The sequence below is a fragment of the Aegilops tauschii genome, chromosome 5, assembly GCF_002575655.3.
Source record: "Aegilops tauschii subsp. strangulata cultivar AL8/78 chromosome 5, Aet v6.0, whole genome shotgun sequence".
NCBI lineage: Eukaryota > Viridiplantae > Streptophyta > Magnoliopsida > Poales > Poaceae > Aegilops > Aegilops tauschii.
In genome coordinates, this window is record NC_053039.3 from 400,240,700 (window position 1) to 400,312,788 (window position 72,089).

The 72,089-nt window shown below is 45.0% G+C and overlaps 3 protein-coding genes and 1 pseudogene across 7 annotated transcripts; 1 reads left to right on the plus strand and 3 right to left on the minus strand.

Annotated features, from left to right (window-relative positions):
• Positions 1-14,615: 14,615 nt before the first annotated feature.
• LOC109763318 (transport inhibitor response 1-like protein Os11g0515500) lies at positions 14,616-20,861 on the minus strand. 3 transcript variants are annotated; one of them, XM_073500497.1, is made up of 5 exons: positions 20,660-20,828; positions 20,358-20,535; positions 19,616-20,173; positions 16,778-17,273; positions 14,616-15,612 (listed from the first exon to the last, which is right to left on the minus strand). In XM_073500497.1, exons 3-5 carry the CDS (start codon positions 20,065-20,067, stop codon positions 14,851-14,853), a joined length of 1,710 nt encoding a protein of 569 aa, XP_073356598.1. In that variant the 5' UTR covers positions 20,068-20,173; positions 20,358-20,535; positions 20,660-20,828; the 3' UTR covers positions 14,616-14,850. The 3 variants fall into 3 exon arrangements, with proteins under 3 accessions (XP_073356598.1, XP_073356597.1, XP_020177744.1); XM_073500496.1 differs by having other exon boundaries at positions 19,616-20,127; positions 20,345-20,535; XM_020322155.3 differs by lacking the exon at positions 20,358-20,535 and having other exon boundaries at positions 19,616-20,127; positions 20,660-20,861.
• Positions 20,862-20,912: 51 nt separating this feature from the next.
• On the plus strand, positions 20,913-22,699 carry LOC109763319 (uncharacterized). Its single transcript, XM_020322156.4, has 3 exons — positions 20,913-21,043; positions 21,217-21,294; positions 22,231-22,699. The coding sequence occupies exon 3, from the start codon at positions 22,240-22,242 to the stop codon at positions 22,447-22,449; it is 210 nt and encodes a 69-aa protein (XP_020177745.1). The 5' UTR covers positions 20,913-21,043; positions 21,217-21,294; positions 22,231-22,239; the 3' UTR covers positions 22,450-22,699.
• Positions 22,700-23,729: 1,030 nt separating this feature from the next.
• LOC109763327 (F-box/LRR-repeat protein At3g03360-like) lies at positions 23,730-29,578 on the minus strand (annotated as a pseudogene).
• Positions 29,579-32,396: 2,818 nt separating this feature from the next.
• On the minus strand, positions 32,397-35,533 carry LOC109763332 (F-box/FBD/LRR-repeat protein At1g13570). Of its 3 annotated transcripts, XM_020322165.4 has the most exons (5): positions 35,161-35,533; positions 34,850-34,953; positions 33,133-33,984; positions 32,884-33,039; positions 32,397-32,802 (listed from the first exon to the last, which is right to left on the minus strand). In XM_020322165.4, exons 1-5 carry the CDS (start codon positions 35,216-35,218, stop codon positions 32,422-32,424), a joined length of 1,551 nt encoding a protein of 516 aa, XP_020177754.1. In that variant the 5' UTR covers positions 35,219-35,533; the 3' UTR covers positions 32,397-32,421. The 3 variants fall into 3 exon arrangements, with proteins under 3 accessions (XP_020177754.1, XP_020177755.1, XP_045084952.1); XM_020322166.4 differs by lacking the exon at positions 32,884-33,039 and having other exon boundaries at positions 35,161-35,410; XM_045229017.2 differs by lacking the exon at positions 32,884-33,039 and having other exon boundaries at positions 33,203-33,984; positions 35,161-35,408.
• Between the last annotated feature and the right edge of the window lie 36,556 nt (positions 35,534-72,089).

The window sequence follows — 72,089 nt, forward strand, 5'->3', positions numbered from 1 at the left end:
AATGCGGCAGTCTCTAAAGCATAGCCCCAAAATGAGAGCGGTAAATTGGTAAGAGACATCATAGATCGCACCATATCTAATAGAGTGCGATTACGACGTTCGGACACACCATTTCGCTGAGGTGTTCCAGGCGGCGTGAGTTGTGAAACGATTCCACATTTCCTTAAGTGCGTACCAAATTCGTGACTTAAATATTCTCCACCACGATCTGATCATAAGAATTTTATTTTTCTGTCACGTTGATTCTCAACCTCACTCTGAAATTCCTTGAACTTTTCAAAGGTTTCAGACTTGTGTTTCATTAGGTAGACATACCCATATCTACTTAAGTCATCAGTGAGAGTGAGAACATAACGATATCCTTCGAGAGCCTCAACACTCATTGGACCGCACACATCGGTATGTATGATTTCCAATAAGTTGGTTGCTCGCTCCATTGTTCCGGAGAACGGAGTCTTGGTCATCTTACCCATGAGGCATGGTTCGCACGTGTCAAATGATTCATAATCAAGAGACTCCAAAAGTCCATCTGCATGGAGCTTCTTCATGCGCTTTACACCAATGTGACCAAGGCGGCAGTGCCACAAGTATGTGGAACTATCGTTATCAACTTTACATCTTTTGGTATTCACACTATGGATATGTGTAACATCACGTTCGAGATTCATCAAGAATAAACCATTGACCAGCGGGGCATGACCATAAAACATATCTCTCATATAAATAGAACAACCATTATTCTAGGATTTAAATGAGTAGCCATCTCGAATTAAACGAGATCCAGATACAATGTGCATGCTCAAAGCTGGCACTAAATAACAATTATTGAGGTTTAAAACTAATCCCGTAGGTAGATGCAGAGGTAGCGTGCCGACGGCGATCACATCGACCTTGGAACCATTCCCGACGCACATCGTCACCTCGTCCTTTGCCAGTCTCCGTTTATTCCGCAGTTCCTGTTTTGAGTTACAAATATGAGCAACCGCACCGGTATCAAATACCCAGGAGCTACTACGAGTACTGGTAAGGTACACATCAATTACATGTATATCACATATACCTTTGGTGTTGCCGGCCTTCTTGTCCGCTAAGTATTTGGGGCAGTTCCGCTTCCAGTGACCACTTCCCTTGCAATAAAAGCACTCAGTCTCGGGCTTGGGTCCATTCTTTGACTTCTTCCCGGCAACTGGCTTACCGGGCGCAGCAACTCCCTTGCCGTCCTTCTTGAAGTTCTTCTTACCCTTGCCCTTCTTGAACTTCGTGGTTTTATTCACCATCAACACTTGATGTTCTTTTCTGATCTCCACCTCCGCTGATTTCAGCATTGAATATACCTCAGGAATGGTCTTTTCCATCCCTTGCATATTGAAGTTCATCACAAAGCTCTTGTAGCTTGGTGGAAGCGACTGAAGGATTCTGTCAATGACCGCGTCATCCGGGAGATTAACTCCCAGCTGAGACAAGTGGTTGTGTAACCCAGACATTCTGAGTATGTGCTCACTGACAGAACTATTTTCCTCCATTTTACAGCTGAAGAACTTGTCGGAGACTTCATATCTCTTGACCCGGGCATGAGCTTGGAAAACCATTTTCAGCACTTCGAACATCTCATATGCTTGATGTTTCTCAAAACGCTTTTGGAGACCCGGTTCTAAGCTGTAAAGCATGCCGCACCGAACGAGGGAGTAATCATCAGCATGCTGCTGCCAAGCGTTCATAACGTCTTGGTTCTCTGGGATTGGTGCTAAACCTAGCGGTGCTTCTAAGACATAATCTTTCTTGGCTGCTATGAGGATGATCCTCAGGTTCCGGACCCAGTCCGTATAGTTGCTGCCATCATCTTTCAGCTTGGTTTTCTCTAGGAACGCGTTGAAGTTGAGGACAACGTGGGCCATTTGATCTACAATACATAGTGTAAAGATTTTAGACTAAGTTCATGATAATTAAGTTCATCTAATCAAATTACTCAATGAACTCCCACTCAGATAGACATCCCTCTAGTCATCTAAGTGAAACATGATCCGAGTTAACTAGGCCGTGTCCGATCATCACGTGAGACGGACTAGTCAAGATCGGTGAACATCTCCATGTTGATCGTATCTTCTATACGACTCATGCTCGACCTTTCGGTCCTCCGTGTTCCGAGGCCATGTCTGTACATGCTAGGCTCGTCAAGTCAACCTAAGTGTATTGTGTGTGTTCTGAGGCCATGTCTGTACATGCTAGGCTCGTCAACACCCGTTGTATGCGAACGTTAGAATCTATCACACCCGATCATCACGTGGTGCTTCGAAACAACGATCCTTCGCAACGGTGCACAGTTAGGGGGAACACTTTCTTGAAATTATTATAAGGGATCATCTTACTTACTACCGTCGTTCTAAGCAAATAAGATGCAAAACATGATAAACATCACATGCAATCAAATAGTGACATGATATGGCCAATATCATTTTGCTCCTTTGATCTCCATCTTTGGGGCACCATGATCATCTTCGTCACCGGCATGACACCATGATCTCCATCATTGTGTCTTCATGAAGTTGTCACGCCAACGATTACTTCTACTTCTATGGCTAACGCATTTAGCAATAAAGTAAAGTAATTTACATGGCGTTATTCAATGACACGCAGGTCATACAAAAATAAAGACAACTCCTATGGCTCCTGCCGGTTGTCATACTCATCGACATGCAAGTCGTGATTCCTATTACAAGAATATGATCAATCTCATACATCACATATATCATTCATCACATCTTCTGGCCATATCACATCACATAGCACATGCTGCAAAAACAAGTTAGATGTCCTCTAATTGTTGTTGCAAGTTTTTACGTGGCTTGTAGGGGTTTCTAGCAAGAACGTTTCTTACCTACGTAAAACCACAACGTGATTTGCCAATTTCTATTTACCCTTCATAAGGACCCTTTTCATCGAATCCGTTCCGACTAAAGTAGGAGAGACAGACACCCGCTAGCCACCTTATGCAACTAGTGCATGTCAGTCGGTGGAACCTGTCTCACGTAAGCGTACGTGTAAGGTCGGTCCGGGCCGCTTCATCCCACAATACCGCCGAAACAAGATAAGACTAGTAGCGGCAAGAAGAATTGGCAACATCAACGCCCACAACTGCTTTGCGTTCTACTCGTGCATAGTAACTACGCATAGGCCTGGCTCATGATGCCACTGTTGGGGATCGTAGCAGAATTTTAAAATTTTCCTACGCTCACCAAGATCCATCTATGGAGTATACTAGCAACGAGGGGAAAGGAGTGCATCTACATACCCTTGTAGATCGCAAGCGGAAGCGTTCCAATGAACGTGGTTGATGGAGTCGTACTCGCCGTGATCCAAATCACCGATGACCGAGTGCCGAACGGACGGCACCTCCGCATTCAACACACGTACGGTGCAGCGACGTCTCCTCCTTCTTGATCCAGCAAGGGGGAAGGAGAGGTTGATGGAGATCCAGCAGCACGACGGCGTGGTGGTGGATGTAGCGGGATCTCGGCAGGGCTTCGCCGAGCTTCTGCGAGAGGGAGAGGTGTAGCAGGGGAGGAGGGAGGCACCCAAGGCTGTAATGTTCTTGCCGCCCTCCCTCCCCCCCTTTATATAGGCCCCCTGGGAGGGGGGGCGCCGGCCAAGACCCATCTAGATGGGGGGCGGCGGCCAAGGGGGGTAACTTACCCCCCAAGTCAAGTGGGGCGCCCCCCCCCCCCACCCTAGGGTTTCCAACCCTAGGCGCAGGGGAGGCCCATGGGGGGCGCCCCAGCCCACTAAGGGCTGGTTCCCTTCCCACTTCAGCCCATGGGGCCCTCCGGGATAGGTGGCCCCACCCGGTGGACCCCCGGGACCGTTCCGGTGGTCCCGGTACAATACCGGTGACCCCCAAAACTTTCCCGGTGGCCGAAACTGGACTTCCTATATATAATTCTTCACCTCCGGACCATTCCGGAACTCCTCGTGACGTCCGGGATCTCATCCGGGACTCCGAACAACTTTCAGGTTTCCGCATACTCATATCTCTACAACCCTAGCGTCACCGAACCTTAAGTGTGTAGACCCTACGGGTTCGGGAGACATGCAGACATGACCGAGACACCTCTCCGGTCAATAACCAACAGCGGGATCTGGATACCCATGTTGGCTCCCACATGTTCCACGATGATCTCATCGGATGAACCACGATGTCGAGGATTCAATCAATCCCGTATACAATTCCCTTTGTCAATCGGTATGTTACTTGCCCGAAATTCGATCGTCGGTATCCCAATACCCTGTTCCATCTCGTTACCGGCAAGTCTCTTTACTCGTACCGCAATGCATGATCCCGTGACTAACTCCTTAGTCACATCGAGCTCATTATGATGATGCATTACCGAGTGGGCCCAGAGATACCTCTCCGTCATACGGAGTGACAAATCCCAGTCTCGATCCGTGCCAACCCAACAGACACTTTCGGAGATACCCGTAGTGCACCTTTATAGTCACCCAGTTACGTTGTGACGTTTGGCACACCCAAAGTACTCCTACGGTATCCGGGAGTTGCAAGATCTCATGGTCTAAGGAAAAGATACTTGACATTGGAAAAGCTCTAGCAAACGAACTACACGATCTTTGAGCTATGCTTAGGATTGGGTCTTGTCCATCACATCATTCTCCTAATGATGTGATCCCGTTATCAACGACATCCAATGTCCATAGTCAGGAAACCATGACTATCGGTTGATCAACGAGCTAGTCAACTAGAGGCTTACTAGGGACACGTTGTGGTCTATGTATTCACACATGTATTACGATTTCCGGATAACACAATTATAGCATGAACAATAGACAATTACCATGAACAATGAAATATAATAATAACCATTTATTATTGCCTCTAGGGCATATTTCCAACACGACCGGCACGCTCGTCGGACGCCGTCACACTCGTCGGATGTTGTCAGGGCAGCTAGCTGGTCTGTGCGCGCCGCGTCTCCCCTCGCCGGCCATCTCCTTCTTCGACGCCCGCAAGCTGTTCGAGAGTTTGCCACGGTATGAAAATGGACTCCGCCGATGAGTTCTTTTTCCACAATTTCATTTGCGACTCCGACGATTTGTCGTCCGTCGACGAGGAGGAGATATTGGCTGCCGTGTTGGTCCATCACCACCTCAACAACCAGCAGCCGTTGTTCCGTGGCTCCATTCCGGGCCACCTTCCGGCGTTGAATCGTAACCGAGAGAGTGGGCATTTCCTTCTCTGGAAGGACTACTTTGATACAACAAACTCGTTGTTCAAACATCACAAATTCCGCCGCCGGTTCCGTATGAGTAGGCATGTTTTCAACCGTATTAGAGAGGGAGTGGTCGGCTATGATGACTACTTCGAGTGCAAAGAGGATGCCGTCGGCAAGATTGGTTTCTCCTCTTATCAAAAATGCACTCCCGCCATCCGAATGCTTGCATACGGAGTGCCCGGTGATCTCATTGACGAGTACGTCCGTATGAGCGAGTCTACATGCCTAGAGTCCCTGTATAAGTTCTGCAAGGCTGTGATTGCTGTGTTTGGCCCTGAGTACTTGAGAGAGCCGACGGCTGCAGATACAGCCCGTTTGTTGGCGATGAATGCTAGCAGGGGCTTCCCGGGGATGCTTGGCAGCATAGACTGCATGCACTGGGAGTGGAAGAACTGCCCTTCGGCTTGGCAAGGGCAGTATAAGGGACATGTCAGGGCTTGCACTGTCATACTAGAGGCCGTGGCATCTCAAGATCTCTGGATCTGGCACTCTTTCTTTGGCATGGATGGATCACACAATGATAGCAACGTGCTTCAGCGCTCGCCGGTGTTTGCTAGGCTTGCCGAAGGCAACAGCCCACCGGTGAACTTTACTGTCAATGGCCACAACTACGACAGAGGGTACTATTTGGGTGACGGTATCTATCCTCAGTGGACCACTATTGTAAAGACAATACCCAACCCTGTTGGAGAGAAAAGGAAAAGATTTGCCCAAGAGCAAGAGAGTGATAGAAAGGAGCGTGCCTTTGGTGTTTTGCAATCTCGATGGGGCATCGTTCGGTATCCTGCTAATACTTGGAGCACGCAGAAACTATGGGAGGTGGTGACTGCTTGTGTGATCATGCACAATATGATCGTAGAAGACGAGCGCCCGGAACGTCTGTACGATCAAGGCTTTCAGTTTCAGGGTGAGAATGTTGTGCCTGAGCATAGAGTAGCGGCAACATTTGAGCAGTTCACTCAGTTTCATGAAGACATGCGTGATTGGAAACTCACGTGCAACTGCAAAATGATTTGGTTGAGTATATGTGGACTCATGTTGGCAACCAATAGATGTATCTTCTTTTATTCGTTTGCAAAACTATGTGAAACATTTTTATTTTTATTTGGCCTGTAAAACTATACTATTTATTTGGGCGGACTATTTTGTTTGTTAAATTTTCATTTCACAATATGTTGAATGCAATGCAAAATTGGGCGGCCAGCCGGCCACGCCTGCACATATGGGTCGGCGCGTTGGGCGCGCTGCCGACCCATATGAAAAACAGGGCGGACGCCCAGCGGGCGGCCGACCCAAACGGACAAAGCAGACGAAATCGCCGTCCGTTTGGGTCGGCCCGTTGGAGTTGCTCTAAAACCCGCAGCGTTAGGTTGCCGTAGAGAAGAGTCCAGTGGTGAGCATCTTAGAGCATCTCTAGCCGTTGAGCCCCCCAGGAGGCATTTTTTTTGCCGCCTGGGGGGCTGCCGGCGAAATTTTTCCCTGGGAACGAGAAAATGTCCACTCGTTGCCCCCCCCCCCCACGCACTTATCCACTCGTCACCGCAGGGCAGGCCGCCTTCGCCTCGCCTGCCGCTCGCCGCCTCCGCCCTCGGCCCTCCTGCTCGTCGCCCTCGCCACGGCGCTGCTCGCCGCCACGGACAGCAACGTGGACTCCATCCCCTTTGCCGGAGACCAGGCGCTCCGCCCTGGGCCGCAGCAGGAGCAGGACCAGCGCGGCCTGCCGGGCGTGTCGAGCAACTCGACCAGCCATGGCTTCTGGACCTGGCGCATGGCGCCCGTCCCACCAGCGCTTGAGCGGGCCGCCCGCGTACTTGGCGGCGAGCGACGGCGCCGACCGGGTCCGCCGGAACGCCCACTCGGCGGACGCGGAGGAGATGGGCTGGATCTTGCGAGGATGGTGGCCATGGCGCCCAAGCGAGGAGGAAGGAGATGGTCCGCGAGCCCTGCCTCGGCCATGCGCGCTGTGTGGAAGGAAAGGGAGAGGAGAGGAGAAAGAAAATAAAGAAAGGGGAGGAGAGAGGAGAGAGAGGGGCTGACGAGTGGCCCTGTGCATGCAAAAGTCATCTGCCGGTGTCCCAGCTGCCCCCGGGGGGCTGGGTTTGGGGAGCACCGGCCGTAAATCTCGTGAAATCCGGCGAAAAACGTGTCTTTGAGGGCCTGAATGGGGCATTTTGTGCCCGCCGGCGTCCAAAAAGTGCCTTGGGGAGGCTTCCTGGGGCCGGCTGGAGATGCTCTTAATCCTCATCTGTCACATTTGATCAAGCACCTTCCGCGCTCTGCCGGCGGCCACTGCGCGCCATGAAACTGAGCGGAGACGAACAGAGTGTGCGCTGCGGTATTGCCGGACGGCACAGCGGCAGCGAGCTGGAGCGGCGGATACGGGCGTCCTTAGGCATGGGAGCACTGCAGAGCACGGAATGCGGCCGCGCGGTGACCTCGCCGTCCATGGGCACGAAGAGGAAATCGAGCACGGAGCATCGCGGGGAGCTCGGACTCGCCGGAGCGCAGGAGCTCGGTCTCGGCGGCGACCAAATCGAGGCGAGAACCGCAGCCAGCGCAGGGACCTCAGCCTCGCCGGTGCGGGGCGGGCAGAGAAAACCGGAAGAAGGTGTTTCTCTGCACTGAGAGGGGTCGGAGTGAAGCCAGAATCATCCTTACATTCACATTGATCGATTGATTGGGCTCCTGCGGAAGCGGACATGCCACATTGGTTGGGCTTCCGGTTTGTAGCAGGGCCGGCAGGCGGGGTGGGGCTTGGGCAGTAAACAGGGCCGCCGGCGGCGGTTGGGGCCCCGCGAGACCAAGAACGCAACGGTTCTTGGTTTCTTGAAGTCGGCGCCATCTCCCGCCCCTTCTCTTAGGCCTACATATACCCCACCCAACCGGAACGGAACCGATTGTAACCGCCGCATCCACCCTCCACCGACGACAGCTGACCGGAGCTTCCTTCGCCCCCACCAGAGACGAGAGAGAGAGAGAGCACCGAGAGCCAGAGCAGCGCGCGGGCGGGCACGATGCCGCCGCTCGAGATCCAGTCGCTGTGGCACGCGCGCCAGCTGCTCAGCGCGGGCCGGCGCCGCCGCGTCGTCTCCGTGAGCGGGGCGGAGTCCCTCGGTGAGGTCGCCGCCCTGGGACGGCTGCTCCGCCGCGCTCGCGACTGCATCCTCCCGAAGAGCCGACGGTGGGACGTGCTGGGCTACCGGCGCATCCTCAACCTCGCCAGCATCAGCGGCACCCTCGCCAGCCTGCGCCGACGCGACCTCCCCAGGCTCTACGCCCAACCTTTCGACCAGGCGCGCATCCAGCGCGTGCGCCAGCGCGCCCAGCGCGTGCGCGCTCTCTCCTCCCGCGTGTGCTGTTGATTCTTCAGATTTTTTGGCATTCGTTCGTTCGTTCGGGTCGTGCTCTGAAATTGCAGCGTACGTGGTAGAGAAACTTTCGAGTCGGAAATGTAAACAAACATCTGTTTGTTCGTCCAAATTAAACTCCAGATCCATGAACAAATTCTTTTGATTGGCACTCAGAAGATACACAAGTTCTTTCGATACTCTATTCTTGTTCATTTCTCTTCTTTGTTTCTATTCTATACATTTTTTGTCATGGTTCGCATATACAAAATCCATACGTTTGTATGTGATTTAGTACACATTCTTTTGGCACATTTCCCGTGATCCAGTGCAATGCAATGTGAAGAAGACCCACGTACAATTCAATTCAGTTATATATATCCTTGCAGTCCAACCAAAGGTTGGTGTCAAAAACATACTGTATTTCCCCGTAGGATAAGACGAATCGAATAGGCTTGCATTCTACCATGGTCCTATCTTGACAGGATAGACCAAACCTTCATATCCAAAGCTATTGAATAGTCAAATGAGTTCAACTCAAAACTAACTGTAAACACATCCATATGTCCAACAAGTTTTTTTTCTTAAAGTCATACGTACTGTACTACTCCCTCCGCCTGGAAATATTTATCGGATAAATGCATGTATCTAGAGGTATTTAAGTTCTAGATACATCCATTTTTATCCATTTCTCCGACGAGTATTTCCGGACGAAGAAAGTAGTACTATATAAGAACTTGTTAATTAATTGGCCATTGCATTCTGTATCAAATGCACATCTAAACAAACAAAGATCCGGATCCTCAAAAAAGAAAGATCCCTCAAAAAAAAATCTAAACAAACAAAGGATTTGCTTCACGCCACATCCTACCAAAGGTGTAAACCACATTGTCATATTTTGACATATAGAAACACAGTGTTGCAAAGGTCTGCGCGTGTCTAAATTTTCACAAACCGGGCATTAAATCTGGGCGTCCGGACCAGCGCCACGTACTCGTCCAACAATACGGTCCCACTTAAAAACCTCTCCAACACAATAACCGGTGTGCTCCAACCTTCTTTCCGGAAACAGGCACCGCATTCAAGCCGGTCCAGAGCCGACGCGACCACTCTGCAGCATGTCGGGCATTCAAGGGGCACGCCCGAGAGCGTCGCCCACGTCGCGTCCGCTCGCTCGCTATCTGCGCCGCGTGCAATGCCGGCTCAGAGTAGCACGACCAGACTGGGCGACGGGACGGCCTCCTACTGCATTGAAGCCGGCTGTTTATCCGTCCGTCTGCCCGGACAAGGTTGTACAACACACCAACTTCAAGAAGAAGAATGACAAGAAGAATGGTGTTTGTTATGTTTGCGGAGATCCTGACCATTGGGCTCCTAGTTGCCCTAATCTTTATGACAAACGTCATTTTGGGAAAGGCGGCAAGACCGCTAATGTTGTCATTGGTGACACTGACATGAAGGATGCTGGGTATGGTATATTTCCCACTATTTTTTCAGTGTGTCATTCTCCCGATTGGCTGATTGACACGGGTGCTAATGTGCATGTATGCGGTGATATTTCCATGTTTTTGTCTTACCAGACCGCAGGGACTTCCACCGTGCTGATGGGCAACAGTTCAAGTGCTTCTGTTCGTGTTGTTGGCACGATCGATCTGAAGTTTACTTCGGGGAAGATCGCGCGGCTGAAGAACATGCATTATGTCCCCTCCGTCACTAAAAATCTTGTTAGTGGACCTCTTTTGTGTAGAGATGGTTGCAATCTTGTCTTTAAGTCGAATAAATTTGTAATATTTAAGTATGAAATTTTTGTTGGTAAAGACTATGAATCAGAAGGCATGTTCAGTGTAAAGACCCGTGCACAATTCAATGCAGTCCGACCAAGGTTGGCGTCCAAAACATATTTCCGATAGGACGAATCAAATAGGCTTGCATTGTACTATGGTCATATCTTGACAGGATACACGGAACACTCACATCCAAAGCTATTCAAAAGTCAAATGAGTTAAACTCGAAATTAACTGTAAACACATCCATGTGTCAACAAGTTTTTTTTTGACTTCCCAAATATCAACAAGTTCATGTCAAAGCTTCACTGATTATGCCTTTCTAAGCGCCGTCGGTGTTTCTTAAAGTCATATTTACTGTACTACTTCCTTCATACGGAAATATTTGTTGGAGAAATATATGTATTTAGAGGTATTTTACTTCTAGATACATCCATTCTTATCCATTTCTCCCAGAAGTATTTCCGGATGAAAAAAGTACTATATAAGAACTTGTTAATTAATTGGCCATTGCATTTTGTATCAAATGCACGTCTAAACAAACAAAGACCCCTAAAAAATCTAAACAAACAAAGGATTTGCTTCACGCCACATTCTACGGAAGGTGTAAACCACATGGTCATATTTTAAGAGATAGAAACACAGTGCTGCAAAGGTCCGCACGTGTCTGAATTTTCACAAACCGGCATTAAATATGGGCGTCCGGACCTCCGCCATGTACTCGTCCAATAATACGGTCCCATTTAAAAATCTCTCCAACACAATAATCGGTGTGCTCCAACCTTCTTTCCGTGAACAGGCACCGCATTCATGCCGGTCCAGAGCGGACGCGACCACTCTGCAGCATGTCGGGCATTCAAGGGGCACACCTGAGAGCATCGCCCACGTCGTGTCCGCTCGCTCGCTATCTGCATCGTGTGCAATGCCGACTCAGAGTGGCACGGCCAGACTGGGCGACAGGACGACTTCCTATTGCATTGAAGTCTGTTGTCTGCCCAACATTGAACATGTGCGGTGGTCAAAACTCACTCTGGCACGCAATAACGGCAAGTGACAACATGATTTTAGAAGCGGCTCTTGCCGGCACATAAGCACAAGATGGCATTCCTTGCAAATGGCTGTCAGGCCCGACGTTCCCGACATATAGACGCCAGCTTGCATCCAAGCTCGCGAGAGGAGAGCTCGGAGGACGACGAACGGATACATGATTAACATGGTTTTTACTTGTTTTTGTATTCTTTTTTATTTGTTTACTCTCTCACCCCTTTTTTTGCTTTTGATGTCAACCTTTTTACATACACATCCAACATTTTTTTCACACATCAGGAACATTTTTAATATACAAAATTAACATTTAACATTTACCAAATACATGATTAACATTTTTTGAAAAATTATATTTTTTGACATCCACCTTCATACACACTGTATATTTTCTAATACATCAGCAATTTTTTTATGTAAATCTTTAACATTCGAAATTCATGATTAACAATTTCTAAAACTCATATGTTTTTATGTCTACATTTTTTTATACAGCAGGAACATTTTATATGTACACGTTTAACATGTCCCAAATACATGATTAACGTTTCTTTAAACGTATATTTTCAATTTCTACTTTTTTCATACACATTGTACATTTTGTATACATCAGGAAAAAATTTATATACAAGTTTAACATTATGCACTATTAATATTTTTGAAACCTTTTATTTTCATGTCTGTTTTTTCCATACACATTGTACATTTTTATACACCAGGAAATTTTTATATAGACGTTTAACATTTTTAAAATACATAATTAACATATTCCTTTTTGATGTCTACTTTTTCTATAAACATTGTACATTTTTTCTACACAGCTGGAACATTTTTCTAAACAATAGTTTTTTTAAATATATGACTAACATTATTTAAAACTTAATTTTATGTCTACATTTTGCATAAACATTGTATATTTTTCATACACAATAGAAATATTTTTCTATACATGTTTAATATTTTTGAAATACGCAATCAATAATTTTCAACTTTCTTATATCTTATATTTATTATCCTCTATAACACTAAGCTACTTAGTTTTAAAGAACTCACATTCAATCGAGGTCCTCACGTTCATAATTTCTAAGGTCTCACAATTAATTAAGGTATTCAATTTAGAACTTGGTCATCTGATTTTGACTGGGTCAACAATTTCTCAACCACTCCCATTCAATTCTATTAATGCACTATATTTCAAAATTTTGAAGCTCTTTCATTCAGTCGAGGTATTCAATTTTGATTTGGTTTAGGATTTTGACTGGGCCAACGATTTTTCAAATCAATCAGCAACAACCGACTTATAAAACATTTCAATCCCGCGCACCCTCCCACCATCGAGAAAAAAAGAAGCGACACCATGTGATATAGTAGTATCAATATAGTACATGCAACCACCGACACCAAAATTTTCTCACATAAATATAGGTTGGTTAGCGGACAACACAGAATCTCGCCGGCACAAAAGCACGAGATGGCATCCCTTGCAAACGGCTGGCAGGCCCGACGTTCCCGACATATAGATGCCAGCTTGCATCCAAGCTCGTCGGAGGAGAGCTCGGAGGACGACGACCGGATGATAGAGGAGCCGTTCGATGACGAGACCACGTCAGTTGCCGACTTCACCATGGCGCAAGCGCGGGTGCACTTCGAGCCCATCATGGCACAAGAGGAGCATCCGGAGCAGTCTGTGACCTCGATCTCATCCGGATGCTGCAAGAGGAGCAACGGTATAACCTGCACCTCCTCGAGCAGCAGCGGCTCCTTAATTCAAATTAGTTGGGATGCTCTAGAGAACATATCTATCACTAGTGTGAATTTGCCCTAATGTTCTACAAACTAGTTTATTTGACAGTCATCAATATGTTTCTCTCATATCTATCACCATTGTGAATTTGCATAACGAACAGAACATAAGTCATGTCTCAGATGAGGCACATTATGCCTATTGTGGAAGAGCCCCAAGCTTCCTCCTGAACTTAAAGTGGTCTCTCCCACACACTCCAATCCAAACCGAAGTAGCTGAACCTAGAACAGGATCTCAAAGAGAAGAGAATCTGAAGAGATGTTGCTAGTTGTATCACACGTGAAGCTCATAACTGTATGTACCCAACATAGAATCAGATAATACTTTCATAGCCATGATCAACAAATGATATACTTACCACCCTTGGTTATTGTGTGCTTGAGCCATCAACAACATTGCAGAGCTAGAAAGTAAATACATATATACAAAGACTTCCATTACATATTTTTTTTAGAAAAGCAGGATGACCCCCGGTCTCTGCATCTGGACGATGCACGCAGCCATTTTATTAATTATTCACAAAGACCTTACAAAGTAATACATCAGTAAGTCTAAAGCCACCATCATGGCAACATCTGTCGCAACTCCTAACCACTTGATGAAGGGGTGCCGAAAGTCTGAGCCGAATACCAAACAGACCTCGCACCAAAACCTAACATCTAAAGCCGGAGGCCCCAACCAAGCCTCTTGGCGGGTCTGGGACACACACCGGTCCGGCGCACTCTGAGAGGCCACCGGCGCCGTCTTCCATCGATCCATCTTCAGAGCAGGTACTGACGCAGCAACCTTGACAGGTTTGCCGTCGACGCTGATCGAGAAGATGAACAAGTTCTTTGGTTTGACACTGAGAAGATGAACAAGTTCTCTTCATCATTACTCTCTTCTTTTTTTGAGCATACCTTTTCTTGTTTTTTCTTTTCTCTTCTTTGTTTCTATTCTACAATTGCCACGTGACCCCTACACTTTTTGGCATGGTTTACATGTACAAAATTCATACATTTGTATGTGATTTAATAGACATTGATACAATGCAATGTCAAGACCCACGTACAATTCAGTTATATCCTTGCAGTCCAACCAATTTTGGTGTCAAAAATATATTTCCCATAGGACGAATCGAATAGGCTTGCATTCTACCATGGTCATATCTTGACAGGATAGACGAAACCTTCACACCCAAAGCTATTCAAAAGTCGAAACTAACTGTAAACACATCCAAATGTCAACAAGTTTTTTTTTTAAAAAAAAACTTCGCAAATGTCAACAAGTTCATGCCAAAGCTTCACTCATTACTGCCTTTCTGAGCGCCGTCGGTGATTCTTAAAATCATACTGTACTAGTAGTATATAAGAACTTTTACAAACAATGTCACATTTTAATTGCCTATTGCATTCTGTATCAAATGCATCTGTGAACACAGAATCTGATCACCAACAAATGTAGCATACAGTGCTTCCATCGACATGGTAAGTGAAATAGCAGGATGATCGAAATTATAGTCTTAGCACGTCAAGATTCTTCCACGTTTCAGGCACGGTACAAAATTACAAGCCAAATAGAAACCCACTAACCACGACAGTATATGTAATTTACAGTGCCGAGACGAATCCAGGGGCATCATCTCTCGGACCAGCGAGTGTCCTGTAGACATACAGCTTCTCCACCTTCTTTGCATCGTTGGCGCCTCCATCTGCCTGGCTGATGACCTCGACGTTGAGGCCTGGCATGGCTGCCGCGAGGGACCTGCAGCCACCCAGGGTGATGTCGCACGACGACATCCAAAGCGAGCGCATCGCCTCGTACCTGTGCGTGCCTGCAAGAAGCGCGGTGTTGCCAAATGGGCAGTTCCTGATCTCCAGCTTCCTGAGATTCTTGCAGCCGTTGAGCACATAGATCATGCCATCATCACTATCTCCTGCAAACGCGACAGAGAGCGTCTCCAGCCTCTCAGCGTACATGCCGATGTACAGGAACACGCTGTCCGTGAGAAGGCCAGACATAGATAGACGCCTGAGGCCCTTGCATGACCGGACGATTGCCCCAAAACCCTCGTCCAGTGGCTGGCCTGTCACGGCATCTACTGACCCATGCAGGCAGATATGCAGTCTGAAGGACGTGATTCGCGAGCAGTTCTTTGCCACCGTAATCAGAGCAGAATTAGTCATTCGACTGCAGGAATAGAGCATAGAGTTTAGCTTCCGACATCCTGAAGATACTGCAACCAGCCCTTCCTCTGTCACACCAGTGCTTGCTAACACATTTGCATTCGCAGGAAATATCCTCAACTCTTGCAGCTCCAGGCAAGAAGAGGCTACAACCTTCAATCCTGCATCGCCAATGTGATCTAGTACCTACAACCATTAAGCCGAAGTGAATAAAACATTTTATAACATGAAACAACCAGCAAGGACGAAACGCAAATGAAAGGAACATATGAACAACAAAGGTTTGCTCTAAGAATTTTTTTATCAGAAGTGTTCCACTCTAACTATTCAAGTAACCTTCCAATACTAGTTAAAGAGCTGTTAAGGCCTTGTACAATGCAAGGTGCTTAGAGGTGGTGCTTAGAAAAGAAATTGGTTTTTCTTAAGCACCGACGCTTATTTATAGAGGGTAGATGCTTAATTAGGCACCCCTCCTACAGAAATAAGCACTGGTGCTTGAGAAAAGCTCGGATTATTTTACTAAGCACCTCCCCTAAGCACCTTGCGTTGTACAAGGCCTAAAACACCCACACAAGGACCTTCTCTGGGATTAGAAACACCCAACAAAGAGACGTTAAAACACCCAAAATTATGTCAGCTCTTTGTGTGCGGTTTGTGTGGGTGAGCGCGTTAAGTAACACTGACAATTAAGTACAATAGCTATTAGACAATGTTTCCCTAACATCAATGAACCCCATATCAGTTATTACTAAATCATCATTTTGTCTTAGACATTCTCAAAATACAGTACCACGTTGACAGAATTTTCATGCCTACAACTTTTCCTTGTGCACAGCAAGGCTAGAAATGCATACTATAAAGTATATTGTAGCATTACTGAAGATGCCAAGAGAGGTAAAAAGGGTCTACTCCCAAAGTTCGCTGACATTTTTAAGATTATCATATCTTGCCACATTCGCAGGGTCTGGTATTTTCAAATGTCTATACTGGTACAAACTAGATTGTAAAACAAGTCAATAGATAAACATTGTGTTCTTAACTTCTTATGCAGCCTCTGTTAAAGAGTAACACATAAGAAGTTGAACTAAATGCATTTTGTATGTCAAATATACAAAATTCTTGCCTAGTAAGTACCACTTAAAACAGCATATTGGGCAACATTTTCATTACTTGCTAATTGCACTACAGCAGGGTTGACAAAAGCAGAACTTCCAAATACATAAACATCTCATTTCATAGGCTTGAAGTGAAACAACATCCAACAAAGTAAAGATCTAGTAACTGCATGAAGTAATTTAACATAATAAGAAACATGCTAAATTTCCATAACACCAGTGCTACTAAACCTTACCCACAAGTGTTGGAGATTCTGACATTGGTGAATAGTTCCAATAAGATCAACTGTCCGAAACATTGGAGCATAGCTAAGGTTCAAGCATGTTAGGTTCTTGCAAATATAATGTATTATTGGAGTAATCCAACGTGGAGAATCCCAAAAGCCTGATAAACTATTCAGAGAAGTGCATTGCTGAATAGCACTGTAGAGACTGGGGAGTGCACCAGCATTATTGCTTTGAGCAACTAATCCTGTACCTAAATCCACCAGCTTAGGAGCGGAAGTAAGAATTTTGGCTAAAACAGCTGTTGGAACTGCACGATTTAACCTTAAGCTTTTAAGATTTGGACTCCTTGCAACAAGACTTTCCAATGCATTAGCACTCACTGCTCCATCCAAGCAAGCAAAATTCAAGGATTCTAATGATGTCGAAGGCTTGGGGAAACAACTCAACCAATGACGGCCTCGAAACTCCACCTGACTCCCTTGTAAGTCAAGCTCCTTGAGAAACCTGCAATGAAGAGTTACAAATTAAGTAATATGACTTGCAATTACCGAAAGAACTTTTCTGAAGCAACACTTAACAAACTGAAAAGAGGCCGAGATGAATTAATCTTCATAGAACAGAACATGTGTATACAATAACTTCTAAGATACACAAAATTTGCCAGGTATTAACATTCTAATTGTTATCAACATAATCTGGTTTACGAATGACATCATTGTTGGTGACTCCTGATGCAAACAACCTACCAGTTCTACAGAAAACAAACGGACAGTGCGCAAACTATTGAATTGCCTTAAAGATGGTATCACCAAATATGTGTCACATAAATTATAATAATTCAATCTGGAGTCACATGGAAATGATGCTTTATGAATAGACATGAGAAAATATGTAAATATGACTGGGAATGTAATAATAGCTGTAATTGTTAATAATAAATATGAAACAACTTTTGAGTGCCTTACGTACATACAGGCTTTACAAATGTCATGGGTGGAGATCAGAACGTGGGGCCTTGGGCCTACATTAAGTGGGCTGCACAATGCAAGTAACAACCATGTACACCTAAGATTAATGAGAAGATATTTTCCACTATCTTAACCTTCCAAGTCGCGAGAACCGAGCGGTGTTTGGTTGGCTAGAGCACACGCCTGTGAGCTACCCACCCGCATTTGAGGCGCAGCCTCCGTAGGTGCCTCACTTTTACCTCAACAACACACAGTTTAGAGAGGGAACCCTTTAACCACTTTTTCTTATCTTTCAAGTTGCGATCTCCAGGTTTCGTTGTGTGAGACTAAGGAGTTCCATTGTTTAAGAGGGCAGGCTCACCAATATAAGGCATGCCGTATGACACAGCAACTTAAAATGAAGAACCAATTTGTTATCTCCTACAAAGTTCATCGCCCACACCTAGGATCTGACTTTACCCTTACCAAGCCGACACTGCCAGTACAAGCTACCCTTCGTTAGTGTTTACCCTGTTGCGTACATTGGTAACAAGGATTTGCAATTTATATTGCTGAAATTCCCTAGCCTTACGTAAATACCAATCCGTGGGCACGTGAATCCACCCGCAGAGCTACCAAATTATGCAAATACAGTAACAAGTTTGTGGTGAGATTCAAAACTGAAGAGTAAAAAATAAGTACGATGATTATGGGTAAGAATAGTGAATAATTACCATTATTCACCTAATTAAGAGTTGGTAGCACTTCAAATGTGAGCCCTTCAATAGGCTATGGGAGTGGACGTACAACCCACCACCTAGGTTCAAGTCCTCATGGACGTGATTTTATATTCCTATATATACTGTAAGGGTTTCTGACAGTTTTCTTTAAAGAAAAAAGGCAAGCGTTCCGATTCATGGTTTTCGAGTCGCAACTCATCCGAGTCGCTCTGGGGTAGCGGCTCGGAAAAAGTCGAGCCTGCAGTTGCGACTAGTCGCGACTCACGACTCGAGTCGACACTAAGTTGAGTCGACATTTTTTTGCAACTCATCGACTAGTCGACGACTAGTCGCGCAACTCGAAATCCATGCTTCGATTATATTGATGGGAGGGTCGAGAGACTCTAGAGACATATTTGAAATTGGCAATAAATTACTGGTGAAATAACCCTCGAGTATTCTAATCCTCCTTTAAATTGGAATGATATGACATAACCAACATTACTACATAAGTGCCTCCCTCTCTTTCCGATGTTATGGTAATGCCACATTGCTATATGTAAATCACCGACAGTCCACATATGTCTTTTAAAGTTACTGGTGAAAGAGCTCTCAAGATTCCACTTATATAAGTGCAGCATACCAAACTTTTTTATATTGATCAGATCTTGAAATGTATACATGCAGTCATGAAGATTATATAACACTGGAACCATGGATTGACCCAGTATGCAATGCATTCACAATCTCACAAACTGGTTTGAACAAACATCCCTTAAAATAAGACCTTCTTTAATAAACTGAAATGCATCTAAAATCTCAATCATTATTGTTTATCAGAACTCATGGAAAGGGAGATAGAGCAATGCCAACTGCCAAGGACTTATCAAGGTTTTTCTGTAGGATCATTTAAATGTCATTGATAGTTTCTCGGTTTCCATTCTAGGTATCCAAGATTCAAACAACTGTACAAGGATAAACAAGCTTCCATGATCTGGTACAAAATTGTAGAGCATCGAGATAAACTGGTTATGGCAAGAAGGTTGAATACGAATTGCAGTTTATGAGGCGATGCTGGCGATAACCCATTTACATTCAATGTCTAACGGGAGACACCCACACTCATTACCATTATCATAACATGAAAAGTAAAAGACTTCCAAGCTTGTAGCATTCTGACCTGCAATTGGTGGCAATAGTAGCAAGGCCATCAGTGCTGAATCCCTCACAGCTAACAAGGACTAGTGACCTCAAATTGGGGAATGAGTGAGCAAGGTGATTGAGGCAACCATCAGTGACAACCATCCGCTTCAGGCGGAGCTCTTCAAGGCCAGGGCATGCACGGGCACACGCATCCACCCATGGCTCCGCTGAGGCACCCCACCCCGCAGGGACAAGGTTGAAGTCAGCAAAGCGTGGCTTGCCCTTCACGGTCAGCGAGCGCAGGCAGGGGAAACGCGCGTGCACACGCTCTGGGCGCACCGCATAGCAGTTGGAAATGAACACGGAGCGGCGAGTGAGGCCCTCGATGCGGTACCATACATGGCACACGAGAGATGCAGCGTCGCGGTCACGGTGCGACGATACGAAGCCAAGGATGTGCTCCACCACTTCATCTGGGAAGTAGGGCATGTTGCCGCCTCCCAGAATCCTAACAAGCCACAATTAACTTTTACAGTTTCCAGCTGTGACCTGTTCACAGTCACACAAGCACAAGAAACAAAACATTGTGTTAGCACTGGGTACCAATTTACGACCATTTGCTTGAAATTGGTACTGTACTGGCTGATATGTGATATATATTCATACTCAAAGAAGTACTTGATCATAAATTTCCAAGAATTACTAAGCAACAGTCACACGAATTTTTGCATCTTTCCATAAGTAGAAGTATTCAGAAGAAAAGCACCGAACAACACCACCCCCCAAAGGCCGGAAACGGGTAGAAATTCAGTTCCAAGAGCAGAATCGACGGGCCGAACCGCACAAAGATGCCCTCCGACCGCACACCCAAAGAGTGCCACGGGGTTCGGCTGGACTGGAACCCCAAAATTTCCTCTCTTTTTTTCTTCCGGAAAAGGACCTCACAGCTATCATCAGCTCACCAAGCAGCCACAGAATCCGCAGGAAACTAGATGGATTAAACACCTCACAGCTCACAGCAAGGAAAGAAAAGACGAGATCAAAATTATCCGGCCAGTACAAGCAAGTTAGGGTTCGTCACCAGCAGGAAATCAGTCCCCGTCCGGACGGACGGATCGGCAGTCCGGCCGAGCGGAGAAGCTGTGGATGAGGAGGAGGAGGGCGACGACCGCGGAGTCAGAGGAGGATCCCTTGGAGGCGGCGTTCCTCGGTGGAAGGAGGCCTGGACCCGGGGGCGGGTGCTCGGCCGGCGGAGTGCGATGACCGTCAGAGGGGAATGAAAGGGACGGAGTTATGTTATTATTGTCGAATCGTTTTTATTTATTCGCTTTGTTATCTCACCCACCCCGCCTCCCCTCTCACTAACAGGTGGGCCCTCACTGACAGAACCTCTCCAGCGCCTCTCTCTCTTTTCCACGAGTCACCAACAGAAGGGCAGCGGCGGCGTCCGGCGGCGCGCGGCGAGGTGCTGCCCTTCTCCTCTCCCTCGCCCCCTTCCCCTTAGGGCTGCTCTGCCCCCTCTCTCTCGGGCGTCCCCATGGGTGGCTGACGGCGGCGGCGTTGGATGCCCTCTCTCCCTGCTCTGGTTCCCCTCCCCCTCTCTCCACCCTGATCTGCTTTTTCCTCTCCGAGCTGCAGCGCGAAGGAGGACAGGGACGAGCGGCAGGCCGGCGACCAGCAGCACCCCTCTCTTCTTCGTTGGTGATTCCTCCCCAGGTACTATAACCCTAGCTGTTCGATCTGTTTGGACAGTAGATTCGCTGATTGTGTGCATGCTGATCTCAAGTGCTGTCCGTGTGTGATTTGTGTGTATGCGATGGCTCGTGTTTATGCCTTATATGGCATGCTTCCTTCTGATTGGTTAGCTGCAGTTCGGAGGACAACATTAGTTCAGTTTTGTGCAGCATGCCATCTTACAAGTTATTTTTTTTCTTTTGTTTCAATTTTCTGCTGTACAAGGACAGCAAGAGGAAGATGCTGATTTAAGAGGCTGTGTCACATGTGCTTATTTCCATGTTTCTACTATACCTAGGCTCGGCTAGAACAATAAGTGTGCAGGTGCAGACTATCTGTAAATGTAAACGAAAGTAGCCAAATGGCATAAATCAAAATATGCACTGCTCAGTTCTTAACCACCTTGACAGAATCAGATCAGCAGCAGCAGCAGCAGCTGGAAACTAGAGCACAGCGTCTGTCCAGTAGAATCGCCCATGGAGCTGCTCAAGTCATATTTCCATGCCCGTCCGCATACCATGCTAACTTCTTTTGTAACCAAGTGTTCTAGTGGCCAAACATGACCACAACGAGTCGAGAATTTTAAAGTACTAGTACCATTTATAATCTCTCAGCAATCATATGACCGAACCCTTTATTTGGATTTGTTACTCCTGCTATATTGCAAACTTGGAATAATTGTTATGATAGGTCCTACGTTAATCATGGTGTATGCTTTCTTAGGGAAATCATGGTGAATGTCGATCATGATTTTGTAAGTAATATTTTTGAGAGGTGAATGCTGATCATGATTTTGTAACTTACGCGTGTCTGTTGAGGAAATGGATGTTTCTTTCATGGTTAACATCTGGAGAGCCGATAATAGATATGTATTACTATTTCATCCCTTTTGTCTGACGACCTTGCATATGATTCCAGGTTGGAAGGATGAGGAAGGGACTTCATCCCCAGATGCAGTGGATCTCGTACGTGACGCAGAGCGGCAGGCTGATCAACATCATGATGACCAAGGTGAACCACACTGGCAAAGTGTACCACATGAGGGCGAAGCGGCAGATGGCTCAGAGCCTGGGGCAGATCGCCAAGTTCAAACGCCGATACGAGCAGGAAGCGCCGGAGGAGAACCAAGACAAGTAGGGCATTGCTGTTTGCAAAGGAGATATACATTCTCCTTAGCCTTAAGTTGCATCGTCAGATTTTAGTTAATGAACTTTGTTCGTGGAATTTTGTTTCCATTCTCAGGGATAATGCTGTTTAAACCTCTGCAAGTTCGTGTCACTTGCATGTTGGGATTCTCAGAGCCATAAAACAAAAGGAAATTTGAACCCAATTAGTTTCTGTTTTGGCATCAGTTAATGGTTGGGCATGACAACGTGTCTTTGATTTAGTTCTGTTTCTACTGTATTACTAGTTTGTTTCAGAACATGTCTTTGAGAGATCGACTGGTATTGGTATTGTTGCTTGAAATCCTTGCTGTAGTTGAGAGATCGATGTGAACAAAGCTTGGGGGTTCTTGTGCTGCTTAGCTTGCAGACTTTGCACAACGTGAGCCTCTGAGGACCGAGTTCAACAACTTTGGTTACTTCAAGATGATGAATTTTGCCAGGATGGTGAAGATGAAGAGAAGACACAATTATACGAGAACAATTGGTAAAACATCCATCAGTAAAACACGCTGGCCTCTTCTAATATCGTTCATTTCCTGTTCATTTTCGATCGTGAAATGAACAAAATCTTGCGTAACAGCCAGCACATGTTCATTTTCCCCACTTTATCTGTCTACATGAAACATTAGCACAATTTCACATCATAAAAACATTCGGCACTTGTGTTGTGATAAATTTTAAGAAACAAAGTACGGCTATCAAATTTCACACAACTATCGTTGGCCCATTCTGATAGTTTGGAATTAACGCATCATAAACAATACACTTTGGCATGATTCAACATTGCACATTGCCAATTAGGCATCTAAATGTTATTTCAAAAGGCATCTAAATGTTCAACAGCATGGCACCGACTGCAAGGCTCCACGACTTTTAGCACGACTCTTGGCGGAACCTTCCCCTCGACGTGTGTTCTGATAGCCAAAAGCACCCTGGGAGCCTCCATGACCATGAGGATATCCCTCCCCATAGGGAGGCATCTGTCAGGTGGGGCCCAAGTGCGGATACCACTCCCTGTATAGTACACTCTCCGATATTTATTGACGCTACACCCTCCAGAACTGTGACAGCCATGAGTGGTGTCCAAAGTGAGGCGCTCCAGCGATGACGCGTTCTCCACAATGTGGCATGTTAGCTCAACCAAGCTCTTCACAGAACAGAAGCCGATGATCGTCAAACTCCTTAGGCTGTTGTGGTGGTATTGCGGTAGCCGCTTCAGACACGAGGTGTCCCCGATAACTGAATCATGCTTCATGTCAGGTTGCCGTACCTATAGAGAAAGCCAAGATGCTCGCATCAGCTATTCCACAATTGGCACTAGGTATGATTGCAAGATGAAACGTAACTTACTTCAAAGATGAAAGTCTCCAGGCAAGGAGAAGCTTCAAGAAAAGAAGCCAGAGAAAGGTAATCATAATCTGGTGAAATAGCTTCATCTCCAATTAGAGAAATATGCAAGTACTTTGAGGCGGCAGAATTTGCTAGGTAGCATTGGCGTGCTGATCATCTGTTGTAAATATGAGCAATTTACCAAATGATTTTATTAACAGAAAAACTAGATAAAGCATGACTAATATAGTAGAGATAAAATAAGTCATGCGTTCTAACAGAGAGAAGGTAAATGGCATATGTAAATATGAACTGTAGCCTAGCAAATCTAGAGCAGACAGTAGAGGTAGTTGCATATACGATGTAGAACCTAATATATCTAGGGCAAACACCAGAACAAAGTACTGTAGCAGAACCTCGAACAGGAAAGAGAAGATCACATACGGGACAGCAGCAGCAGTACTGGACTTGGGGTCAACATCCTCGCCAGCCATGTCGTCGAGAAGGTTGTCGACATTGGGGAAGAAGTCGTCGTCGGGGAAGTAGTCGTCGGAGTCCAGAGCGTCCGTGACGAAGGAGTCAGTAGTCGCGCAGAGCGCTCCCCAAAAACCTTATCACCCTTCTCCCGTATAGGACTCAAAAGGTGCGGTTTCGGAGGCCTACTGTCCCGAGCTACGGTGCACGCCGCAAGCCGGGATGGGGAAGATCGTAGCAGCAGCGCAGTGCTCAGGAACCTTGTGGCGAGAGGAAGAGGATCTTCTGGTGTGTCCCTCTGGAGAGGAGCGACCTCTCTTATATAGGCACAAGAGAAGGACGCGAACAGGCTGCGGCGGGAGGTGAAGCAATGGAGGGAGACGAAGCGAGCAGGCAGAACGCGAAGAGGTGCGCCGTTCGTATTCAGTCTCGACTACAGCAAAACGTTTCAGCTCCTGTGTGACCGTTCGTATACCCGTCGTGCGTGGCAAAAATTTAGACATCAGCTCGTTCCCGCAACCCGCGGCGCGTCGTGACGAGGCGTGGCATGGCGAGGCGGGCGGCGGAGGAGGAGCGCGCGTGGATGTCCCTCTTGTTCTCATGCTCATACATGTGGGGAAAGAACCTCCCTTATAAAAAGGTCCAACTCCCTCTAAACTAGCAATGTGGGACTAAATTTTTGTTCCACCTCTTGCCTTGCACGAATGGGCTGCGTGGGCCTCTAGGATTTATTAGGAATTTCTGAAACTGCTATTGGGCTAGGCCCAAAATAGGCAAAATTCCAGCAATCCCCACCAGATCCCAGAGGCACACAAAATTTGCCTTTGGTTCCAAAAACACTGTTTTATATACCGGTACTGCAGTGGAGACTGTTAAGTTGAACTTCCACCTAGAACTCTATGCTACACTAGTAAGCAACTTGAACAGTGGACTGGGCCTTGAACTGCAAGTTTTCTGCGAATCTAGCTTCACATAAAGCCTTGACCGATACGTGGCTACCGTGGGTCTTCCCCGCGGGTGGAGCTTATGCGTCATACCCCGAGACCTTTCATGAGTTTATTAGAGAGAATCCTACTCTCATAGATTGCGACGTTTAACAATCAGACTCATATAGGTGCGTTCTTCAAAAGATGTTCTGCAGGACGACATCTCTGCTTCAATGAGCCACTTAGAACACATTAAGATATACATCAACCTGCCATGCAGATTAGGAGAGTATTGCATCTTCATGGAGTGGTATTGTTAATAGTAAGGATACTCTCCTCTCAGTTGATCAACAGCTTGTCTTCCACATCTAATTCACGGGATCTCCAATCACAAAGAATAGGTTACCACTATGAACAACTCATATTGTGGGTCTCATACCCATCTCCCTCGATGCATTATCTATCACATTACATGATAGACCCTTTGTAAAAGGATCTGCCAGATTTTTAGACGTTTGGATATAATCCAATGCAATAACTCCGGAGTTTCTCATTTTCCTGACAGACTTTAACCTTCTCTGAACGTGTCTTGATGACTTCATGTTATCCTTTGAGCTGCTCACTTTCGTGATCACAGTTTGATTGTCGCAGTTCATAAGGATACCCGGTACAGGTTTCTCAACAACCGGCAAGTCATTCAAGAGTCGGCGAAGCCAATCTGCTTCGACCGTAGCTGTATCTAGTGCTGTGAGTTCTGCTTCCATTGTTGACCTCGTTAAGATGGTCTGCTTGCAAGGCTTCCAAGAAACAGCGCCACCTCCATGAGTGAATACATATCCGCTCGTGGCCTTTATCTCATCAGCATCTGAGATCCAGTTTGAGTCACTATACCCTCAAGCATCTTTGGGTGCCCGGTGTAGTGAATTCCATAATTCGCAGTGCCTTTCAAATAACGCAAAACTCTCTCTAGAGCTTTCCAATGCACATCTCCTGGTTTTGAGACAAACCGACTCAGTTTGCTAACAGCAAAAGAGATGTCAGGTCTTGTAGCACTGGCTAAGTACATAAGTGAGCCAATAATCTGAGAATATTTCAATTGATCTCTAGCAATTCTTCGATTCTTTCGAAGTAACACACTCGCATCATATGGTGTTGGAGAGGGCTTGCAGTCATTATAGCCAAAGCGACTCAAGATCTTTTCCACATAGTGAGATTGAAGCAATGTGATCCCACCATCATCGTCTCTCGACAACTTGATGTTCAGAATGACATCAGCCACTCCTAAATCTTTCATCTCAAAACAGGGAGATAGAAAATCCTTGACCTTCTTAATAACATTCAGATTTGTTCCGAAAATCAGTATGTCGTCAACATACAAGCAAAGGATAACTCCCTCGCCCCCACCATGGCGATAGTACACACATTTGTCAGCTTTGTTTACAACAAAGCCTGCAGCTGTAAAGTTCTTTCAAACTTCTCATGCCACTGTTTGGGTGCTTGCTTGAGTCCATACAAAGACTTCAGCAACTTGCACACTTTTCTTTCCTGACCATCTAGTACAAACACATCAGGTTGTTCCATATAAATTTCCTCGTCCAACTCTCCATTTAGGAAAGTAGTCTTAACATCCATTTGATGAACGAGAAGACCATGCGAGGCAGCTAGTGAAAGTAGAACTCGAATAGTGGTCAGTCGAGCCACATGTGAGTAAGTATCAAAGAAGTCTTCACCTTCCTTTTGGGTATAACCCTTAGCCACGAGCCGAGCCTTGTACTTTTCAATAGTACCATCAGGCCTAAGCTTCTTCTTGAATACCCATTTGCATCCTATAGGTTTCCACCCATAAGGACGATCAGTTATCTCCCAAGTTTCATTCGCCAAGATGGAATCCATCTCGCTACGAACCGCTTCCTTCCAGTAGTCAGCATCTTCAGATGCATAGGCCTCTGAAATAGAATTGGGAGTGTCATCTATGAGATACACAAGAAAATCATCACCAAAGGACTTTGCAGTCCTCTGTCTCTTGCTCCTAATAGGAACTTCATTGTTCTCCTCCACAGGACTTTCAAAGTGTTCCATCGAAATGGTAGGTTCGGTTGTAACTGGTCCCTGATTCGATGAACTAGGCATCTCCTGATTAGATGAGGTAGCCATATCCTTCATGGGAAAGATATCTTCTAAGAAAGTCGCATCATTCGACTCCATGATCGTACCGACATGCATGTCAGGTACCTCAGATTTTACAACCAAGAATCTATAGCCAATGCTATGAAAGACATATCCCAGGAAAACACAATCCACAGTCTTTGGTCCAAGCTTCCGCTTCTTTGGAATTGGAACAATGACTTTCGCAAAACAACCCCATGTTCGTAGATAAGAGAGTTTTAACCTTTTCTTCTCTCATTCCTCGAATGGAGTTATCTCTTTGTTCTTTGTGGGGACTCGGTTTAGGACATGACATGCTGTCAATATCGCCTTTCCCCACCATGCCTTGGAGAGACCCGATGTGTCTAACATGGCATTAACCAAATCAGTTAGAGTACGGTTCTTTCTTTCGGCCACCCCATTTGACTGAGGTGAATAGGGAGGCGTCCTCTCATGGATTATACCATGTTCCGCACAAAAAGCATCAAATTCATTGGAAAATACTCTCCACCACGGTCGAACCTAAGCCTCTTGATTTTTCGATCAAGTTGGTTTTCCACTTCAACTTTATAGATCTTGAAAAAGTTTAAAGCTTCATCCTTAGATTTCAGAAGATACACACGGCAGTATCTAGTGGAGTCATCAATTAACGTCATGAAATATTTCTTTCCACCTTTTGTCAAAACACCATTCATTTCACGTAGATCTGAATGTATGAGCTCTAGTGGTGCAAGATTTTTCGTTTCCGCAGTCGTGTGAGACTTACGAGGTTGCTTAGCTTGCACACACACTTGACACTTAGATCCCTTGACAGTGGTGAAACTAGGGATTAAGTTCAACTTCACTAGTCGTGACATGCAACCAAAGTTAACATGACAAAGACGTGAATGCCACACATTTGATTCACTATTGTTACAAATATGATTAACAACTTTATTGCAAACGTCTGATAAGGATAAACGAAACAGGCCTCCTGACTCATAACCTTTACCAACAAAGGTTCCATACTTGGATATTACAAATTTATTCGACTCAAAGACAAGCTTGTAGCCATCTCTACACAGAAGAGATCCGCTAACAAGATTTTTATTGACGGAGGGGACATTATCACCCTTCTCCCGTACAGGACTCAAAAGGTGTGGTTTCGGAGGCCTCTCCCGTGTGACCGTTCGTATACCCGTCGCGCGTGACAAAAATTTAGACATCGGCTCATTCCCGCAACCCGCAACCCGCAGCGCGCCGCGGCGTGGCGGCGGAGGAGGAGTGCGCGTGGATGTCCCTCTTGTTCTCATGCTCATACATGTGGGGAAAGAACCTTCCTTATAAAGAGGTCCAACTCCCTCTAAACTAGCAATGTGGGACTAAACTTTTGTTCCACCTCTTACCTTGCACGAATGGGCTGCGTGGGCCTCTAGGATTTATTAGGAATTTCTGAAACTGCTATTGGGCTAGGCCCAAAATAGACAAAATTCCAGCATCATCTGCATAAAGATAATCAGATTAATTATATGACAACACATGACATAAATACTGCTATATGCAAATAGCTAGTCTATATTCATCTAAGCTTTCAGAATATACCTCATTAGGTGAGGATATCGCAAGTGTTTCAACATTTGGTGCATAGGACAGAAGCTTCGTGCGAGCATGCAAGACAATGTTGAACTGACCGAATTCTTAACACTCTACCTTTGAAGTGAAAAGTGGAGATATTTGGAGCACTGCTGTCTATCACTTGCAGATTTCTGCATAGAGACACTCTCAGGAACGTAAGCCGCTGCAGCATACGAGGTACCTTCAGGCAAACGATCTCACGGCAATTCAGGAGTCTCAAAAGCTCCAATGCAGGACAATTGGAAAGAAGGCCCTCTAGCTCATCGTCAGCAATCCGTACATTACTCAGACATAACCGTGTCAAGCTTCTCCAGCAACCAAGCTCGGCTGTGGGACAGAAGGCACAGATGGCTATGTGAAGATACCGAATTGAGCTTTCACTCCCATTAAATAAAAGCGAGCATGGTAAATTGTATGGTTCCCTAGGAATATGAGGCAGAAAAATCTCGAGTTCTTCAATTCCTGCTGTAACAACAATATGAAGCCAACTATTAATATAATAGGAATCAACCTTGTTACACTCAACAAGTTCCAAGTCTTAGTTTCTTCATGCCGACGCCTGAGTGGTTTTTTAAGAATATGATCAACTTTGCTGACGAGATCCCTTGTCATTTCATCCTTAATGGAACCTGTGATGTAAACAAGCAGGGTGGGACTATTAATAAGCAGGGTGAAACTATTAATTGAAACATGTGATGAAATAACAAACGAACGAAGCTAGGCAGGAGGGTCTGCAACGCCCGCGAAGGCCCAGCGGGGTGACCAGAAGACAAGCAAGCGGCGTCGAATTGGTTTTTCTCATTTATTTTTGGACTGCGGGTTTCTTTTCATAAAGTGAAGGTTTTTTTTGTAAAAGTGCATGACGTACGACCAGAAGCAATAAGCTCTTTATTATTAGGTAAAGATACCACAGTCACTTTGAAAAAATGGGCTATGTGAACTATCAGGACAATTTCAATAGTTGTCTGACGCAGCATGGAGCGGCATCTCGTATTTCTTCGGCAATTTCTTTTTTTTTGGGCTCGCTAGACGCAAGAGACGAGGAGACGGTCAAACAAACGAATCGGTGGATATTTTTTTTATTTGATATATCTTTATCTTTAATCTTTAACTAATAATAAATGGACTATTGATTCTGACCGCACATCAAGAAAATTGCGCCCGAAGTTGCCACGAATTACTCACTATGCCATCCATAAGTAAAAAAATGTTTTCTTTTCTTTTTACAAGTCGCTGCACCGAACAGGGTTTATTACCCAGCGGTCCACAATTTGCTACACTTTTTTGTTTATTTTTTAATCGAGCATATTTAAATATTTTTAAAAATATTCATATCTTTTTAATCCTAACTCAAAATCTGGCATATTATATATGAAAATTTCTTAGAAAACTGTGTAAATTTCAAATATGCTATCGTCTTGTTAATCATTTCTAAAGTTTGATTTAAAATGCAATCTTAATTAATACCTTCTTTATATGGGGTATTTTGAAAATGACTATTATATATCTTCATATACCATTTAAATTAGCACAAAAGCTATTACTGGCACAATAGGGGATGTTGATTCCAATCAGCTACCATATGCTAAAGGTTACAACAAGTATATAATTATTCTCTCTACTTCGCACAGTGCACAATAACCGATCCATATACGATGATGTACACTAAACTACTAACATATTTGCAACTAAATTAAATCTTGACTTAGATTGCAGTTGCAAACGCATATATCAGCAAGAAAAAATGGTATGCACAAGTTATCGTTGAATACTAAAATGTACTGTAGTACTCCCTCCGTATATGCTCTTATATTAGTTTACGGAGGGAGTACTTCTTTATTTTCATCCTAATGCAAAAATTTATTGGGGAGGAACGACAACAAAGGCATTCAGGGAACCGACTAGGACTCCATCTATATATAGCTGGTGAACCGTGCAATCTGGATCGACCCGGCTCCCCATTTAGGCAGCCCCCCATTTAATCCCCCTCCAAGACGTCCCATCGCCGCAGTTGGTAGCCCTCCACCGCCTCTCGCGCTCAAGGCCGCCGGGAGCCCTCCGCCGCCAAGCCGCGCTCAAGGCCTGCGGCAACCCTCCGCCGCCTCTCGCGCTCAAGGTCGCCGGCAGCACACCGTCCCCAACCCGCGTCTCTCAAGGCAGCTCTACCATGGGTGGGCCGTTCAGCGACCCCACCTTCTTCTCCTTGGAGCAGGCCAAGGCGTTCGTCGGCTTGAACCCGAATCTCTCGGGGGCTCGGATCACCGTGAGCGGCGTACACGTGCGGGACGTGTCAGCTATGGTGGGTTTGCTGAGCGAGAAAGAAGAGAGCTATGGATGGGAGATCGAGAACTGCCATCGTCTGTACAGCGAGGGAGATCGAGAACTGCCATTGACTGCCAACCATGTACGTGTATGGAGCCAACTGATTCTTCGACGCCAACCATGTACGTGTATGGAGTGAGAACTTTATATCTTTCTGTGCAATGTCATAGCATGTATGTTGTGAGGTCAGATCTTCCTTTTAGAAGGTCAAACTTTATTAAATCAGCGCAATGCATGCTTACCAGATGGGTGATCTTTACATCTCGATCTCTATGCAATATCATAGCATGTATGTTCTATGTTGTGAGGTCAGATCTTCCTTTTAGAAGGTCAAACTTTATTAAATCAGCGCAATGCATGCTTACCAGATGGGTGATCTTTACATCTCGATCTCTATGCAATGTCATAGCATGTACTTCCTCCGTTCGGAATTACTCGTCCAAGAAATGAATGTATCTAGATGTATTTTAGTTGTAGATACATCCATTTTTGTGACAAGTAATTCCGAATGGAGGGAGTATGTTGTGAGGTCAGATCTTCCCTTTAGAAGGTCATCATGCCTAAGGCATAACTTTATTAACTCAACGTAATGCTTACCACATGGATTAATTACTGCGATGATCTATCTATCACGTGGAAAAAACTGTTGGAGATCCATCAGTCTACCAAATTTGTTTCTTAAACAAAGCGCAATATATCCAATGCGGAAGGAGTTACGTTGTACGGAGTAATAATCAATTTCCTGTACTGATCTTTTTTTATTTTAAAAAGAAGAAACAATAAGGCTATGCACAAGGTCATTTGTTTTCTGAGAAAATACTATTCACAAAGACTACTGTATCAGGGATCGAGGAGTTGCAGATGTTTAGTTCTAGTTTTTACAACAATCGTTTTTTGTGTTTAGTTGATGCCTCAAGTTTTAGCTTCTCTCAGATTTGTGGGCAGAACAAGTGTTTTGTTTTTATGATATAGATATAATCATATTCTTACTACTATTTTAGTTTTTGCAGTTCCTGAAATGACATGTTTCAATTGCATTCCTGGCCCGTATTGTATTTCTCCTTGCTTGTACTAAATAAATAGCGCTATTTATTTAATAAACAACTCATCACAAACTTTATAATTTTACATGATTAGTCACGTTCAACAACATGGCACCGACTGCAAGGCCCTGAAACATTTAACATAACTCTAGAGGGGATTATGCCCTCAACGTGTGTTCTGATAGCCAAAAGTGCTCTATGGGCTTCCTTGATTATATCCCTCCTCATAGGGTTGCAACCGCCAGGTTTATTGACCAAGCAGCCATAAGAACCGAAACTAGTGTCCAATGTGAGACACTGAAGCGACGATGTGTTCTTAATGATATGAAGTGTTAATTCGACCATGCTCTTAGCAGAGCAGAAGCCGACGATCGTTACGCTCTTTAGGTTGTCATGGCAGTGTTCTGGCAGCTGCCTCAGATGCGAGATATCCCCGACAATCGAATCATGCTTCATGTCAGTTTGCTGTACCTACAATAGAAAGTCAAGATGACCGTTTCAGTTGTTCTGCCATAGGCACTAGGTATGCTTGCAAGGTGATCAGTAACTTACTACAAAGATGAAAGTCTCCAAGCAAGGAGAAGCTACAAGAAAAGAAACCAGAGAAAGATAATCATAGGCTGGTGAAATAGCCTCGTTTGCATTTAGAGTAATGTGCAAGTATTTGAGGTGCAGGAATTTGCTAGGTAGTGTTGGTGTACTGATCATCTGCATAAAGATGTCTCGGATTAATCATATCACGTATGAAAGCTGTTATATGCAAATAGCTACCCTATGATCATCACAACGTTTAGAATGTACGTCATTACACGAGGATATGTGAAGCGTTTCAACATTCAGTACAGATGGCATAAGCTTGGTCCGAGTGTACCAGATAACGTTGGGCTGATATGAACACATTATCGTCATGTTCTTTACTTGCAATGCGCCTCCAAATGAAATCTTTACCAAGTTACTGCCACTGATGTCAAAAGTCGAGATATTTGGAGCGTTGCTCTCTATCTCCTGGAGCTTTCTGCATTGACCCGCTCGCAGGAAGCTGAGCCGCTGGAGCTGACAAGGTATCTTCACACGAACTATCTCATTGCATCTAAAGAGCCACAGTAACTCCAACATGGAAGAATTGGAAAGAAGGCACTCTAGCTCATCGTCCGTAATCAGCACATTAGTCAGCCACAACTCCTTCAACCTTCTCCAGCAATCAAGCTCAGCTGTGGGACGAAAGACACAGCTGGAGAGCTTAAGATACCGAATTGATTTTCCACTCCCACTGAATAAAAGAGAGCATGGGAAGTTGTATTCTGCCTCACTGATAAGAGACAGCAACATGGTGAGCTCTTCAATCCCTGCTCTGAAAGCAATGCGAAGCCAACTATTGAGATAACAGTGATCAACCTTGCGGCAACAATAGAGATTAAGCTCTAGTTTCTTCATGCCAACACCCGAGTGATTCTTAAGAATACCGTCAACTTTACTGATGAGATCTCTTGCCATTTCATCTTTATCAATACCATTTCCATCCAAACCTAGTGTTTCCTTACTTAAGGTAAGGTTGCGACAGCATCTCCATGATTGCAGAAATGTGTGTGACACACAAGCCGCGCGAGCAGCCTCTCGTAATGGCATTAGGGCATGTATATGTCGATATATGTCCTGAGAATGCAGAAGCACAGAAAGGAGAAAGGTATCAGAATATAAAAAGAAAATTTAATATTAATACTAGAATGTAATTGCAGCGAGTGGATTGAGGGCTACAAATGAGCTTTTGAGGAAGATTTTCCTGCAATGTTAATTACTTAGTATGGATATTGGTACAATTGCATTCTTACTTAAATTATGCATATGAAAATGAACAAGAATTATTTATTTGCATTTGTGCAAGTCAACATTCAGCACCCATGCAGTGATCGGTGATGCGTTAAACCATACAATGTGATACAATTATATGCGATAATCAAGTCAGTATGGCAACTAAACAAAAACATGTATATTGTGCACAGGGTATAAATAGTACTACCTCGGTTCCTAAATATAAGACGTTTAAACTGCCAAAACATCTTATATTTAGGAACAGAGGGTGTACATATGAACATTTAGAGCCACAGACACAGACTGCCAAAGCCAGATAAGAGAACAGTCTTCCATCATATGTGGTTCTTTTTTTCCAGAAAATTTGGTTACTACTACAGCGCAAGGTCTCAACATTAATTGTGGCAGTGTAATAAAGCATTCCACAGATACTCGGATTGTCAGAACTTGTCATCATAATCTTATACTCCGAATATGCATACCTAGCCTGATTCTAAGTTTGGTTGTAGCACTAATCATGCCAATGAAGAAAGTATTGTGGTGGTGGAGTGGCACGAGCCAAACACAGCATAAAGTACTAACATAGTCATAATTCAGGTTCATTCAGCTAGTACAATTCTCACCAGCACTGCCCTATAATAATCCAAGTAAAACACACAATGGTATTTTGCTCAACAATTTAATTCGTCAGTTATCAGAAACTGTATACCTCTGGAAGGTCTAGACCCGGTCTTGGACGAGCACCACTTTGCGAATAATCATCTTGCTGGCGCAATGAGCACTTTTTTTTACAGAATGAAGCAATCAATCCATCTGTCAATACATAAGTCACAATGAGAGTACATCAGAACTCTGTGATAGCACAGACAATTCGGCATCCATCCGAGATTAGGTAGATCTCAATTCAAGGTTAAAGTGTATTAAAAAAAACAGCAGATCAAATCTCAATTCAAGGTTAAACTGAAAAAATTTCTGCAATCATCGAAGGAAAAGAGATGAGAAGGGGAGTAAGATGCGTACCGTGTGGAGTTCTCCGGCGACGGCGCTGCCGGTGGCGCTTCGTGGACATGAGCCTCATCAGTCCCAGATGCCCGGGCTCGCGATCCGGGCCTTTTCGACGACTAAGGCTGAGGGGATCCTGTCAGCGCTGGCGCCGCCGCCGAGCGTTCGCTGGAGGCCAGGGTCTCTGGATAAAACAAGATAATAATAAGAGAAGAGAAGAAAATATAAAACACTGGTAATCGGACGGTGGCGAAACACCCTGATACGCGTAAGTCAGGTGAAGATTTGGAAAAATCCGCCGCCTTAGGAGCCACACGATGAATTGAGTCAGACCGCCCAGATCCATCTTTACATGGCCGCTGGAGGCACGCGGGGCGTAGGCCTGGGCCTCGGTCTATTTTTAACTTGGATTTCCTAATTTTATGGACCGATCGGTCTTCTGAGAATTCACTAACCGAGGCTTTTTTTTCGAGAAAACACTAAGTCACTAACCGATGCTTTCGGTCCAGCGAGAATTCGGGTCGGTCTTCGGTTCGACCTTTTTTCGAACTTGAAGAGAGAACATACTGGATCAGAAGGAATAAATCGGGAGTCAAATTCTCGAGAAACAATGAAGGTCAGAAAAGAAATCGATCCAAACGTGCACTGCGCTGCGTGATATGGCTCAATCAGGCCGCTCGTGGCTCCCTTGCATAGCATACATGAATGGTACTGTAGGAGGAAAGACATACAGTAGGATATGGACGCAAGCGGGCCGCCGACCATGAAGAGCACGGCCGCCGCCGGCCGCCGCTGGGATTGCGATAGGTGGAAAAGGAGGAGGCGGCGGCGCTGTCTGCTGCGTGATGTCGTGCGTCAAGGAATGCACCAGCCACCAGGGATAAGCTGCAAGGGCCACGCGTGTTGGGCTAAGAATTGGGCCGATAAAAGGCTAAGGATAACTTTCTGTACGTATCACCTAGGTGTTTTTTTTACCGTGGAAGGGCTATTGAGTCGGTTAGTTCGGGGAATTCGGTCAGCTGAGTCGTTTGCAGAGATGAGACAGGACTATTTCAGGGGGCATCGTCGCTAAAGTTCATGCACATTGAAGACCCTGAGGTTCTTTAGGTCTTGGCAATAAGAGAAGCTCTAGCTCTAGCAAGTGATCTATATGCATCAAGGATTTCAGTTGCTTCAGATTGTAAGGCGGCGGTGGAGGCAGTCAGAAGCGGAGCTTCATCATCTTGTTATGGTGCAGCGGTGCTCGAGATCGAGCAGTCGTCTAGGAATTTTATTTCTTGCATTTTCTTACATGAATTTAGAACCTCAAATGTCGAGGCCCACAAACTTGCAAAGCACGCTTTAACGCTGGGGACTGGTCGTTATGTTTGGCTAGGTCACCTGAAGATCTTTGCTTCGTCCCTGTAAACTGTGTGACGGATGAATAAAAAGCTTTGCGAGTTTGCCTCAAAAGAAAAAGCCGAGTCCAACGACCGAACACACCGAAGTAATTTCGTTTTCTCGTAATTGCTAACCAAACAAATAACTGAAGTTTCGATCCTCGGTTATTCCGGCTTCGGTCCCGGTTTTTTCGGCTCCGGTCTCCGGTTCTCGGTTTTTTTGCCCACCCCTACACGCGGCATCGCTGTCAGCCTGTCACACACCACGTATGCGTTGGGCACTAGGTATTTGTAACAGCTCTGTAGCTACTAGCAAGGCATCCATCCAAAAAAAAGCAAGGGATTGAGCTCTAGAAAATGAATCATCAATGCTCACGTCTCAGAATAAAACTACCCCCTCCGTCCTAAAAAGGCACTTATTTTAGGATGAAGGGAGTATTTTATATTGTTGCAACAAAGAAAGGAAAGAAAATTCTACGCAACTAAAATCATAGAGATTCCAATTACCAAAAATAATATCATAGATTCCATGTTTGATTCGAATACAAAAGTTCGGCTCCCACGACAAAAAGGGAGGGACCGCGCTACATGTCGACAAGCTAATCTGTTGCAAAGATCGGCTTGGTTGGAATGTCGGCTGACAAGTGTTCGTAACATGAACAATGTTGCACTTGGAGGTTCGGTGCAAGACAAGAGTTTTGCAACACGAGTCATGTTGCGCTCGACAGTAGGATTAGGCTACCACCATCGCAACATGAACGACACTATGGTTGCTCGTTGCAAGCATGAAAGACGTTGCGGCCGTCCATTGCAAACACGAAGGACGCTAGCGGTTGCCACATTGCAACACACACGATGTCGCGATCGCGCCATTGCAGGCGGAGCCAGAACTGTTGTGAAGCCCGGGCAAGTTTTAGCTTTTAGTGTCTAATCTGAATATAGAAATCGAGTGTTTGGATACACGGCATACGAAAGAGCACCAAACTTTCGAGCCACAAATCTATATACAAATAATGAAGTGAAAATATAATCATAGTAGTCATACATATTTAATTTTAAACTGAATCAATATTTAGTTTCACAGACAAAACTCCAATGTTAATAAAAAAATCTTCTAATATCTGAAATTTAATAATTTAAAAAATGAATTAACATTCAACTATCTAAAACAAATTTCTAACCTGAATAATAGGTTCATGAAGGCGTGATCGTCTATAATGGCCAAATCCCCATGCTTCGACATTAAAATCTAAAGCCCTAGGCTATCAATCTCAAATCAGTTCGCAAACTTACCTAATCACGAAGAGAGGGACAAGTATTGAGGAGGCAAAATTTCATGTTTTGACCCTTTTTGCTAACAAATTCAGGATCTGATCCCCGTTTGAAAATATTTCGGAATTTGACTCTTTTGCCTACCGCCAGGGGAGCTGGCAGTAGGTTTGCACGTCCTACCTCCATCAGCTCTGGCGGTAGGCCCTTTGACGGCGACTGACGGCCGTTGGCGCGTGCTGACGTGGAAAAGGGCCTACCGCCATGGGGTATGGCGGTAGGGTACTGAAGCCTACCGCCAGATCCTCTAGCGGTAGGGTCCTGTGTGGTGGATAAGGTGGGAAGGGGCTGGTTTGTGGGCCCCACCACCACTCTTCTTCCCCACTCATCTTCTTCCCCGTGCTCAGCTCCTCTCCCCCCTCTCTCCCCCTCACAACCCCCCCTAGATCCACTCCATTTGCTTGAGATTTCACCGGTGGATCCGGAGCATTTTCATCACCCAAGGTACCTCCCCCATTCCCCCTCCTTTTGATTGGTTGAGATCTTTGTTTTGTGTTGAATTGGTCAATTTATTGCAAACCCTAGGTGTTGATCTTGTTGTGTGCATTTATGATGCATTTATGGCTAGGGTTATGGTTATGTTAGGGGTTAGTGTTAGGGTTATGGTGTTTATGTTGGTGGTTATGTTGGGGGTTAGGGTTATAGTGGTTATGTTGGGGGTTATGGTTAGGGTTAGGGTTAATGGTTAGGTTAACCTGAGTATGAATAGTAGTTACTTGTCCAATTTGTGCAAAATTTACTTCATTTGTCCATTTGAGTTGGTTGGATGACATATATGGATTGATTATATTGTTTCCAATTTCTTAGATGCATAAGCTCATAAATGTTCATTATTTGGACAAGTCGACATTTATGCTTGGAAATGACGATGAAGGGGAAGAGGCTATGGTTTTTGACACAAGTCCAAGCTTTGATGATCTTGTAGTTAAAGTGAGAAGCGTCTTACATTGGAATGACCCAAATGCCGAGATTAAGCTTATTGGGAGGTATGACGTTGGATTGGGAGTAAAGTCCCAATTAAAGAGTATGCCCATCACCTCCCAATTGCATTGGAATGTGTACAAGGAAAAAGTAGACGCATCACAAGACAAGTCTCTTGAGATCTTTGCCACAAAGGTTGACCCTCCTCTTCCCTTGCAAATTGATCTCAACCACAATGCATCCTCCCCAATACATGATGATAGTGCCGAGGTGTATGTCCCCAATTGTTCTAGCCAACCACCAAGTAGCCAAACCAATGAAGATCATATCAATGCTAGCGCCATAGTACTCCGTCATGATGCTATTCCTCATGTTGAAGAAGATGCTATCCCTCATGTTGAAGAAGATGCTAGTGGTCATGTTGATGATGATGCTATTGTTGCTCAAGAGGATGCTTACTCGGAGAATGAAGAGATCCATTACAATCCAATTGGTAACTTGGATGTCATTGTGCGGCAATAAGACATGGACCGTACCCTCCCTTATAACCATATGTGTGGGTATAACTCGGATGACGAGGGTCCGGAGGAAGAATTGGATGAGGATGGGTTGACTGCGCAAGAAAATGAAATCTACAAGAAGGTGACCGGCAAGGAGAGAGGGCTGATGTCTACTACACAACCTTCTTCTTGTAGACGTTGTTGGGCCTCCAAGTGCAGAGGTTTGTAGGACAGTAGCAAATTTCCCTCAAGTGGATGACCTAAGGTTTATCAATCCGTGGGAGGCGTAGGATGAAGATGGTCTCTCTCAAAGAACCCTGGAACCAAATAGCAAAGAGTCTCTTGTGTCCCCAACACACCCAATACAATGGTAACTTGTATAGGTGCACTAGTTCGGCGAAGAGATGGTGATACAAGTGCAATATGGATGGTAGATGTAGGTTTTTGTAAACTGAAAATATAAAAACAGCAAGGTAACTAATGATAAAAGTGAGCACAAACGGTATTGCAATGCGTTGAAACAAGGCCTAGGGTTCATACTTGCACTAGTGCAAGTTCTCTCAACAATAATAACATAATTGGATCATATAACAATCCCTCAACATGCAACAAAGAGTCACTCCAAAGTCACTAATAGCGGAGAACAAACGAAGAGATTATGGTAGGGTACGAAACCACCTCAAAGTTATCCTTTCTGATCGATCTATTCAATAGTCCGTAGTAAAATAACACGAAGCTATTCTTTCCGTTCGATCTATCCTAGAGTTTGTACTAGAATAACACCTTAAGACACAAATCAACCAAAACCCTAATGTCACCTAGATACTCCAATGTCACCTCAAGTATCCGTGGGTATGATTATACGATATGCATCACACAATCTCAGATTCATCTATCCAAACCAACACAAAGTACTTCCAAGAGTGCCCCAAAGTTTCTACCGGAGAGTCAAGACGAAAACGTGTGCCAACCCCTATTCATAAGTTCACGAGGTCACGGAACTCGCAAGTTGATCACCAAAACATACATCAAGTGAATCACGTGATATTCCATTGTCACCACAGATAAGCACATGCAAGACATACATCAAGTGTTCTCAAATCCTTAAAGACTCAATCCGATAAGATAATTCAAAGGGAAAACTCAATCCATTACAAGAGAGTAGAGGGGGAGAAACATCGTAAGATCCAACTATAATAGCAAAGCTCGCGATACATCAAGATCGTGCCGAATCAAGAACACGAGAGAGAGAGAGAGAGAGAGAGATCAAACACATAGCTACTGGTACATACCCTCACCCCCGAGGGTGAACTACTCCCTCCTCGTCATGGAGAGCGCCGGGATGATGAAGATGGCCACCGGTGAGGGATCCCCCCCTCCGGCAGGGTGCCGGAACGGGTCTAGATTGGTTTTCGGTGGCTACAGAGGCTTGCGGCAGCGGAACTCCTGATCTAGGTTATGTTCTGGGGTTTTTTGTATATATATAAGAGGTTTTGGCGTCGAGAACAAGTCAGGGGGTGTCTCCGGGCTGTCCACGAGGTAGGGAGGTGCGCCCTCCACCCTCGTGGGCAACCCGGGACTCTTCTGGCCCAACTCCTTTACTCCATGGCCTTCTTCTGGTCCAAAAATAAGTTCCGTGAAGTTTCAGGTCAATTGGACTCCGTTTGGTTTTCCTTTTCTGCGATACTCAAAAGCAAGGAAAAAAATAGAAACTGGCACTGGGCTCTAGGTTAATAGGTTAGTCCCAAAAATCATATAAAATAGCATATAAAACATCCAAGTTTGATAATATAATAGCATGGAACAATCAAAAATTATAGATACGTTGGAGACGTATCAAGCAGCCCCAAGCTTAATTCCTGCTCGTCCTCGAGTAGGTAAATGATAAAAACAGAATTTTTGATGTGGACTGCTACCTAACATATTTATCAATGTAATGTTCTTTATTGTGGCAAGAATATTCAGATCCATAAGATTCAAAACAAAAGTTTAATATTGACATGAAAACAATAATACTTCAAGCATACTAACAAAGCAATCATGTCTTCTCAAAATAACATGGCCAAAGCAAGCTATCCCTACAAAATCATATAGTCTGGCTATGCTCTATCTTCATCACACAAAATATCTAAATCATGCACAACCCCGATGACAAGCCAAGCAATTGTTTCATACTTTTGGTGTTCTCAAACTTTTCAACTTTCACGCAATACATGAGCGTGAGCCATGGACATAGCACTATAGGTGGAATAGAATGGTGGTTATGGAGAAGACAAAAAGGAGAAGATAGCCTCACATCAACTAGGCGTATCAACGGGCTATGGAGATGCCCATCAATAGATATCAATGTGAGTGAGTAGGGATTGCCATGCAACGGATGCACTAGAGCTATAAGTGTATGAAATCTCAACAAAAGAAACTAAGTGGGTGTGAATCCAACTCGCTTGCTCACGAAGACCTAGGGCATTTTGAGGAAGCCCATCATTGGAATATACAAGCCAAGTTCTATAATGTAAAATTCCCACTAGTATATGAAAGTGACAACATAGGAGACTCTCTATCATGAAGATTATGCTGCTACTTTGAAGCACAAGTGTGGTAAAAGGATAGTAGCATTGCCCCTTCTCTCTTTTTCTCTCATCATTTTTTGGGCCTTCTCCTTTTCTTATGGCCACTTTTTTCTCTTTTTTTATTTGGGCTTCTTTGGCCTCTTTTTTTATTTATTTTCCGTCCGGAGTCTCATCCCGACTTGTGGGGGAATCATAGCCTCCATCATCCTTTCCTCACTGGGACAATGCTCTAATAATGATGATCATCACACTTTTATTTACTTACAACTCAAGAATTACAAATTGATACTTAGAACAAAATATGACTCTATATGAATGCCTCCGGTGGTGTTCCGGGATGTGCAGTGACTCATGAGTGACATGTATGAAAAAATTATGAACGGTGGCTTTGCCACAAATACGATGTCAACTACATGATCATGCAAAGCAATATGACAATGATGGAACGTGTCATAATAAACGGAACGGTGGAAAGTTGCATGGCAATATATCTCGGAATGGCTATGGAAATGCCATAGTAGGTAGGTATGGTGGCTGTTTTGAGGAAGGTATATGGTGGGTGTATGGTACCGGAAAAATTTGCGCGGTACTAGAGAGGCTAGCAATGGTGGAAGGGTGAGAGTGCGTATAATCCATGGACTCAACATTAGTCATAAAGAACTCACATACTTATTGCAAAAATCTATTAGTTATCGAAACGAAGTACTACGCGCATGCTCCTAGGGGGATAGATTGGTAGGAAAAGACCATCGCTCGTCCCCTACCGCCACTCATAAGGAAGACAATCAATAAATAAATCATGCTCCAACTTCATCACATAACGGTTCACCATACGTGCATGCTACGGGAATCACAAACTTTAACACAAGTATCTCTCAAATTCACAACTACTAAACTAGCATGACTCTAATATTACCATCTTCATATCTCAAAACAATCATAAGGAATCAAACTTATCATAGTATTCAATGCACTTTATATGAAAGTTTTTATTATATCCCTCTTGGATGCCCATCATATTAGGACTAAATTCATAATCAAAGCAAATTACCATGTTGTATAAGACTCTCAAAATAATATAAGTGAAGAGTGAGAGTTCATCTATTTCTTCAAAATAAAACCACCGTCGTTCACTAAAAGATATAAGTGAAGCACTAGAACAAACGACAAACTACTCCAAAAGATATAAGTGAAGATCAATGAGTAGTCGAATAATTGTGCAACTATGTGAAGACTCTCTAACATTTAAGAATTTCAGATCTTGGTATTTTATTCAAACAGCAAGCAAAACAAAAGAAAATAAAATGACGCTCCAAGCAAAACACATATCATGTGGTGAATAAAAATATAGCTCCAAGTAAAGTTACCGATGAACGAAGACGAAAGAGGGGATGCCATCCGGGGCATCCCCAAGCTTAGGCTCTTGGTTGTCCTTGAATATTACCTTGGGATGCCTTGGGAATCCCCAAGCTTAGGCTCTTGCCACTCTTTATTCCATAGTCCATCGAATCTTTACCCAAAACTTGAAAACTTCACAACACAAAACTTAACAGAAAACTCGTAAGCTCCGTTAGTATAAGAAAATAAATCACCACTTAGGTACTGTTGTGAACTAATTCTAAATTCATATTGGTGTAATATCTACTGTATTATAACTTCTCTATGGTTCATACCCTCCGATACTACTCATAGATTCATCAAAATAAGCAAACAACACATAGAAAACAGAATCTGTCAAAAACAGAACAGTCTGTAGTAATATGTATCATTCGAATACTTATGTAACTCCAAAAATTCTGAAATAAATTGGTGGACCTGAGGAATTTGTCTATTAATCATCTGCAAAAATAATCAATCTAAAAGCACTCTCCAGTAAAAACTGGCAGCTAATCTCGTGAGTGCAAAAGTTTCTGTTTTTTACAGCAAGATCGCAAAGACTTCACCCAAGTCTTCCCAAAGGTTCTACTTGGCACAAAAACTAATTAAAACATAAAAACACATCTAACCAGAGGCTAGATAGATTATTTATTGCTAAATGGGAGCAAAAATCAAGGAACAGAAATAAGATTGGGTTGCCTCCCAACAAGCGCTATCGTTTAACGCCCCTAGCTAGGCATGATGATTTCAATGATGCTCACATAAAAGATAAGAATTGAAACATAAATAGAGCATCATGAAGAATATGACTAGCACATTTAAGTCTAACCCACTTTCTATGCATAGGGATTTTGTGAGCAAACAACTTATGGGAACAATAATCAACTAGCATAGGAAGGCAAAACAAGCATAACTTCAAGATTTTCAACACATAGAGAGGAAACTTGATATTATTCCTACAAGCATATATTCCTCCCTCATAATAATTTTCAGTAGCATCATGAATGAATTCAACAATATAACCATCACATAAAGCATTCTTTTCATGATCTACAAGCATAGAAAATTTACTACTCTCCACATAAGCAGAATTCTTCTCATGAATAATAGTGGGAGCAAACTCAACAAAATAATTATCATGTGAGGTATAATCCAATTGAAAACTAAAATCATGATGACAAGTTTCATGGTTATCATTAATATTTATAGCATACGTGTCATCACAATAATCATCATAGATAGCAACTTTGTTCTCATAATCAATTGGAACCTCTTCCGAAATAGTGGAATCATCACTAAATAAAGTCATGACCTCTCCAAATCCACTTTCATAATTATCACAATAAGATCAACATCCTCCAAAATAGTGGGATCATTAGTTCCTAAAGTTGACACTCTTCCAAACCCACTTTCATCAATATAATCATCATAAATAGGAGGCATGCTATCATCATAATAAATTTGCTCATCAAAACTCGGGGGACAAAACATATCATCTTCATCAAACATAGCATCCCCAAGCTTGTGGCTTTGCATATCATTAGCATCATGGGTATTCAAAGAATTCATACTAACAACATTCCAATCATGGTCATCATTCACATATTTTATGCCAAGCATTCTATGTAATTCTTCTTCTAGTACTTGAGCACAGTTTTCCTTTCCATCATTTTCACGAAAGACATTAAAAAGATGAAGCATATGAGGCACCCTTAATTACATTTTTTTTGTAGTTTTCTTTTATAAACTAAACTAGTGATAAAACAAGAAACAAAAAGATTCGATTGCAAGATCTAAAGATATACCTTCAAGCACTCACCTCCCCGGCAACGGCGCCAGAACCTGCTTGATGTCTTCTACACAACCTTCTTCTTGTAGACGTTGTTGGGCCCCCAAGTGCAGAGGTTTGTAGGACAGTAGCAAATTTCCCTCAAGTGGATGACCTAAGGTTTATCAATCCATGGGAGGCGTAGGATGAAGATGGTCTCTCTCAAACAACCCTGCAACCAAATAGCAAAGAGTCTCTTGTGTCCCCAACACAACCAATACAATGGTAAATTGTATAGGTGCACTAGTTCGGCGAAGAGATGGTGATACAAGTGGAATATGGATGGTAGATGTAGGTTTTTGTAAACTGAAAATATAAAAACAGCAAGGTAATTAATGATAAAAGTGAGCACAAACGGTATTGCAATGCGTTGAAACAAGGCCTAGGGTTCATACTTTCACTAGTGCAAGTTCTCTCAACAATAATAACATAATTGGATCATATAACAATCCCTCAACATGCAACAAAGAGTCACTCCAAAGTCACTAATAGCGGAGAACAAACGAAGAGATTATGGTAGGGTATGAAACCACCTCAAAGTTATCCTTTCTGATCGATCTATTCAAGAGTCCGTAGTAAAATAACACGAAGCTATTCTTTCCGTTCGATCTATCCTAGAGTTCGTACTAGAATAACACCTTAAGACACAAATCAACCAAAACCCTAATGTCACCTAGATACTCCAATGTCACCTCAAGTATCCGTGGGTATGATTATACGATATGCATCACACAATCTCAGATTCATCTATCCAAACCAACACAAAGTACTTCCAAGAGTGCCCCAAAGTTTCTACCGGAGAGTCAAGACGAAAACGTGTGCCAACCCCTATGCATAAGTTCACGAGGTCGCGGAACTCGCAAGTTGATCACCAAAACATACATCAAGTGAATCACGTGATATCCCATTGTCACCACAGATAAGCACATGCAAGACATACATCAACTGTTCTCAAATCCTTAAAGACTCAATCCGATAAGATAACTTCAAAGGGAAAACTCAATCCATTACAAGAGAGTAGAGGGGAGAAACATCATAAGATCCAACTATAATAGCAAAGCTCGCGATACATCAAGATCGTGCCGAATCAAGAACACGAGAGAGAGAGAGATCAAACACATAGCTACTGGTACATACCCTCAGCCCTGAGGGTGAACTACTCCCTCCTTGTCATGGAGAGCGCCGGGATGATGAAGATGGCCACCGGTGAGGGATCCCCCTCCGGCAGGGTGCCGGAACGGGTCTAGATTGGTTTTCGGTGGCTACAGAGGCTTGCGGTGGCGGAACTCCCGATCTAGGTTATGTTCTGGGGGTTTCTGTATATATAAGAGGTTTTGGCGTCGAGAACAAGTCAGGGGGTCTTCGGGTTGTGCACGAGGTAGGGAGGCGCGCCTAGGGGGGTGGGTGTGCCCCCCACCCTCGTGGGCAACCCGGGACTCTTCTGGCCCAACTCTTTTACTCCATGGCCTTCTTCTGGTCCAAAAATAAGTTCCGTGAAGTTTCAGGTCAATTGGACTCCGATTGGTTTTCCTTTTCTGTGATACTCAAAAACAAGGAAAAAACAGAAACTAGCACTGGGCTCTAGGTTAATAGGTTAGTCCCAAAAATCATATAAAATAGCATATAAATGCATATAGAACATCCAAGGTTGATAATATAATAGCATGGAACAATCAAAAATTATAGATACATTGGAGACGTATCAAGGGCCTCCGTTGTTTAGGGATGTGAGTTTTGCGGACAATGTCGTCGTTGACGGTGGGATGAGATTCGGATTGCCTGAGCCAACGCTGTACCCCAAATTCAGTGATCCTCGACCAGAAAATGAGGATGAGAATGCTCATTTGAAGAAAGGCATCAAGTTTGGTTCTTTGGTAGAGTTCAAGATATGGTTGTGTGACTATGCCATTAGGAACCATAGGCCGTTTGTTGTTGGTCATTCAAATCAAAAAGTCCGGTACACAGTCAAATGTGACCAAGAAGGTTGCAAATGGATGGTCCGCGGTAGAAAAATCAAAGAAACCGGGCAATGGGTGTTGAAGAGTCATGGTGGCACTCACACGTGCGTACCCCCGGACAAGGCCGACCGAAGCAAAGGACACCGTCAACTCACGTCTGAGTATCTAGGATACAAATTGTTGAATCAAATAGCACATGATCCAACCGTGAAGGTCAAGTTTCTCATGACTTCGATTGAGGAACTTTTCGGATACCCGGTCAAGTATGGGAAGGCATGGATGGCGAAGGCAAACGCTATTAGGATGTTGCATGGTGATTATGAGGCTGCATATAACATTCTGCCCAAGATGTTGGCAGCCATTGCTCATCGAAACCTGGGAATGCGCCATCGGGTGGAGTCAACTGACGGAGTGTTTCGTCGTGCCTTCTGGAGCTTTGGACAATGCATTGAGGCATTCACGTATTGTCGCCCGGTCTTGTCTATAGATGGTACATTCTTGACCGGCAAATACAAGGGCACATTGATGGTGGTGATGGCCCACTCTTCAAATGATAACATGTTGCCAGTGGCATTTGCCTTGGTGCCTTCGGAGCACGATGATAATTGGGAGTGGTTCATGGGGCATGTGAGAACCAAGGTGATAGGCAAGCGAGAGGTATGCATTATATCAGATCGCCATCATGGGATTCTCAAAGCAATAGACGTTGATATTCCCGGTCTTCCAAAGCTTCAACACCGTTGGTGCATGAGACACTTTGTTGCAAACTTTTACCAAGCATGCAAGAGCAAGGAGTTTTGCAAAGACCTTACCCTTGTTTGCGTTGCATTCAACACCGACACATTCAAAAGCCGATATGATAAACTCCTCAAGGCTTTGGAGAAAAACAAAGGGGGGAAAGAATTCTTGCTTAGGCACGAGCCGGATAAAGAAAAGTGGTCACGCACTTACGATGAAGGAGGTATGCGATATGGGGACATGACAAGCAACATGGTGGAATGCTTCAACAATGTGTTGAAGGGTGTCCGTTCCTTGCCGGTGACCGCAATACTCAAGTACACTTTCATCAAGCTAAATGAGTACTTCCTAAAGCATTCTGAAAGCACGGACAAGTGGATTGGCGAAAAGATGGACTATCCATTCAAGGTTCAGGATTGGTTGTTGCATCAAGCGCGCAAATCTTCCAAACAACAAGTGATCAAATATAATGAAAAAGAAATGATCTATCAAACCGATGAGCCGGGTGGGACAACAAGGGACGGTAGGTCTTATGGTGGAGTTGCTTACGAGGTGCACCTCAAAACCCATTGGTGCCAATGTGAGAGACCACACAAGTATCATTGGCCTTGCTTGCATTTGATGACCGCAACACGGGCGAGAAACTTGCCCGTATCCGATGGCACAACGGTGCGGTTGCACGAGTTCACATTGGAATGAATAAGGTTGACGTGGGCGCCTCGGTTCAATCCTTTCCTTGATGCCTCACAGTTGCCTGAGTATGTTGGGCCAGACATTGTGCCAGATGCCGCACTCATGGTGCCTATGAGGGGAAGAAGAAGAAAGAAGAGATTCCGGAGCTGGATACACCGGAATGAAGCAATTTGGTAGTGGTCATTTCATGGAGGCACCGGAGAACAACAATTGTGGAGAATGCAACGACACAGGACACAACGTTAGGACATGCAAGAAACCTAGAACCAACACGGGCACTAGTCAAACACATGGATGGAGGACTAGCATTGGAGGTGGTCGTGGCCGTGGAGGAAGAACTAGCCTTGGAGGGGGCGGTGGCCGTGGAGGAAGGACTAGCCTTGGAGGTGGCCGTGGCCGTGGAGGAAGGACTAGCCTTGGAGGGGGCTGTGGCCGTGGATCCGGTGGTTCTAGGACATGTCGGGTTGATAGGGGAAGGCCTATCGACGTGTTGCTCAATCCGGATGGTTGAATAATGTGAATGGTACTACTTTTAATATGTTCATGTGTTGATATATTTGCCTCTTTACGTGTCAATGTGTACATATTTTGACTTAACATCTTTATTTGTTGTAGGCATGGCTTCATCCGGTTCCATGACGAGGCCACCGTGTGCTAACCAAGAAGACATGCCACACAAATGGAAGGACGCATCTTTGGACAAGGTGAAGGAGAAAGATGTGAAGATTCCGCCATGTTGGTGTGGAGATGTTTGCAAGGTGAAGGAGTCCACCGACCGAAAGAAGTCATGGATGGAAGGAAGGAGATATTTTGTTTGCCCCAATTATTCTTACGATCATGCGCTTCCAACTAACGCCTATGACCTTCCACCAGTATGCTAGAGAAGTAACATGTTACTCTAAAATGTGTGTCAACACTAACATCCGTTTTATATGCAGTCACCGCCTCCTCTATGCAAGTACTTCACCTGGATAGATCATGAAGTGCCAAAAGATGTCCAAAAGGACCAATATGAAGATTGTCTTAGGCGCCAGCGGCTGTTCGAAGAAAGGTTTCAAAGAGGCTTGGAGGAAGAGCGTCGTCAGAAAGAGAGGATGGAGCGGAAGCAATGCGAGGAGGAGAGGGCACGCCAAGCGAATCTTGCTCGTAAGGAGGAGAGGGCAAGAAAGCTTGCAAAAGCTCGCAAGGCACAAGAAGAGGATGAGGCACGTGACGAGAAGGGGAAATGGCCCCGTATGACTCAGTAAAGCCTTTGCATTGGTGGACTCGTCATGTAACCGGATGAAGCCATGCCAAATTTATCATGAACTATGTAGTACTAAGGCAAGAAGCCATGTGTCGTGAACTTGTCGTGAATGAATTTGTATTGAATTTGGTCAGGAGATGTTTGCAATGTGTCATGAGAACTTCAGTTTGTTAGCATATCCAGTGATTTTTCATGATCCTTATTTAAAAACTGTTGTGCTGAGAAGAAGGATAGAATAGAGGATTGCTCTGTTTTCTGAGTTTTTAACCCTACCGCCACAGGCCCTGGCGGTAGGTTTCTTGACCCTACCGCCAGACCCCCTAGCGGTAGGGGGTGCAAACTTGCTGTGACGAAGATAGTAAACCCCCTGGCGGTAGGAACAAACCCTACTGCCACAGCCTATGGCGGTAGGTTGCACAACCCTACCGCCAGGGACCATGGCGGTAGGGGGGGTAAACTTGCTGTGACGGTAGAGGCTGTGGCGGTAGGGTTTCAACCTCTCCTCTCCTCTGTTTTGTCCCTTCTGTCGAATGTTAGAATAATATACCACCCAATTCTATCAAATATTAGAATGATCATCTCGTAAGCACATACATAACTCAACTCAACATAGTTCATTACATCCACGAATAACACATGTTCAAACATATTAAAACATGACCCGGTTCGGATGACATCGGTTGAAACTAATAACTCATGCTCAACGGCACATTTTCTAAACAGGTAACATATTTCTCATACTTATCAGACGTTCAATTTGATCATCACACGCTTGATTACGCTTCAGTTGAAAGTGTGTGGATCCTGCCCAATGACCCAACACACCATTCGTTTCACGGAACCAAGCCCATGCAGCACGGCGGGCGGGATTCTCTGACACGCCTTGTTTGATTGCCCATCCTATGACTTGGCCGGGTTTCCTCAAGTCCGTCTCACGAAATTCTTCTTTGCTTGCAGTGAACGCAATCTCAATTGCCAAAGCGTGTCTGCAAGCATATTCCCGGTCCTGCAACTCATCAAGCATCCTCTCTTTCTTGTTCACAAGCTTTCAGAAAGCTTTTTTCTCCTTAGCATCAGAAGGTTCCTCGATAACGTGATACTTGCTGAAATCCTTCATGGCCGCATTTGCCTCATCACAACTCTTCAACCATGCTTCACATTCCCTCTTCAAGCAACGGTGTCGCTCCGACGTAACCTTCTCACACGCTATGTTCATAGTCATGGATCGAATGTCCATCCTACATGAATATACGGGTTTAAGCTGACATAGACCAAAACATAAAATAAAGGGACAAATGCATTTTTACCCCTAGTTGGTTCCTACCCACGGGTTTTGCCCTTACTTTTCGAGCTTGCTCAGTTTTGCCCTTACTTTTTCCGTCAAGGTCCCTCGAATGCCCTTTGACCGTTTGACCAAAACTTTGAAAATTCATAACTAATTCATATGAACTCAGAAAAATGCAAATAAGATATCAAAATGTTCAGATAAATATTACCTTTATGTGCATATCATTTGCATTCAGGACAAAAGCACCCTTTAAACTACCTGAGGTAATTAATGTTATTAACATTATTAAAAATAAAAAGGTATAAACAATATTTTTTCATGAAAAAAAATTACATGCAAATGTAGGTGATGTTTTCTGAACATCCTGATATCTTATTTGGATTTTCCCGTGTTCATATCAACTTGTTATGAAGTTTCCAAATAATGGTCAAAGTCGTTAGAACATTCTTAACAAGATGATACAAACTCAGAAAAATGCAAATAAGATATCTGGATGTTCATAAAACATCACCTACATTTGCATGTAATTTTTATTAATGAAAAAAAATATTGTTTATACCTTTTTATTTTTAATAATGTTAATAAGATTAATTACCTCAGGTAGTTTAAAGGGTGCTTTTGTCCTAAATGAAAATGATATGCACATAAAGGTAATGTTTATCTGAACATTTTGATATCTTATTTTCATTTTTCTGAGTTGCATATGAATTAGTTATGAATTTTCAAAGTTTTGGTCAAACGGTCAAAGGGCATTCGAGGGACCACGATGGAAAAAGTAAGGGCAAAACTGAGCAAGCTCAAAAAGTAAGGGCAAAACCCGTGGGTAGGAACCAACTAGGGGTTAAAATGCAATTGTCCCTAAGATAAATTCCGTAGAGTACAACACTTGAGTACTTGATATGACATACAACACCAAGTTCTTAATGAGTTCAAATGTTAAGGGTACAAGTCATAGTAGTTCAAATGACGACCAAGCAAAGGGTACATGTCATTGCAGTCCAAATGACAAAGATTACATAGCCTCATGCAATTCTATGTGGCGTACGGTCCCGGGTTGCAACAAATAACATCATTTCTTTCTTTGACCCATGCCCAACGAGAAGCCCGGTTCTCGTCCGACGAGAATGGTTGGCGAACTAACCAATCAATGACCTGACCATGATTTCCCATGTCTATCTCAGCATATTTTCCCCTTGTCACACACAATGCAATTTGCATTGCAAGATCACGCCTACAATTTTTTTCCGCCATCTTGAGCTTGCTCATCTGCCTCTCCTTTTTTTTGATAAAATTATCGAAATGGTCATTATTGAAATAATAATGTGAAAAGGCCCTACACTCCACATTCAACGCATCAATGGCTTCAATCCACAAGTTCATCTTTTCCTCAATCAATTCACGTTCACGGTTCGCCGCTGCCTCAGCAGAAGCTTCAAAGAAAACGAATGGTGCCATCCTACATTTCGAAAAGTTGCTATTAAAGTAACTTAGGTTTAATTGCTTTCTTAAGCCTAACCCAACCCCAATTATGTACACTAAGACTAGCACTAGATCTAGGTAGACAAACTATTGTACAAGCAATTCTAAGCACATCTTACATGAGGAAATCACAAACATAAACCTAAATGGATCATAGTAATTGATTTGACCACACCAAAATGATGAGCTAGGGTTTGCAACCAAATGAGCAAATGCAAATAAAACAAAGATATCAACCAATCAAAATGAGGGGAAATGAGAGAGCTACGTTGAGTGATGAAAATGGTAAGAATCCACCGGAGAAATCTCAAACAAATGAGAGAGATTTGGGAGGCTCTTGTGCTTCAAAGAGAGAGGGGGGAGACTTGAGCTCGGTGGAGAGGTGAAGTGGCCTGAATGAGTGGTTGAGGAGGGGGAGTAAATATCCAGCCCCTCCCCACCTTATCCACCACACAGGACCCTACCTCCAGAGGATCTGGCGGTAGGCTTCAGTACCCTACCGCCATACCCCATGGCGGTAGGCCCTTTTCCACGTCAGCACGCGCCGACGGCCGTCAGTCGCTGTCAAAGGGCCTACCGCCAGAGCTGATGGCGGTAGGACATGCAAACCTACCGCCAGCGCCCCTGGCGGTAGGCAAAAGGGTCAGATTCCGAAATATTTTCAAACGGGGGTCAGATCCTGAATTTGTTAGCAAAAAGGGTCAAAACACGAAATTTTGCCTATTGAGGATGCAAGCCGTTCCCGAGGATGGATGTGCTCCACGCAAACACAATGCTAGCCGCACCGTGCGCTCAGGTCAACCTCCGCTCGCAGCTGCCGATCTGTCTCCACGATACGTGAGAAACGAACAGCCAAACTATACCTGCCCTTGTTCCTTGTGAATTAATTGTATTGGACTACTGAACTCAGGCTGCGCCTTAGCCTAGTACGTACTCAAAATTGATCCTTCCAAAACACTTGGTAGGCTTAGTTAATTACCAGGCGGCTCACAGTAGTCCCGATTAGCCTTTGCAGTGTACCATCTCGACTGGGCCGATTATATACTTTGAAGTGGTGCCGATCTTGTAACGTCTGACGGATGGGCTTCTAGTGTCATGTGTCTCGCTTGCAGCGGCGACGACCGACCTCGCAGCATCATGCATCTAGGTTACAGAAGTAACGCCCAACCAACACTATGTATAAAACAGCTTGCAGCGATGATGCTTTACTGATCTACAATAAATGAAATGCAGCCACATATCTCCATGAAAAGTGTGCGCTCCTTTTCGAAAAAATAAAATGAAAAGTGTGTGCTGCCTATCAAAGCAACCATTGAGCTTGCTAGTGCTAAATCCTTTGATGCTCGCTTCGCGCTTCCTTGTGTTGTTATTTAGCTTATGTGGGAAAAGCACCGCGTGTGAAGTAGTAGTAAAAAAACATGAAAATAGGCACTCACATGGACCACTGTGCTGAGCCAGCTTCATCCCGATTTGACACTGCCATGCATAACATCTGGGTCAGGCTGCAAGTGGGACGCTCCGCCGGACACCCGCATAACGCCGCATCAGCCCGTGTAATTAAGTGGGCTTATGCGGGCTCCCCACATAGTCAAAATTTCACGTTTTGACCCTTTTGGTGTATAAAATCAGGATCTGACCCGGTATGATTTTTTTTCGAGATTTGACCCTTTGGCTACCGCCGGAGGCCCTAGCGGTAGCGGCCTATAGGCTACCGCCGTCCCTCATGATGGTAGGTTCCGTTGACGGCCGTCTGGCCATTAACGGGCGCTGACGTGGCAAAGGGACCTACCGCCGAGGTCTCTGGCGGTAGGGTCCTCGAGGAGAAGGTTTGTGGGGCCCACTCACCACCCACCCACTCCACTCATATTCTTCCCCGAGCTCTCACTCTCTCCCCTTCTTCTCCCCCACCCAAGCACCCACTAGATCCCCCTCCATTGTGGATCGTGGGCATTTGCATCACCCAAGGTACCTCTCCCATTCCCCCTTCATTTGGTTGGTTCAAATCATCTACTTTTGTTGGAATCAACTAGTTTTGCAATCCCTAGCTTCTTCCTCTAGTTTTGCATTTATGGTGCATTAATGGTTGGCCTAAGTAATTTGTGTCAATCCTTGCTGTGGCAAGCTAGCTTAAGTGTTAGGGTTAGGGGTTTAGTTAGGTTAGGATTAGGATTAGGGTTAGTGCTATGATTAAGGTATACTAGTTGTTTGATTCAAATTATATATTTTAGATAGTTCATCCATATGAAATGGCCGGTCCATGGATGACTCAATTTTGTTCCATTGTTTTTAGATGGATAAACTAGTGAGTGTGCATTATTTGGACAAGGCGACTTTCATGGATGGAAATGCCGATGAAGGGGAGGAGGCCATGGTTTTTGACACAAGCCCGAGCTATGATGATATTGTCGTGAAAGTGAGAAGCGTCCTCAATTGGATTAACCCAAGTGATGGTGTGAAGCTTATTGGGCGGTATGATGTGGGAGTGGGAGTAAAATCCCGATTAAAGAGTATGCCCATCACCTCTCAATTGCATTGGGATGTGTATAAGGAGAAAGTTGAGGGATCACAAGACAAGTCACTTGAGTTATTTGCCACAAGACAAGTAAAGGTTGAAGTTCCTCAGCCACTACTCGACTTGAACCGGAATGTGTCCTCCCCAATACATGATTGTGTCATGGTGTATGACCACAATGCGGGTAGCCAACCAAATGAAGAGGACATCAATGCTAGAGCCATAGTTCTTCGAGGTGATGATCATGTTAGAGATGAGGCCATTGCTCATGTTGATGAATATGCCATTGTTCATGTTGATGAAGATGCCATTGCTCATGTTGATGGAGATGCTATTGCTCAAGATGATGTGTATGCGGAACAAGAAGAGATTCATTACAATCCCATTGGTGACTTGGATGTCATTGTGCATCAACAAGACATGGTCCGTAACCTCCCTTATAGCCGTATTTGTAGGTATGAGTCGGATGATGATGGTCCACCGGAAGAATTGGATGAGGATGGATTCACACCGCAAGAAAATAAAATTTACAAGAAGGTCAATGGCAAGGAAAGAGGACCCTCTTTGTTTCATGATCTTAGTCTTGCCGACAAGGCCGTTGTTGATGGTGGCATGAGGTTGGGCTTGGTCGAACCATCACCTTGCCCGAGGATGGGTGATCCAAGGCCACCGGGTGAGGATGAGAATGCTCATTTCAAGAAAGGGATCAAGTTTGGTTGTTTGCAAGAGTTCAAGATATGGTTGAATGACTACACCATTCGGAACCATAGGCCGTTCGTTGTTGGTCATTCCAACCAAAAATTGCGCTACACCATCAAATGTGACAAAGAAGGTTGCCCATGGAAGGTCCGTGGAAGAAAGATCAAGGAAACCGGACAATGGGAGTTGAAGAGTTGTGTGGCCACCCACGAGTGCATACCGCCGGAGAAAGCAGACCGAAGCAAGGGACACCACCAAATCACGTCCGAGTATCTAGGCTACAAATTGTTGAATGAGATATCCCATGATCCAACCGTGAAGGTGAAGGTCCTCATGAGTTCGGTCTTCGAACGATTCGGGTACCCGGTCAAGTATGAAAAGGTGTGGATGGCCAAGGCAAACGCTATAAGGATGTTGTGAAGGAAATATGCCCTAGAGGCAATAATAAAGTTATTATTTATTTCCTTATATCATGATAAATGTTTATTATTCATGCTAGAATTGTATTAACCGGAAACATGATACATGTGTGAATACATAGACAAAACAGAGTGTCACTAGTATGCCTCTACTTGACTAGCTCGTTAATCAAAGATGGTTATGTTTCCTAGCCATATACAAAGAGTTGTCATTTGATTAACGGGATCACATCATTAGGAGAATGATGTGATTGACTTGACCCATTCCGTTAGCTTAGCACTTGATCGTTTAGTATGTTGCTATTGCTTTCTTCATGACTTATACATGTTCCTATGACTATGAGATTATGCAACTCCCGTTTACCGGAGGAACACTTTATGTGCTACCAAACGTCACAACGTAACTGGGTGATTATAAAGGTGCTCTACAGGTGTCTCCGAAGGTACTTGTTGGGTTGGCGTATTTCGAGATTAGGATTTGTCACTCTGATTGTCGGAGAGGTATCTCTGGGCCCACTCGGTAATGCACATCACTTAAGCCTTGCAAGCATTGCAACTAATGAGTTAGTTGCGGGATGATGTATTACGGAACGAGTAAAGAGACTTGCCGGTAACGAGATTGAACTAGGTATTGAGATACCGACGATCGAATCTCGGGCAAGTAACATACCGATGACAAATGGAACAACGTATGTTGTTATGCGGTTTGACCGATAAAGATCTTCGTAGAATATGTGGGAGCCAATATGAGCATCCAGGTTCCGCTATTGGTTATTGGTCGGAGACGTGTCTCGGTCATGTCTACATAGTTCTCGAACCCGTAGGGTCCGCACGCTTAAAGTTCGATGACGGTTATATTATGAGTTTATGTGTTTTGATGTACCAAAGGTAGTTCGGAGTCCCGGATGAGATCGGGGACATGACGAGGAGTCTCGAAATGGTCGAGACGTAAAGATCGATATATTGGACGACTATATTCGGACATCGGAAAGGTTCCGAGTGATTCGGGTATTTTTCAGAGTACCGGGGAGTTACGGGAATACGGGAAAGAAGTATTGGGCCTTAATGGGCCTTAGTGGGAAGGAGAAGCAGCAGCCAGGAGGTGGCGCGCGCCCCTCCCAAGCCCAGTCCGAATTGGACAAGTGGTTTGGGGCGCGGCCCCCCTCTCCCTTCCTTCTCCTCTTCCCCCCTTTCCCCCTTCTCCTAGTTGGACTAGGAAAGGAGGAAACCAACTCCAACTAGGAGTAGGAATCCTACTCCCTTGGCGCGCCCCTCCTACGGCCGGCCTTCTCCTCCCTTGCTCCTTTATATACACGGGCAGGGTGGCACCCCATAGAGACAACAATTGATTTGATCTTTTAGCCGTGTGCGGTGCCCCCCTCCACCAAAGTCCACCTCGATAATACTGTAGCGGTGCTTAGGCGAAGCCCTGCGTCGGTAGAACATCATCATCATCACCACGCCGTCGTGCTGACGAAACTCTCCCTCAACACTCGGCTGGATCGGAATTCGAGGGACGTCATCGGGCCGAACGTGTGCTGAACTCGGAGGTGCCGTGCGTTCGGTACTTGATCGGTCGGATCGTGAAGACGTACGACTACATCAACCGCGTTGTGCTAACGCTTCCGCTTTCGGTCTACGAGGGTACGTGGACAACACTCTCCCCTCTCGTTGCTATGCATTACCATGATCTTGCGTGTGCGTAGGATTTTTTTTGAAATTACTACGTTCCCCAACAGTGGCATCCGAGCCAGGTTTTATGCGTAGATGTCATATGCACGAGTAGAACACAAGTGAGTTGTGGGCGATATAAGTCATACTGCTTACCAGCATGTCATACTTTGGTTCGGCGGTATTGTTGGATGAAGCGGCCCGAACCGACATTACGCGTACGCTTACGCGAGACTGGTTCTACCGACGTGCTTTGCACACAGGTGGCTGGCGGGTGTCAGTTTCTCCAACTTTAGTTGAACCAAGTGCGGCTATGCCCGGTCCTTACGAAGGTTAAAACAGCACCAACTTGACAAACTATCGTTGTGATTTTGATGCGTAGGTAAGAACGGTTCTTGCTAAGCCCGTAGCAGACACGTAAAATTTGCAACAACAAAGTAGAGGACGTCTAACTTGTTTTTGCAGGGCATGTTGTGATGTGATATGGTCAAGACATGATGCTAAATTTTATTGTATGAGATGATCATGTTTTGTAACCGAGTTATCGGCAACTGGCAGGAGCCATATGGTTGTCGCTTTATTGTATGCAATGCAATCGCCCTGTAATGCTTTACTTTATCACTAAGCAGTAGCGATAGTCGTAGAAGCATAAGATTGGCGAGACGACAACGATGCTATGATGAAGATCAAGGTATCGCGCCGGTGATGATGGTGATCATGACGGTGCTTCGGAGATGGAGATCACAAGCACAAGATGATGATGGCCATATCATATCAATTATATTGATTGCATGTGATGTTTGTCTTTTATGCATCTTATCTTGCTTTGATTGACGGTAGCATTATAAGATGATCTCTCACTAAATTATTAAGGTATAAGTGTTCTCCCTGAGTATGCACCGTTGCGAAAGTTCTTCGTGCTGAGACACCACGTGATGATCGGGTGTGATAGGCTCTACGTTCAAATACAACGGGTGCAAAACAGTTGCACGCGCGGAATACTCAGGTTAAACTTGACGAGCCTAGCATATAACAGATATGACCTCAGAACACTGAGACCGAAAGGTCGAGCGTGAATCATATAGTAGATATGATCAACATAGTGATGTTCACCATTGAAACTACTCCATCTCACGTGATGATCGGACATGGTTTAGTTGATATGGATCACGTGATCACTTAGAGGATTAGAGGGATGTCTATCTAAGTGGGAGTTCTTAAGTAATATGATTAATTGAACTTTAATTTATCATGAATTTAGTCCTGGTAGTATTAGCATATCTATGTTGTAGATCAATAGCTCGCGATGTTGCTCCCCGTTTAACTTTTATATGTTCCTAGAGAAAACTAAGTTGAAAGATGTTAGTAGCAATGATGCGGATTGGATCCGTGATCTGAGGTTTATCCTCATTGCTGCACAGAAGTATTATATCCTTGATGCACTGCAAGGTGACAGACCTATTGCAGGAGCAGATGCAGACGTTATGAACGTTTTGACAAAAGCTCGGTATGATGACTACTTGATAGTTAAAGTGCACCATGTTTTACGGCTTAGAACCGGGACTTGAAAAATGTTTTGAACGCCACGGAGCATATAAGATATTCCAAGAGTTGAAATTGGTATTTCATACTCATGCCCGTGTTGAGAGGTATGAGACCTCTGACAGTACTTTGCCTACAAGATGGAGGAGAATAGCTCAAGCAGTGAGCATGTGCTCAGATTGTCTGGGTACTACAATCGCTTGAATCAAGTGGGATTTAATCTTCCAGATAAAATAGTGATTGACAGAATTCTCTAGTCACCAACACCAAGTTAGTAGAACTTCGTGATGAACTATAATATGCAAGGGATGACGAAAACAATTCCCAAGCTCTTCACGATGCTAAAATCGGCGAAGGTAGAAATCAAGAAAAACATCAAGTATTGATGGTTGACAAGACCACTAGTTTCAAGAGAAAGGGCAAAGGGAAGAAGGGGAACTTCAAGAAGAATGGCAAGCAAGTTGCTGCTCAAGTGAAAAAGCCCAAGTCTGGACCTAAGCCTGAAACTGAGTGCTTCTACTGCAAAGGGACTGGTCACTGGAAGCAAAACTGCCCCAAGAATTTGGTGGATAAGAAGGATGGCAAAGTGAACAAAGCTATATTTGATATACATGTTATTGATGTGTACTTTACTAGTGTTTATAGCAACCCCTAAGTATTTGATACTAGTTCAGTTGCTATGATTAGTAACTCGAAACGGGAGTTGCAGAATAAACAGAGACTAGTTAAGGGTGAAGTGACGATGTGTGTTGGAAGTGGTTCCAAGATTGATATGATCATCATCGCAGACTCCCTATACTTTTGGGACTAGTGTTGAACCTAAATAAGTGTTATTTGGTGTTTGCATTGAGCATGAATATGATTTGATCATGTTTATTGCAATATGGTTATTCATTTAAGTTAGAGAACAATTGTTATTCTGTTTACATGAATAAAACCTTCTATGGTCATACACACCAACGAAAATGGTTTGTTGGATCTCGATCGTAGTGATACACATATTCATAATATTTAAGCCAAAAAGATGCAAAGTTAATAATGATAGTGCAACTTATTTGTGGCACTGCCGTTTAGGTCACATTGGTGTAAAACGCATGAAGAAACTCCATGCTGATGGGATTTTGGAATCACTTGATTATGAATCACTTGATGCTTGCGAACCATGCCTCTTGGGCAAGATGAATAAAACGCCGTTCTCCGGAACAATGAAGCAAGCAACAGATTTGTTGGAAATCATACATACTGATTTATGTGGTCCGATGAGTGTTGAGGCTCGCGGCGGGTATCGTTATTTTCTGACCTTCACAGATGATTTGAGCAGATATGGGTATATCTACTTGATGAAACATAAGTTTGAAACATTTGAAAAGTTCAAAGAATTTTAGAGTGAAGTAGAAAATCATCGTGACAAGAAAATAAGGTTTCTACGATATGATCACGGAGACGAATATTTGAGTTACGAGTTTGGTCTTCAATTAAAACAATGTGGAATAGTTTCACAAATTCGTGCCACCTGGAACACCACATCATAATGGTGTGTCCGAACATCATAACCGTACTTTATTGGATATAGTGCAATCTATGATGTCTCTTACTGATTTACCACTATCGTTTTGGGGTGATGCATTAGAGACAGCTGCATTCACGTTAAATAGGCACCATCTAAATCCGTTGAGATGACACCATATGAACTATGGTTTGGCAAGAAACCAAAGTTGTCGTTTCTTAAAGTTTGGGATTGTAATGCTTATAAGAAAAAGTTTCATCCTGATAAGCTCAAACCCAAATTGGAGAAATGTGTCTTCATAGGATACCCAAAGGAGACTGTTGGGTACACCTTCTATCACAGATCCGAAGGCAAGACATTCGTTGCTAAGAATGGATCCTTTCTAGAGAAGGAGTTTCTCTCGAAAGAAGTGAGTGGGAGGAAAGTAGAACTTGATGAGGTAACTATACCTGCTCCCTTATTGGAAAGTAGTTCATCACAGAAATTTGTTCCTGTGACTCCTACACCAATTAGTGAGGAAGCTAATGATGATGATCATGTAACTTCAGATCAAGTTACTACCGAACCTCGTAGGTCAACCAGAATGAAATCCGCACCAGAGTGGTACGGTAATCCAGTTCTGGAAGTCATGTTACTTGGCCATGACGAACCTACGAACTATGAGGAAGCGATGATGAGCCCAAATTCCGCGAAATGGTTTGAGGCCATGAAATCTGAGATGGGATCCATGTATGAGAACAAATTATGGACTTTGGTTGACTTGATCGATGATCGACAAGCCATAGAAAATAAATGGATCTTCAAGAGGAAGACGGACGTTGATAGTAGTGTTACTATCTACAAAGCTAGAATTGTCGCAAAAGGTTTCCAACAAGTTCAAGGTGTTGATTACGACGAGAGTTTCTCACTCGTATCTATGCTTAAGTCTGTCCGAATCATGTTAGCAATTCCCGCATTTTATAAAATCTGGCAAATGGATAAACAAAACTGCATTCCTTAATGAATTTATTAAAGAAGAGTTGTATATGATGCAACCAGAAAGTTTTTGTTGATCCTAAAGGTGTTAACAAAATATGCAAGCTCCAGCGATCCATCTATGGACTGGTGCAAGCATCTCGGAGTTGGAATATACGCTTTGATAAGTTGATCAAAACATATAGTTTTATACAGACTTGCGGTGAAGCCTGTATTTACAAGAAAGTGAGTGGGAGCACTACAACATTTCTGATAAGTATATGTGAATGACATATTGTTGATTAGAAATAATGTAGAATTATTCTGCAAAGCATAAAGGAGTGTTTGAAAGGAGTTTTTCAAAGAAAGACCTCGGTGAAGCTGCTTACATATTGAGCATCAAGATCTATAGAGATAGATCAAAACGCTTGATAAGTTTTTTCAATGAGTAATACCTTGACAAGATTTTGAAGTAGTTCAAAATGGAACATTCAAAGAAAGAGTTCTTGCCTGTGTTACAAGGTGTGAAATTGAGTAAGACTCAAAGCCCGACCACGGCAGAAGATACAAAGAGAATGAAAGTCATTCCCTATGCCTCAGCCATAGGTTCTATAAAGTATGCCATGCTGTGTACCAGATCTATTGTATACCCTACACTGATTTTGGCAAGGGAGTACAATAGTGATCTAGGAGTAGATCATTGGACAGCGGTCAAAATTATCCTTAGTGGAATAAGGATATGTTTCTCGATTATGGAGATGACAAAAAGGTTCGTCGTAAAGGGTTACGTCGATGCAAGTTTTAACACTGATCCAGATGACTCTAAGTCTCAATCTGGATACATATTGAAAGTGGGAACAATTAGCTAGAGTAGCTCTGTGCAGAGCATTGTTGACATAGAAATTTGCAAAATACATACAGATCTGAATGTGGCAGACCCGTTGACTAAACTTCTCTCACAAGCAAAACATGATCACACCTTAGTACTCTTTGGGTGTTAATCACATAGCGATGTGAACCAGATTATTGACTCTAGTAAACCCTTTGGGTGTTGGTCACATGAAAATGTGAACTATGGGTGTTAATCACATGGTGATGTGAACTATTGGTATTAAATCACATGGTGATGTGAACTAGATTATTGACTCTAGTGCAAATGGGAGACTAAAGGAAATATGCCCTAGAGGCAATAATAAAGTTACTATTTATTTCCTTATATCATGATAAATGTTTATTATTCATGCTAGAATTGTATTAACCGGGAACATGATACATGTGTGAATACATAGACAAAACAGAGTGTCACTAGTATGCCTCTACTTGACTAGCTCGTTAATCAAAGATGGTTATGTTTCCTAGCCATAGACAAAGAATTGTCATTTGATTAACGGGATCACATCATTAGGAGAATGATGTGATTGACTTGACCCATTCCGTTAGCTTAGCACTTGATCGTTTAGTATGTTGCTATTGCTTTCTTCATGACTTATTCATGTTCCTATCACTATGAGATTATGCAACTCCCGTTTACCGGAGGAACACTTTGTGTGCTACCAAACGTCACAACGTAACTGGGTGATTATAAAGGTGCTCTACAGGTGTCTCCGAAGGTACTTGTTGGGTTGGCGTATTTCGAGATTAGGATTTGTCACTCCGATTGTCGGAGAGGTATCTCTGGGCCCACTCGATAATGCACATCACTTAAGCCTTGCAAGCATTGCAACTAATGAGTTAGTTGCGGGATGATGTATTACGGAACAAGTAAAGAGACTTGCTGGTAACGAGATTGAACTAGGTATTGAGATACCGACGATCGAATCTCGGGCAAGTAACATACCGATGACAAATGGAACAACGTATGTTGTTATGCAGTTTGACCAATAAAGATCTTCGTAGAATATGTGGGAGCCAATATGAGCATCCAGGTTCTGCTATTGGTTATTGGCCGGAGACGTGTCTCGGTCATGTCTACATAGTTCTCGAACCCGTAGGGTCCGCACGCTTAAAGTTCGATGACGGTTATATTATGAGTTTATGTGTTTTGATGTACCGAAGGTAGTTCGGAGTCCCGTATGAGATCGGGGACATGACGAGGAGTCTCGAAATGGTCGAGACATAAAGATCGATATATTGGACGACTATATTTGTACATCGGAAAGGCTCCGAGTGATTCGGGTATTTTTCGGAGTACCGGGGAGTTACGGGAATACGGGAAAGAAGTATTGGGCCTTAATGGGCCTTAGTGGGAAGGAGAAGCAGCAGCCAGGAGGTGGCGCACGCCCCTCCCAAGCCCAGTCCAAATTGGACAAGTGGTTTGGGGCGCGGCCCCCCTCTCCCTTCCTTCTCCTCTTCCCCCCTTTCCCCCCTTCTCCTAGTTGGACTAAGAAAGGAGGAAACCTACTCCAACTAGGAGTAGGAATCCTACTCCCTTGGCGCGCCCCTCCTAGGGCCGACCTCCTCCTCCCTTGCTCCTTTATATACACGGGCAGGGTGGCACCCCATAGAGACAACAATTGATTTGATCTTTTAGCCGTGTGCGGTGCCCCCCTCCACCAAAGTCCACCTCGATAATACTGTAGCGGTGCTTAGGCGAAGCCCTGCGTCGGTAGAACATCATCATCATCACCACGCCGTCGTGCTGACGAAACTCTCCCTCAACACTCGGCTGGATCGGAGTTCGAGGGACGTTATCGGGCTGAACGTGTGCTGAACTCGGAGGTGCCGTGCGTTCGGTACTTGATCGGTCGGATCGTGAAGACGTACGACTACATCAACCGCGTTGTGCTAACACTTCCGCTTTCGGTCTACGAGGGTACGTGGACAACACTCTCCCCTCTCGTTGCTATGCATCACCATGATCTTGCGTGTGCGTAGGAATTTTTTTGAAATTACTACGTTCCCCAACATGTTGCATGGTGATTATGTCGCCATGTACAATATTCTTCCGAGAATGTTGGGAGCCATTGCTCATCGGAACCCGGGCATGCGCCATAGGGTCGAGTCAATCGAGGGAGTGTTGCATCGAGCTTTTTGAAGCTTTGGGCAATGCATCGATGCATTTAGGCATTGCCGCCCCGTCTTGTCAATTGATGGCACGTTCTTGACCGGAAAGTACAAGGGCACGTTGATGGTAGCAATGGCCCACTCGTCCAATGACAATGTGTTGCCGGTGGCATTTGCGTTGGTGCCTTCCGAGCACGATGATAATTGGGAGTGGTTTATGGATCATGTGAGGACGAAGGTGATTGGCCCCAAAAGAGAGGTGTGCATCATATCGGATCGCCATCATGGGATTCTCAAAGCAATAGAAGTTGACATTCCAGGCTATCCAAAGCTCCAACACCGTTGGTGCAAGAGGCATTTCGTGGCAAACTTTTACCGTGCATGCAAGAGTAAGGAGTTTTGCAAAGATCTTACCCATGTTTGTGTGGCATTCAACACCGACACATTCCAAAGCCACTATGATAAACTATTCAAGGCGTTGGAGAAGAACAAAGGAGGGAGAGAATTCTTGACAAGGCATCTTCCGGAGAAGCATAAGTGGTCACGTGCTTACAACCAAGGAGGTTTCCAATATGGAGACATGACAAGTAACATGGTGGAATGCTTCAACAATGTGCTCAAGGGTGTCCGTTCCTTGTCAGTCACTGCAATAGTGAAATATACCTTCTTCAAGCTCAACGAGTATTTTCTGAGGCATTCCGAAGTGATGGCCAAATGGATACATGAGAAAATGGAATTTCCCTTCAAAGTTGAGGATTGGTTGAAGCGTCAAGCGCGAAAGTCTTGGCGTCAACAAATCATTAGTTTCAATGAAGAAGAACAAATCTACCAAGTCGATGAGCCGGGTGGCACAACAAGGGACCGCATGACGTACGATGGAGTAGCGTATGAGGTGCGCCTCAAGACCCGGTGGTGTCAGTATGAGAGGCCTAACAAGTATCATTGGCCTTGCTCGCATGTGATGACCGCCGCAAGGTTCAAAAACTTGAACGTATCTGATGGTACCACCGTGCGGTTGCATGAGTTCACATTGGAACGAACGAGGTTGACATGGGCTCCTAGGTTTCATCCCTTCCTTGATCAGTCACAGTGACCTGAGTATGATGGGCCACACATCATCCCCGATCTCAAACTCATGGTGCCTACAAAGGGAAGAAGAAGAAAGAACATGTTTAGGGGTGACATGGATGATCTAGCTAGATACACCGGAATGAAACAATTTGGTAGCAGCCATTTCATGGAGGCACCGGACATCAATAGTTGCGGTCAATGTGACGAGCCGGGACACAATGTTAGGAAATGCACGAAAAAGCCACAGACCGATGCCAATGCTCCGGATCCCACTAATCAAACTGGTGTCCGAAGAGGAGGTACCGATGGCACACGAGGAGGTGGGAGTGGTAGTGGACGAGGAGGTAGGAGTGGTGCGCGTGGAGGACGGACAAATCTTGGCGGTAGTGGACGAGGAGAGACTATTAGAGGGCGTGGGGGACGGTCAGGTACCGGTGGCCGTGGTCGTAGGATGGGAAGGGTTGATAGAGGAAGGCCTATTGACATCTTGCTTAACCCGGATGGTTGAAATAATGTGAACGGTACTTACATTTATTGGCTTAATTCGGTCTTGTTATTTGTTTTTCTTGCATATATACATGTTATTTTACTTTACTAACTACTAATTTTTATTTATAGGCATGGCTTCTTCCGGTTGCATGACGAGGCCCCCGTGTGCTAACCGCAAGGACAAGCCGGACAAGTGGACAGACGCCGAGTTGGATAAGGTGAGGGACAAAGATATGAGAACTCCATCATGTTGGTGTGGAGATGTTTGAAAGGTATCCACCGACTACAAGAAATCATGGATGAAAGAAAGAAGATATTTTGTTTGTCCCAACTATGCCTATGATCGTGCTCGTCCAGCTCACGCCTATGATGTACCGCCGGTAAGTTGTTGAAGTTCAAACAGTATTCAACCCTACAACTTGAACCTATCTTACTAATGACCACATTTGTTCTTTATTCGTACGTAGTCGCCGCCTCCACTTTGTAAGTACTTCACATGGATAGATCAAGATGCGCCAGAAGATGTTAAGAAACATCAACATCGAGATTGTCTATGGAGGCAGCGGTTTTTGAAGAAGCATTTCAGAGAGGCTTGGATGAAGAGCGTCGTGAAAAGGAGAGGATGGAGCGAAAGAAGCGTGAGGAGGAGAGGGCACGCAAGGAGAAGATTGCTTGTCAAGAGGAGAGAGCAAGAAAGCTTGCAAGGGCTCGTGAAGCCCAAGAGGAGGATGAGGCACGCGACAAGAAAGGAAAATGGCCTTGTGTGACCCAATAAGGCCTTCGTTTCGAAAAACTAGTCATGAACTATGCCTTCAATTCGAGAAACATGTGATAAACTGTGTCTTTGATTTGTGAAACTTGTGTTGAACTATGTACTTTACTTGCGAAACATGTCGTGAACTATGTCTTTGATTTCTGAAACTTGTGATGAAACTATGTCATGAACTACATCTATTATGCTGATGTTGCTGTCAATTGAAATGATGAACACGATGAAAAACAGAGCAAACTCTTGCTCTGCTTTGCACCCTACCGCCAGAAGCCTTGGCGGTAGGCAATGAAACCCTACCGCCATAGGGCGTGGTGGTAGGTTGCCGATCTGTCCTGGAATGCAAACTCTCCCCTGTTTTGCGGTAGCGTTGGCCATCCTACCGCCAAGGTGGACGGCGGTAGGGTGGCCACCCAACTGCCTGCGCTGTTGCGTGTCCTGTGACCAAATCAGCCACATTTTTGGCGGTAGGGTTGGCCACCCTACCGCCAGCGTTCTTGGCGGTAGGGTTGGTCACCCTACAGCCAGATCTGCTGCCTCCTGTGACCAAATCAGCCACATTCCCGACGGTAGGGTTGGCCACCCTACCGCCAACCTGCCAGGCGGTAGGCCCCTACCGCTAGGGTTCATGGCGGTAGGGTTGGCCACCATACGACCATTTTTACTGTGACCAAATCGGCCAATTTTTTTACGGTAGCGTTAGCCAGCCTACCGTCGTTGCCCATGGCGGTAGGGTCCCCTGTTCCTTTGCCTTTATTTTTTAGCCCTTTGCCTTTCCATTTCTTACAAACTTCTATGAACTAAGCATCCACAAATGACATCCAGAAATGATCGAGTAGCAAAGACATACATAACTGAGCATAGTTCATTACATCCACAAATGACACTTGTTCAAATGACTTAAAACATCTAGCGATTCGAATGACATGAATTCAAACTAGAAGCTCAAGCTCGAGCATACATTTTCTACAATGGAAAAAAGATCTAAAACGTATAAGACGTTCAATTTGTTCGCCACGATCAGGATTAGGCTTCAGTTGAAAATCCGACGATCCCGCCCAATTCTCCAACACACTTTTTGTTTCGCCGAACCAGGCCCATCGAGCATGGCGTATCGGAACCTCTGGCATGCCTTGTGTGATTGCCCATCCAATGACTTGTCCGGGTTTTCTCAAGTCCAGCTCGCGGAATTCTTCTTTGCTCACAGAGAAAAAGATCTCAGTTGCCAAAGAATGTCTGCAGGCATATTCTATCTCATGCAGCTCATTAAGTATCCTCTTTTTTTCTTTCACAAGCCTCTGAAAAACTTTTTTCTCCTTAAGATCAGAAGGTTCCTCCATGAAAGGATACTTGTTGAAATCCATCATGGCAGCAATTACCTCATCATTGCTCTTGCACCATGCTTCAAGCTCCCTCTTGATACCAAGTTGTCGCTCCGCTACAATCTTCTCAGACGCTATCGCCAGACTCATAGATGCAATGTCACAACACTTCTCATATACAATCTTCATCTCCTCTGGGGTCCTGTTTTCCATGCTACATGAACTGGAACAAACCAAAACTCAAATCAAATGATACAATACAAACGCAAAGCATAACTTATTTATAATGACCTAGGTTACATAATGTTCTCACTGGTTCAAATGACATAGGTTACATAAATGATAAGGGTACATGTCATTACAGTCCAAATGACACTACAACATCATGTATTTCAACCCCCTCTATTAGTCCATCAACAACACATCTTTGTCGTACGGCCCCGGGTTGCAACAAATGACATCATTTCTTTCACGCACCCAAGCCCAACGAGATGCCCGACTAGGTATCACCGATGATGGTTGCCTAACTAGCCAGTCAATGATCTGGCCAGGGTTGTTAAAGTCCACCTCATTCACTTCATCCCTTGTTCCACACGATGCAATTTGCCTTGCAAGAGCGCGTCTATGAATTTTCTCTTCCTTCTTGAGATTGCTTATATTTTTCTCTTTAGCTTGGTATAACTTAACTTTGTCATCGTCGCACTTCGACGCATAATACTTTGAAAAATCTCTACAAGCCGCATTCAATGCATCAACGGCTTTGACCCACAAGTCCATCTTTTCCTCAATGACTGCACGTTCACGCTTCGCCGCCGCCTCCGCGGAGGTCTCAACAAAGATGATCGATCCCATCCTACAAGTCGAGGGATTTCTATTATGGTCATCCAAGGAAAAAATCATAACCGTCTCTTGACAAAAACTATAACCCTAGGACTAGATCGAGCTACAATTCGAGAGGTAACTAATATAACGTTCGTGATATAGGCATTTACTTAAGCATAACCTTAACCCTAACCATATCATTAAACCTAACCCTAACAAAACCCTAAATGGTATTTCTTACTACCCAAACAATGCTAGTGACACAATACATTGTCAAAGCACAAACATTACCCTAAATGCATCGTATACATTGATTTCACCACAACAAAACCATGAACTAGGGTTTCCAACAAAATGAGCAAAATGCATGATTTGAACCAACCAAATGAAGGGGAAATGGGAGAAGTACCTTGGGTGATGCAAATGCCCACGATCCACCGGACAAATCTCAAGCAATAGAGGGGGGGTCTAGTGGGTGCTTGGGTGGGGGAGAAGAGGGGGAGAGAGTGAGAGCTCAAAAGAGGAATGGGTGAATGAGTGGGTGGGGGAGCAGCACAGCCCCAGCCCTCACAACCATATCCAGGACCCTACCGCCAGGCAACCCGGCGGTAGGTTGCAATAGCCTACCCCCGGGGTCCGCGGCGGTAAATCCCTTCGCCACGTGTCCACGACCGTTAACTGGCAGACGGCGTCGGGGAACCTACCGCCAGGAGGGACGGCGGTAGCCTGTAGGTCGCTACCGCCAGGGCCTCCGGCGGTAGCAAAAGGGTCAAATCTCGAAAAATTTCCAGGCCAGGGTCAGATCCTGATTTTCTACGCCAAAAGGGTCAAAACACGAAATTTTGCCCCCCACATAACCTACAGTTTAGTCTGCGGTCGCCGCTTGCCCACATAATTCAGGTTGTACTACTATTACATCGCTAAACCTCTCGATAATACTACTGCATGCCTATACCTGGCTGGACAGGTCCGTTGTCAAGCATACAAAGCAGCGACCGCATCGCGTCTTGCATGTCTGCAGCGACGACCCCCGAACCATCGAACTCCGGCAAGGAGCTGCCGGAATGTTGCCTCCGTCTGTCGATGACGCGCTCCTCCTTGTCAACAACGTCGATGATCATGTCCATGTGGAGCCAAGTAGCTAGAAAACAATGGACCCAGCATGCCGTTTCAAACCAGCCGCCGTGCCACCGCCTCCATTCATGCACCACCATCAGCACTTAATCACGCGGCCAAGCACGGGAAGCCATTGCGTTCGCGGACGTGTGCGCGCCGGTGCACATATAGTTGTCCTGCATGCCTGTGTTGCCATGCTCATGCCATCCGCCGATCATTTGGCACTACAGTAGGCACACGGGCTGGCCTCCCTGTTACGGCGAAAAATGCAATACAAGTTCACGGACACTGGCATCATCAAAGCATCTCCATCCACGCCCCCAACAGCCCCCAGGCGAATTTTCAGCGCCGGCGCCCAAAAATCGGCCCAGTCCCGTTCCCAGAAGCCTGTTTTTCGCTGGTTTGGACCGAAATTGGCGCCAGCGGACCCAGGCCGAACCCGACGCGCTGGGGCGCCGAGGCAATTTTTTTGGCGCGAAAGCACGGCGGGCCCGCCGAGTCAGCGACCCCCGAGCCTCGTCGTCCTCATCGCCTCGGTTTCCCGCAGGGAATCAATGCGAAGGCTGCCGCCGGTCAGCCTTCCATTGATTCCTCACGGGCGGCGCGGCGATGCCCCCTCTCCCGCCACGCGTACACACGACGCCCATCCCCCGGCCGCTATAAAGCAACGCCTCCCCCTCGGCTATGACCACACACCGCCCACAGCCGCCGAGCTTTGCCTCTCTCTCCCCTTGCGCAGCCGCCGCCGACGTTCCTCCCCTCTCTCCCCGTGCCCAGCCGCGACGATGGGCGAGTGTTTCCCCGGCGATGGCGTGGCGGCCAATGGCTTCGGTCACCGCTCGTTGCACGAGTGGGAAGCCCACTTGCTGTTCGAGGTGAACATCCCGGCGCCTCCCGACATGCGCGCGCCAGGGCGGTGGAAGCTTAGCGCCGGTGGCGTCCCCCCGCTGTCCGACGTCGAAGTGCGCGCCGACTACTTCGCCGACAAGGTAGACCGCGTGCGGGCGTCGCTGACGGAGGAGCAGCGGGCCCTCCCGCAGTACGCCGCCGGCAACCACGAGGCGTGGGCGGCGTACTTCCAGCACCGACAGGCGCAGCGGCTCGCCTCCACCAACGGGGCACCAGTGGTGCGGGGCAATAAGAACAGCGAGGGGCGCCGCCTGTGGTGGGGCGCCCCCGGTCACACGCTCCACGCCGTTCTCTAGCGCCTCGAGGGCGGCAACGACTCGCCGTTGACGTACCCTGCCACCCTGGTCTGGAGCGGCGACCAATGGATGCCGAGGAGGACGGCGTCCTCTTCTTTCTCATCCTCCCGCTCCTCCTCACACTCCTCCGGGTCGCCGATGATGTTCAGCGTCAAGGTCGAGCCCGCGGAGACGCCGCTCGACCGGCGCACCCGCAGGGCCGGCATCGTTATCAACGAGGGCGGGCGCGCCTCCTCCTCGGCTCCTCCCCGCTTCGTCAAGCCGAAGACGGAGCAGGCCGCCATGAAGACGGAGCCCGGGCTCGCCTCCGTGAAGACAGAGCCAGGGCTCACCGCCGTGAAGACAGAGCTGGGGCTGGACGACGCGACGGCCTTGAAGTGGGCACGCGAAGACTGGGCGTGGACGGAGCTGGAGCGCCAGCGCCTCGCCTTAGAGCGGCTCGCCGCTCGGTGCCGTGGCCGCGACGAGGGAGGCGTCGTCGTCCTCGATGACGACAGCGATGACAACGCGCCGCCACCGGTCCGCCAGGGCGACCCCGGG

What these genes read in the sequence shown, in the direction of transcription:
- LOC109763332 (XM_020322165.4), bottom strand. Translation starts at nt 35,218, where the DNA reads ATGAGGCTCATGTCCACGAAGCGCCACCGGCAGCGCCGTCGCCGGAGA. An exon ending in CGGGTCTAGACCTTCCAGAG is followed by an intron (nt 33,985 to 34,849) that starts GTATACAGTTTC and finishes CTGCATTCTCAG; the next exon opens with GACATATATCGACATATACA. An exon ending in ACATATCCTCGTGTAATGAC is followed by an intron (nt 33,040 to 33,132) that starts GTACATTCTAAA and finishes ATCTTTATGCAG; the next exon opens with ATGATCAGTACACCAACACT.
- LOC109763319 (XM_020322156.4), top strand. Translation starts at nt 22,240, where the DNA reads ATGAGGAAGGGACTTCATCCCCAGATGCAGTGGATCTCGTACGTGACG.
- LOC109763318 (XM_020322155.3), bottom strand. Translation starts at nt 20,067, where the DNA reads ATGCCCTACTTCCCAGATGAAGTGGTGGAGCACATCCTTGGCTTCGTA. An exon ending in ACTATTGCCACCAATTGCAG is followed by an intron (nt 17,274 to 19,615) that starts GTCAGAATGCTA and finishes TCTTCATTGCAG; the next exon opens with GTTTCTCAAGGAGCTTGACT. An exon ending in AGAATCTCCAACACTTGTGG is followed by an intron (nt 15,613 to 16,777) that starts GTAAGGTTTAGT and finishes TAATGGTTGTAG; the next exon opens with GTACTAGATCACATTGGCGA.